Source organism: Pyxicephalus adspersus, chromosome 10 (genome assembly GCF_032062135.1).
Source record: "Pyxicephalus adspersus chromosome 10, UCB_Pads_2.0, whole genome shotgun sequence".
NCBI lineage: Eukaryota > Metazoa > Chordata > Amphibia > Anura > Pyxicephalidae > Pyxicephalus > Pyxicephalus adspersus.
In genome coordinates, this window is record NC_092867.1 from 31802745 (window position 1) to 31870933 (window position 68189).

At 36.6% G+C, this 68189-nt stretch overlaps 1 protein-coding gene and 1 long non-coding RNA gene across 2 annotated transcripts; one reads left to right on the plus strand and one right to left on the minus strand.

Annotated features, from left to right (window-relative positions):
- Positions 1-5078: 5078 nt before the first annotated feature.
- On the minus strand, positions 5079-37332 carry LOC140338830 (uncharacterized). The gene is made up of 8 exons (XM_072423138.1): positions 36996-37332; positions 28265-29001; positions 15681-15842; positions 13730-13916; positions 12854-13008; positions 10356-10471; positions 8496-8606; positions 5079-7654 (listed from the first exon to the last, which is right to left on the minus strand). The coding sequence occupies exons 1-8, from the start codon at positions 37042-37044 to the stop codon at positions 7636-7638; spliced, it is 1536 nt and encodes a 511-aa protein (XP_072279239.1). The 5' UTR covers positions 37045-37332; the 3' UTR covers positions 5079-7635.
- On the plus strand, positions 23662-60583 carry LOC140338831 (uncharacterized). The gene is made up of 3 exons (XR_011922334.1): positions 23662-24588; positions 57512-57866; positions 60333-60583. It is a non-coding gene; the product is annotated as an uncharacterized lncRNA (long non-coding RNA).
- Positions 60584-68189: the final 7606 nt, after the last annotated feature.

The window sequence follows — 68189 nt, forward strand, 5'->3', positions numbered from 1 at the left end:
CCAAGCTTTTTTCAATGTCATTGTGACATTCATTTCATTCTGTACAAATACATGTATATTGTTAGAACCCTTCCGCATGGTTATGCAATACTTTAGATATAATGGCATATAACAAAAATAACCTTGAGGATCAAAAAAGGGTTATAAAGATATTGGACCAAATGCAAAGAAAACTATAAGACATTTTGAACTAATCATCTAGGTAAAGTTAGCAGAGGTTAAAAGGCAGTTTAATTTTTAAATACCAAAAATACATTATTCAGAGAAGCAATCAACCTTTCTGCCATAAAAAAAAAAAAACAGACAACTACAAGGACTTTCTAACTTTAGATCCAGAATGAACATATGGATTTTCTCCTCACTGAAGCCACAAACTAAGGCCCAGTACAAAAGAGCAGATCTGCTGCAAATATTGCCCTTAACTGACTGGCCTCATTGATGCCTTGTGGTCCTTAGCAGTCAAGAGCAGCCATAAGTTTGTTGTATTTTTTATACAGGTTTTGGGCCTTTATGTAGAAGTCATCGGTTTGGTTCTAAAGGTATCTGATCACTTCTATGAGTGTTAGTATTGGCAAGGGAACCTTTTTAGATTGTGCAAAATAACTTTCTATTCTATGTGTCCTCTGCCTTCTGAAAATATACATTTAATGCTGAAAGTGAAAAGTTATCAAAAATAACTTGTCTTGTGACTCGAGGTGGGTTCCTTTAAAAACACCATTTTTTATATTTCAGGTAAAATAGGGGAGTGCTAGAACCTGTCTGAATTGTATTTTTGAACCAGAACAAGGATAGAAAGAAATTCTTCCAATGGGGACATAATGTTAATTATGTAATGAGTAATAAGTTGATCCTGTGCAGCTAGCCTTGACTTTCAGGAGCTGCTGAATCCTAAAAACATGTTAAAACAGCACTGTGACAAATAGTTGCCACTGACCATGTAACATTATTAAACAGTTCATGATTTAGATGGGTATTGCTCTCCACAGATATCTGTACATTATGCAGGTTTTATATATATTAATACAAAATTGAATTAGATATTACAATTCTTAGGATTATGAAACAGCCTTCTAATGTGTATAGGCTTCCCAAGACCAAATCTTAGAATAATCATGTATTTGTGCTGCGGATTTAGCCTGTAGACTGAAACACATAGAAGTATATGCATGGATGCACACTAATTGGCATGCTGCTACTATTTATATAACAGAGAAAGAACAGGTTCCACAAACTGAAAATGGAGCAATAAGCCATGCCTATGTACATTCTCTAACAAAGACATGCAAACAAAGCTTCAGCTATAAAACACATGAAGGATTTTAAACTCCTTTTCTTAGCTGCCCACAGCATTGATCATGGTTTATTCCCTTTGCTGTCTTACTGTGAGCTCCCTTCTATAATATAATCTAGTTATAGATGGTTATGCTCCCACTATACATTTGACCTGTTTATTAAAAAAACTGTATTATTAAACAGCTGGGACTTGCAATGAGTGTTGAAATCCTTACATCATTGTTTTCTCATATTTGACCATAATTTAATATGTGATGACCTTTTGCTCCATGAGCCTACCCATAGTGACAGCATACAGATTGTGCACATGAAGTACATACCAAGCTGACCACATTTACTATTAACTGTCCTGACAGCGGCTCCACTTTCTCCCTTTTTTGCATGCAGGTTGTCCATTCTCACAGTTGGACATCACCTCTATAAAGGTAAGGGTACATAGTTGCTACAGTAAGGTCTTTACATAAGAGACACACTTGTATCCTTTTACTGTGCCAGCATATCAGCTGTCTATATCATCCTTTTAAAATCTACAGTTATCCTTTACATGATTTTGAGATTACGGTCTGCTCAGCTGTTTGCACAGCAGAGGAAAACCACCTGGCGAGAGCCCAGGGTAAATTCTACACTTATTTGGAAGGGAACAATCTGGTTTTCAGTCAATATTGTTTTAGGCTTCTGGGACATCTGACAAAAATAATATTTTGCTTACACAGTACTACTGAGCATAGTCTCATGGGAAATGATTGTAGATAAAAGTATAAACTTTGAATTTGTTTTGTTTAACAAATTCTGCACATAGAGATAACGACATGATCGTTCGTAGATATTGTACACACAATAGATACGATCGTTTGAGCGATAGAGGAACTATGTGCACGACAGGAAAGTGAACGAACGTTTTACTTTTTTACGAACGATTTTTTGCCCAATCGATCGTTCGTCGTTCGATTGGAACGATAAAAATTGGAAGTGTGTACGCACCTTAAGATTTAATTTAGCAGAAGAGCATTTAATAAGTCATACATACAGAGGCGACACTCCTGTGAAAGTGTAGTAAAAGCACATTATAATGGGATTCCTCAGCATGTATGGAAGATTTTGTTCCAATCAGTTTATACTGTAAATACTGTGTGCATGTTTTACATCTAACAGAATAATTTTCAATCTTTCATGGAATGCTAGAGTGAAATAATCTTTATGGTAATAAATTTAACCAGTCTGGTGTTCTCTTTATTGTTTTTACACTGATTTTCTTTAAATGTGTTTGTAGAACCCCAATGAATTACCATCAGAAGTAATATTGTGAGGAACCCAAAGAATTATTGTTGTATCCCAACCCCACTCCCCCCACAGTGCTGGAACCATTCTCTATTCTTTATTGTGAAATAATAAAGATGGAGATAGTAGTTCAAGAGGGTTTGGTAACAAATGCAGGATTATAAATGTATTGAACAATTGCAGTATATAGGCTTAGGGTTTGCAGACCCTTAAAGAAATTGGAGGGTTTCAATTGCAAAGCCTCTCTAAATGTGGTTGTTTTAAAGCATTAACGTTGTTACTGTTTAGTGTTTTTTAAACTGTTACACATCTCAAAGAAACCTGATGAACTCCTTTTGCAGCATGACCCCTGCCTAATTTATTTTGAATCCATTTTGTAGATTTAGTAAGAATCGGAAATAAAAGGGTAGGAAGACACTGGAGACCAATGTCCGAAGAATCCTCTTCCTGCAGATCTCAAATATGAGAAACAGGCATGTATCTTCGTTGTAAAATATCTCTCTATCCCTTCTTGTGTTGTCATACACAGGGCTGCCTATTTTGGGGTATAGGGGTATGCCTATAGCATTATCTGCAGGTATAAATATCAACAATAGTTTACCTTATACATGTTAGGTAATTGAGTGCCACTAGTATGAGAGAATTGGAGCATTCATCTGCCATCTGAAAAAAAATCTAATTTCCTGTTGATCCAAGTGGATTTCTACTTCTCTTAGAGTCTTTACAGAGCTTGAGATCAAGTTACAGGCAATATTGGGACATTCATTTTTTGCAAAATAGTTTCAGACATATGTGACTACTAAAAAGTTTCTGGATTTGTCCTTTTTGTTTTTTTTTACAGGCTGATCAGGTGTTGACCATGAAGGCCCTTTCACCTAGCAGTTGTTATCAATAAGTGTGAACTAAGGTCTCTGCTTCTTTGGAATGAGGTGTGCTCAAATTCCATAAACGTCTATAGCTGACCTGAAGGTGATTGTTTTTTTTCTGAAGAAAAGAACAACTTAATTTTTTTATTTTATTGGAAGTGGGAAGGGTTGGAGCATCAGGCTTTTTTATTGTTTACTGTAACACCCCTATAAAATGTCCTCCTGTTTTTATGCACTTTGCCCTAATATCTTTCACAAGAAGTGTTCTCTTTAAAATACCACATGATCCTATTAAAGGAGCTGCACGTAGTATGTGCATTAAAATAATGTACAGAAAAAGCACTGCCTCTAGCTATCCTATGGAATCATGTTTTAATAATGAGGTTCCACACAGCCAGTTAATGTTCAGCTTTGCAAGTTACCATTCAGCAGTTTACATTACACTTTATAGGACAGATTTTAAGAAGGGTGGAACTATGGCAATTATAGGAATAGAAATCTAATAAAGATTAACTGGCAAATGGAATATCTATCTACCACATGTGGGAAATTTTACTGAGCAGCAATACATAAGACAATAATATTAGAAAATGAGGGTGTTGTTATAGATGCAGAATTAAAACTGAACATTAGGATGCTCACAAGGACCATACCTGCTACAATGTTGTGTACTCTAGCACTTTTTGTTGGTAATTTGGTGATCCTGAACCATACCACTCATGATGCTGAAACAGTAATATTACAGGCTACTTTTTGCTTTTCATATACAGCCATATAAGTCTGGTTTAGAAAATAACACCAGTACTAAGATTGGTGTAGTCTAAAGGTGCGTACACACTTCCAATTTTTATCGTTCCAATCGAACGACGAACGATCAATTGGGCAAAAAATCGTTCGTAAAAAAGTAACCAACCACGCCGACGAACGAGGAAAGTCGCTGGAAACGAACGACCGGACCGACGGATCGGATTGGACGACGATCGTTGAGCATCGTTCGTGTGTACGGTCGTTCGTTGATCGTTCATGGGCAGAGCATGCGTGATGAACGAACGTCCGTTCACTTTCCTGTCGTGCACATAGTTCCTCTATCGCTCAAACGATCGTATCTATTGTGTGTACAATATCTACGAACGATCGTGTCGTTAACTCTATGTGCAGAATCGTTGGTATACGATCGTTCATATATATCGTGCATGAACGTTCGTCGTTCGTTTTCCAACGATAATAATTGGAAGTGTGTACGTAGCTTAAGACACATGGCCACTAATTACATTATGTGAATGTGATTTGTAAATCAGCAAGCACAAACTTTAGGAAGTACATTCATACTGCCTTCCCAATAAATCAGTGAGGTGCACTGTGAAATCGTATTGGGTGGAGGGTTAGAACACAGCTCAGTGCAAGATTTTATTTTATCAGGATTGTAGTGCCTATTTGAAGCCATTACCATCTCACTGATGGTCTTTACTTGATTCCTGTTCATATAGGCTGGATCACACTGGAAACAATATATTGGGTGCAATGTTTTACCATACACACAATTTATTGTCGAACCTCCCAAATCATAGTCATTTATGGACAACTTAACAATTTACAAATGATTTTTATATGACCTAAAGTATAATAAAAGACAACACAGTATATTTTTTATCTGTAGATGTTTATTAAGCATTTCACATTTTTACATCTTGTAAAAATATAAAGATGATACATTTATAAATATACAAGTTGAATAATATTTGAATAAATGTATAAACAGAATATGAGTTAATTTTATAAAAATTATACATAAGAAATCTGAGCATGTAACAATCGTATTTTGAACAGTTTTTGAACCAGCAAAGATACACTATTCACAGAATAATCAGGGTAAACAATCTTTTCAGCCTTAGAATATGTACACACGTTAGATTATTGTTGCTGGAAACAATCTTCCTGATCCAGTACAACAAACAAATATTGTTCAGTTCTGTAGAGAGAGGAGGATGAACAAGGGCACTGTGCTTCTTGCTCTTCTATAGGAAAGTACAGCGGTCGTCTCGACTCATTGATCCACCTGGGTGGTTCAATGAACAACGTCAGGAAGTCAGCTGCACACTAAATTTTTGCGATCGTTATCATCTCAGGCACCAATCATCTAGCCTATGTACATAGTCTTACGTGACTGACAAGATTTGCAGACAAAAAAAAAGATAATGCAATATATAATTTACACTTTACAAGTACAATACATTTCCAGTTCATCCCAGATTGTTACTCCAGTGCAGACTTTCCACCACAGGAAGCCAGGATTTCATAGGTTGCTTTTTAAACGGTCTAGACCAGTTCCATGCAAAAATTTCTATAAAGGTAATCATATAGGTATGTTATTGCATAGATGGCCCTGGGTTTACCTTTTGTCATAGACATCTGATGATTCATGACCACAGGTTTCTGAGCATACTTCCCCTACACCTCTATAGGCATAAACCTGCAAGCTTGGGTGATCCAGATGTGCATGCTTATGTACTTGTCTAAAACCAAAAAAACCTTAGATTGTCAGGGGATCAGATTGTGCCCGCACATTTGACCTCCCTATATTGCCATTAGCCAGGTTTTACTTTTGCAGAAATTGTTTTGCAAGTATCCTAAACATTTTCTCAACTACAATATTAATCCTTTTGAGTGGCATATCGTATATGTATATTGGTTTTCTTTTGAAAAAAAGACGCAGTTTTTACTTTGTGTTCATAAGAGGGTTAGGAAGCTATATCAGAAATTTCTTTCAATAGCAATAAGTCACTTTACTGAAGCTTGTTATACATAAATTGGATCATTTTTATATATGGTGTAACTCAGTTTTACCTTTTCTATTTTCTTTATTTCCGTCTATACATTTTCATGGAGTTCCTGGCATAGGGATCAGTTATTTACAGTTTAAACATAACCCTCTATTAATGTACAGTCATTATAAGCCTTTTCTATAAATCAGAGTGCTATATACAGTATAATAAAATGCAAAACATTCTTGTGGGAAATTTAGCACTTGGAGACTGAAACAGAAAAATCAAACTGCAGGGACATTTTAAAGCAAGAACTGCAAATCAGTAGTATGACTGAGTATGGACCCAGCCAGAGGTGCCAAAAAATGTGTCAATAAGGCTGACTTACTAATGCTTTTTTCCTCAGTAGGTAATCCCAGTGAGTGCCTCTGGTGGTCAGAAGTGGTTGTGATTTCCCACCCACGAGGAATTCATATATAGCAAGATCCTCACCTAAATCTTGCATTACCACATCCAGTCTTCATAGAGTCAGGTTGTGTATAGCTACCCAAGGCTCACTTTTTTTGTCCTTTGTATAATTATAAAACTATTGACAAAGCTAGCCAAGGTAGATGTGGAGTTTTGGACCAGTGTTTGGCAGTCTTATCTATGCTAATCAAAATTAGCCAATGATTGTATTCAAATATATCCAAACATATCAAAGCATCATGCGTTATAAAATGAAAAAATGGCATTTGCTGAACTTAGTTATCAAAGCATGGGATTATAGCCATGCAATGGTCATGCTGAATTATCATTTTCCCGTACATATATTATTTTACCTTTGTTTTCAAAATGCATTTATTCAATTATAATATTTTAAGTTCTGCATCCATAATATGCAGTTTTGTTTTTTTGCTGACATTTTACATTAAAGTACAGTACTGCCATGGACTAATGACCCCAAAGCTATGTTTTTTATATTTAAATAATTGGGATTGGCAAAATATTGCAACAGGTATGTAGATAGATTTAGTACAGTAAAAGTGCATCCAATCAAATGGAGTGGATGTAGCAAATCCTTTGGTCCCCTTTTAAATGGAAAAATCTCTTTAATGACTTTTAACAGGATTTTCAATTGAAAACTTATAATTAAATAAAATGAAGCATATTTGTTTAACTACATGCTAACAATACTTTAGTGATATGATGTTTGTGTTTTTCCCATAGGTAATAAATAGTAGAATGTTCATGGGAGCACACAGATAACAAGCTTGATGTGATGTAAAGATGTCATTATTTTAACAGGCCAGTATCATATTACATTATGTTTTCCATGTGGTCACTAACCCCACTACATACATTCCACAGACCTACATCATACAATCAGACCTTCCACTACATTCTACATCTGTCTTATATCCCTTTCTTTTTCTTTCTGTTTTCCACCTGAATTTTCACATATCATCATCTTTCCTAAAGAAAGAAAAAAAAATATACATGAATACACATAATTTAATAAAGTTGTCAATAATAAACCTTTTTCAAAATGCTGTTTTTCAACTTCCTCAATAGGTTATATTACAGACTGCAGTTTTTAAAAAAAGGGGGTTTTGGTCCAAGTTAAGATTTTCATTTTGGCACTTTGGTCATTAACATAAAAGGTATAGGGGGCGGCAGATGCAGCCCGAGGCTACATACACACGTCAGATGACTTTCGTCCGATAATCGCGTCAGGGCTAGTACCGGATAAGAATCTGGCGCGTGTACAGCGCTCCACCGATGTCGTTCTTGGATCCGTCCTGGTGGATCCATGAACAACGAACAATTGTAATGGAAGTGAAGGGGAGAGAGCGAAGCGGGGTGCCGCTCTGCCGTTCTTCCCCCTCCCTCTCCATAGAGCAGAACGGCACTGTATGTACAGCGCTCGTTCAGTCTTTTGTCATTTGTCTTGAGCTGAACTTTGGTTGTGCTACACATACACATACCAAGGACAATTTCTGGAGGAACCAATTTACTACATATTGCTAACTACATATTAGTGTATAGGAAACCAGCGTTCCCAGAGGAAACCCACATGAAGATGGAAAAAACAGGAAAACTCCTTATAGATAATGCCAGGATTTAAACCTAGGACGCAGAGGTCAGGGTGTTACTCACTGAGCCAACTGTGCTGCCCTGGGCTTTTTTAAATATTTTTTTTTCTTCTCAGTGTACAACTGTACCCATCCTTTCTGTGCTCCTAAATCTAATTTAAACCCTGCAACATCCTTTACTTGAGTATTCTTAGCCACCACTATATTGGAAAAATGTTTACCTGTTTAAGACATACAAACTGGACCACGCATTTTCTCTGTTTACATTCTGTCCAAAGACAATCATCGAGTTCCTGTCTCTTCTTTTAATATCATTTTGTGCAATATCTGGTCTATGGAAACAAAAATACAGAGTGATTATATAACTGCAGTTTTATAGTACTCTGTAGCTATTATTTATAAGTATCCAGATTTATTTGAAAACACAGAATTAGAGTGCAATACATGATCATAAAAATTTAAATGGTAAACTTTTTTGATTGGGGAAATTATCACAAAATGGTTTTTCACTGGGTAAAAAAAATGATAACAATTAGAACTGCTTTATGAACTGGCAATACAGCAATGCTGACCTTTAGTAAATAAGTGCCATTCTTCTATGATGGTGATTGTGCTGATATCCTGGCATATGCTAAACTGATTACAATTCTTAAAAATGAACTGCAATGGGACATCAAACAGCTAAATACACAGATGAAAACACATTCAGTCATTTTCACAGCACACAGCACAGGGCAAAATGCCTAATTTTAATCCGCTGCGGTTTGCTAACACCTATAAGTCCTGTCCCTTCCCAGACTGTAAATGGACAATGCAATAAAAAGCAGCAGACTGATAGGCTCATCATGTTGTGAGGTGTGTGGGACTGTAAGGTGCAAGCCAAATTCAAGTATTTACACTGCTTGCAAAAAATATTATATATGTAATGATGGATTAATATGTGTCTTTAAAATCTGCCTGCAGTTCAGTTTGAAGGTAAACAACTAGCTATCGCCTGGATAAGTTTTTTTTATAAGTTTTTGATAAGACAGATAAGATAATTCAATCAGTCTGCCAGATTCTTTTCAAAATCTTGCCAGTAAGGAAACAATTTTCTTTAGCTGAAGGTAAAGTAATAAAACATTATGCAGCAGAGCTATAAAAGTCTGTTTCTGTCAAGTGTGAGTTAACTAAGTGGGGTCAAACGAACGGTTAAGGTCCTAAATAGGCATGTTTAAACAAAAAACAGAAGGAAATGCACTGGACATGCTTCTGTCTGAGATTCCTTTACTATAGAACAATAGAAGGAAATTCAGATGTTTCTTCCAGCTGTAAATGTGACAATATAGATGTGCTTGGAGGAATATAGACTACTTCCTCACGCAAAATGTCCGGAATGTCTTATATTTATTCCTCACTATTTCTCTCCTTTATTGGTATATAGTATCACACCCTTCAACGTAAAATGAAATCTGGAGTGCTGTTTTTAAACTACTCTGATTAGGTTGACTGTCATTTTTAACTTTTAAAGTAAGTCGTTGGAAAGGATCTCACAATCTGAAGACTTAAGGATATAAGACTGAATGATGTATGAACGAGCGCTGTAGATACAGCGCCGTTCTGCTCTATGGGGAGGGGAGGGGGAGAACGATGGAAGGGCTGTCTCCCTTCACTTTCATTACGATCTTTCATCGTTCTTGGATGAACGATCCATGAGCCCTGAGGCGATTATGGGACGAGAATCATCTTATGTGTGTTCGTAGTCTAAAACCTACTCATTTATTCCTTAAATACAAACACTGCATAGTTTTGCCTTTTCCTTAAAAAGGCTGCTGCACACATATTGGTGTGCAAAAATTCAGACAATATCATTGTAGTCAAAGAATTGAAATCCAGTGAATGAAAGGGGTAGGTCAGGGGTAATTTAGCAAGGGAGGAAATTGGAAGTGGAGGCATAATCTTTCTGTCCTTAGACAAAATCTTTGCCCAAAGAGTACATAAACAAAATTGCTTGACTTTGCCATGAATTTATAAAAGGGTGACACAGACATAAAAATATAAACAAAAGGTAATCATTTTGAAATTACAATATTTCAAATTACCTGTAAAGCTGAGGACAGGATCTCTTTAATGATGCTGAGGATAATCCTAATTTATTCTGATTCTTTTTGGTCTTCTTGAGAAGATCTCGGACACGTCCCCATGGATGGAGATCCAACTAAAAATTGGAAACAGAAATGACTTTACTTCATTTCCTCACAACTTTCAGCAAACCCTTTAGTTTATATGTCTCAAAATACATAGCTATTGACAATATGTCTCTGGAGACACACAATACAACTGTATCATATCTTGTTCTCTTCATATAAAATTATTTAGTTTTCATGTGGCATAGTGGGCATGATGTTCTGCCTTTATTTCAGACCTGATCCTTTGTAGCATTTATCAATGGCAAAAAGTTAATCCTGCCAGAGAATTTGTACTGAGTTGAAAAGCAAATACTGCAGGTTTAGGCATGTTGTGACATAATGGAGAAATGTCTAAACTTGCAGTAGGGAAAGAGACATTCCTTTACTCAGAAATTATGGTTGACATCCCATGTGCTTCCGTTGCTGTAACGCTAGTGCAATACATAAGGGGTTTGCACACTCAAAACTGATATTTTACCTTTTGGTAGATGCTGAGTATAAAACCTGACATTTCCTTTAATCTATTCTGGATATAACTGGTAAGAGATGCTGATTCAGTACACCAGGCACCACCTTCACCTCAAATATATTTTTCAGGTGGGCTGACCCATCGGACATGCTTGAATACACAAGAGGTGTTACTAAGACTTTATTCATTGTATGTATAGTAGATCTGTGTATAGTAGATGAATACTGGTTTTAAACTAACCACAGTATATACTGTCTGCTTTCCTTTAGGCAGAGAGTCACTGAGACGAAACGTACTGAATAGAAGAAAAATATAGCAAGTGCAACATTCACTGAGTACAAGCAAATTTGTGATGGCCTTGCAGTGGCTGAAAATTATAATGCACTAGTTTAAAACATAGGCTACTGACCAGGTCTACTATGTGAACCCCTTTCAAATAAAAAAAGTTGCAAAACCCAAAAAAGTATGCTGACAATGAACATGCAACTATATGGTATCTAGGATGTTTATCCCCCCCCCCCCTTCCCCATTTAAGGTTTTCTATACTGAGAAATTTTATACATCTCTCTATAATCGATTTTTTTTTCTATAAAACATTTATTGTGTCTGCTAGGAAAGTGGGCCAAGACCAGACACAAGGCCCAAAAAGTTGGTCTAATTGCAAATATCTGATATACAGTTAAGCTTTAAAGCTTCATAAAATCCTTTTAAAGGACAGACTCAAAACATCAGCTGCAAACACATCACAGTTCCAGAATGCTAATAAACCCATTGGGAAAAAAACTTCAAAGACTATTTATCCAGCTGTGTGTTGTTTTATCTAAAAATACAGTTCCAGATGTCATCCTGTGCTGAATGTACCATTTCTTAGTATCATTTTATCTTCCTTTGTAAATGTCAGAACAGATGTGTGTGCTAGAGCTTCCCTTTTCGGACCAGCGTTTCAAAGCGATGCACCATTTTTGACCATTGATTATGATATTGGACCATATAGGGGTTAACACGAGAACATTGATGATCATACCTAAGCATCAGAAGTGCATGCTATCACACACAAAGTGGAGAAGATAGCTGCTCCCAACAGACCAGGGATTAGAGACCGGCATCTCTTGTTTGTAGAGATATAAATGTATGTGGTCAATCTTACAAGATTAATGTGTAAGATGGTAAAATAATGGTTATAGTTTAATTACATTTAAGTTTAAATACGTAGTGTGTATTTTTAGGGAATAGGTGAGGTAGTTTTTTTTCCATAAACATTGTTTTTAATATATTGGAAATTGTCTTGGAACTTTTTTAGCATTGACTAGTTAGTGCCCTAGCCTTCCCCCTGCCACTGCCATGTCATAGACCTTTCATCTTTTGGGAGTATTCAATTAGCTTAGAAAGTCTCTTGACTGACAGCTTTAATTTTGCAAGGGATGCTGACATTACATCCAAAATGGCAGTGCCTAGCTGCAGACCCTGGGCATTTTGGATGTCAGCAGGAAGCAGGAGAAACCTTGCACAAAAATACCATGTCAAAAATATGTTAAATGCACATATAGGGCCTAATTTTTAAAGCTCTCCATGACTGGGGAGGATACATTTTCATCAGTGAAGATGGGCCACACAGAAAACCTGGAATGGATCTGGTCCAGGATTATTAATATTATTAAACAGCATTTATATAGAGCCAACATGTTACCTAGCACTGTACAATAAATAGGGGTTGCAAATGAAATACATTCCAGGTTTTCTGGATCACCCAGCTTCACAGATGAAAATGTACTTTTTCCAGTCTAGAAAAGTTTTGATAAATCAGGCTGATAGATTGTTGTTGAAGTAACATCTGGATGATTTGACTGTAGACCCAGAATCAAGCTTGTTCCTCCAAAAAAAACAACTTTGTAAGACAGGACCATATGATCTGTATAAACGAATAAAAAAGAAAATGATGTACCTTTTTCATATCTTGATCGAACGGTGTGAAGGCTTCACTGAAATTCCTGTCCCAGGCCAGTTTACTTTCTTTGTCGTCACATTTTAGTTTTGTGAAGGGCTTTCTGACTCCCAGTATGTTAGGACTTTTCCAACCATCTATCTGGATGTTGTTTCCTACAGCAGTACACAGAGAGTTACAATGATTAAATATAATGTTGGTCTATGTTCTACAGAAACAGTTGTGGGTTTGGTATCCAAAATACACTTGGCAATTATAACAAAAATTAGTATATGCATATGAAGTATCTATCTGCATCTGTCATTACCAGGGAAACGTATTAAATGTAGCCCATATTATTCCCTGAGGATAAATATAGATAATTCATACAGATATAATCCATATAGATAGGAAATACAGATAAATATAGCACACAATCAGATTTATGAGTTTGAATCCTGGTAATTAAGGGAAATTCGGATTGGTGTTTTTTGTTACTACCTTACATATTATTATCACCTTCTGCATTGATTTACCAGATTATATTGAATATTATTTATTTGTGTAGCATAAAGTGTACCAAGAAAATTTTTTTTTTATCAAGCTACATCATTTCTATATGTCTTGAATGGATCTGAATATACTTATCTTTGTCAGATCGTGTGTGACCACAAACATATTATTTGTATGTGCATGGCTAGCTTCCCACATGCAGGCTTTCAATAGTTATGAATGTCAATGTGTTGGAATCATCTCAAATAAATAAAACAAAATGGTAAAAATGAAGCAGCCAGCGTTTGTTGCTTGTAACACATTAAAGAGTCTCTTGCTTATTTCCATTGTTCAATTGAAATATATCAGGGTGTGTTAAAGCGGACAAACTGATAAGAAACCAACCTTTGTAGCCAAACTTTTCATAGTTAATGCCAATTTCTGGGATCATGGAGAGGTCAGATTGGTTTCCACTTTGTACAAACATACTATGCGGCCGGTTCCTCCTCAAAGGAAAATGCTTCTTAGTCTCCTGGTACGGACCGAGCAAAATATTCGCTGCTCCACAGGAACAGTGCTGTCCAAAGTACTCCTACACCAAGGGAAGAGAAGGCATGTGAGCTGTTACATCTCAGTTCTTCCACTCAGGGTTGTGATATCATGCTCACATTGCTAGCATTCCTAAACTAAGCCCCTTCTAATGGAATTCCTGGATCTTCTACATCACCAATTTCTTTATTCTCTTCTGGGAAGGCAAGCAGTCTGATTGATGATTTGACAGTGTGTATATGTTAACATACATTTATGAAGCTGAGGTATGTTTATGTGTAGGTTATCTAGATTCTCAGTAATCTGCTCTTTACCACCTGCCAGTAGTCTAAGCAATTCATGATAAATAATGGTATACACACATTCTGGACTTTCCCTAGTGGCAGATATATAGGACGGTTTTAGGAGTAAAATGCCTTCCAGGGCACAGGTGTAAATGCCCTCCTGATCAGTGCGTATATGTTTAAAGGGCTACCTGCTATGCTGTACATACACCCGTGCCCATTATGATATGCCCTTTGTGTAATACAAACCACCTGGCCTAATTCTGATAGAACCGAAATTGCTCCAACACTGTCTCTTAGCCAGTTAAGGATAGAGTATACAAAAGCAGATGAAATATGGGAGGACTGGGGGTTATGAAGGCATTTGCCACTAGGTACAATATTAATAATATTATATTGGGTATGTGGCACTGAGATCACAGCACCTGGCAGAAGGAAGCCTTCCAGCACAAGTTTTCTTTGTAGCTATAAAATATCATGTGACCAAATGACAAGAGCTGCACATGAAGCTGATGTCGAAAGAGGTGAAAAGTGTGTTACAATAAACTATGTACTTTGGGAATATTTATCTTTCCCACCAACTAATGCAGCATATTGACACACTTCACTTGATACACATTCTTTATCCCACAAAAACTTATTCCTACTGTTAATGGGGCCAGTTGGCTGTGGCACCCAAGCCAAGAATTACCAGCCGTCTGAAATAAAGGCTTCCATTTGGTGACTCCTGAACTGAATTTATACTAGTTGAGACAAGCCTACTGTTTTCAGATTTACTTCAAATGTCATCACTAATCCTAATTCTCAGCTGGGCATTTTACCAAGGGGACCAATGCTTTCTAGTTCACAGGTATATGTGGCCCCTACCCCCAGGATCAACAATAATGACTTAAAAAGACTTCCTGCAGTGCAGTACCTACAACACTGCTATTTCCCACCCTATGTAATATAAAACATCCAGCCTGATACTGTAGAACTAGAAAAATGTTTTATTGTGGTTTCTGTGTGAGGGATGTTTTTGTATACTGATTTTTTTTACATATATATTATGTTTAGAGTTCCACATTAATGACCCCTCTGAGTTTTGTTTTTCGAAGAGAAAAATGTGGCATTGTTCCAGTACTGCTTTAAAGCCAATCAAAGATGAGGAATACAAATACCCTAAATATTGGACGTTTTAGAACACTTTTGGCCACTAAAGACTTCAGTAAAAAAAAGCTGTACTTTGCATTTCCAGATAGACTTCTCACACAGATATTTTGCTTTGGGACAGGTTCCCTTTAATTATTCCAACAAATATATTCTTATTTATTCATAATTATGTATTTTATATACTTAGTACAACACATATATTATTAATTATTCCTAAATATGCATTTTGATATGCTTAATCCATAACAATTAATGTTAGTTATTCCTAAATATGTATTTTTATAAACTAAATAAATAAATAACACATTAAAGGGAAGTAAATAGGAGATACTGAAGTTATCTCAGGTAATTAATATTAATGATTATCTTACCTCTTTCATCTGTTTCACTCTATCTTCCTTTTGTAACACAAAGATTTGTTTTTGCAACTTCAGATTATGCTCCTGAAGCTGGCCAATTTTTTCTATCAGTTGGCAGATATGTTCCAAGTATCCAAGGCCTGAGCCAAGTGCCTTTGTGGCTCCCTGGTTTACCTATTTAAAAAAAAAATAAGATTTGATTTAGTTCTCCTTATTACATTTTTATAATTTTATTCAAATAATATTGTACTAATTAATAAATTAAGGAATGATGCACGATATGTTTGCTCACACTCCTCTGCTACATGACACTTTGTTCAAACACAGTTGAGTCCCAGATTAGTATTAAAGACCTTGAGGCTATGTTCAGATTGGTATTGAGGTTCAAGTACGGTCATGGCCTCCTCACACCACTGAACCGTGTCCTCGGAGGAGGCTACATGAAGTTTCTACCCATGGCACCTAATAGGGAATGAAAAGGGTGGCCGTGAGCAGTTAAGTATTTTTAATAATAAAAACCAGCACTGCTGTACGAGCAGCTTGTGGCTGGCAAGGTGCCATTCGTCAGGAGCCGCACAGGAGCACTTGTTACCACCACAGGTCTGAACCTGCTCCTAATATGCTTCTTTATAATAATAGGGCTTATCTGTAAACTGTGGTGAGCAATAGCCATAAGAAGAGATCACAAGTGACCAATTTTATATACAATTACATGACTAACCTCAAACTTATATTACATGTTAGCTTATTTTAAAACCTCAATTACAGCATTGTTTGTTCTGTATTTTCCGTTATTAATGGTTGATTACAGTTCATCATTTCTCATTCTTACTCAACCACCCATTTTTATATCATCAGTCCCAGTTGTTGAGGAAAACCATGCTAAACTACAAAAATCCTTTTAGTGGATCACCTCCCAGAATTCACACATTGCAAAACAAATTTCAGCTTGGGCTGGACTGACCCTTTAATCAACATTTCTTTTAATGTAATCTTTTATATAAAAGCAAAAGTGACCTTCAATATCACTCTTCAACTACTGGGAAGCAAATCTATTTTACTCTTTGTTAAAATCAGACTTTAGGAAACTACTGAAAATGTCAAAGAGGTGTTTCTGAGAGTTAAAAGGAAGGGATCACCACATTTAACCAGATAAAACGTGTTACAAGGTTACATCAACAAAAGATGTGTAATGATGCATGGCATAGCCAGCCTAATGATAGAGTGCTGGGAACAGGGGAGGTTCACCTTTGTGCTGAAAGGTCAAACACACTACTTGTTGTCACCTTTGACCTGTGTGCTGTTACACACTTCACTCCCCAGCTAGGGGGATATTCCTAGAGAATGCCTGGGCAATTTATCCATAGTCTGAGTGCATCATTTCAATGGAAATGTTCCCAGCAATAGAGATAACCTAGAAAGCGGGTAACTGGTTTATCCTACTTTAAGTGGATATGTCAACAGGAATTTACTTTGCCAGTTAATTAGTGCATAAAACAGGCTAAGAGCACAAATGTTTTTGTGTCATAACATAGTGAGATACAGAAGAGGAGAAATACATTCTTAATCGCATCCCTAATGAATTGCAGATAAAGCAAAATAAAAAAATTGCTATAAATCTAGCCAATGTACAGTGGTACCTGGGAATAAGTCCAACTTGGTATAAGTTGTGTTTGGACAAGAAAAAATTTGCTTGGTATACAACCTTTACTTGATATACAACCTTTGTGCTAGAACTTGTATGGGTCAAAATAAACCATAACACTGCGCGCTACCCTTATTTACCTCTCTCGAGACAAAGCCACGCAAGCGTAAGTATGCCAGTTGCTACCATTCAGTGAACAACCCGCGCTATAACTCTCTGTGAATTACATAACATCTCCCCCTCCTGCCTTTTCAGCACCATACTAGTAGCCACTCGATTATTCTCAGCAAGGTAAAGTGAGGGTAAATTTTCATTTATATCATCTAATTGCTTTTGTATTAATGTACTTTAGTATTAAGCGGTGTTTAAAATATTTTATACAACCCCATCAACGAATATTATGCTAATAACTATAGGATTTTTTTTCATGGGAAAGGATTAATAATTTTCCTTTTATTTTGTATGGGAAAAATTAGGTATAAGTCCTGTTTGGTATAAGTCCAAGGATCTGGAACGATTTAAGGATACCAAGGTACCACTGTATTTTGATATTGAGTTTCTCAAAATAATTACAGATCCTATTAGTTTTCATATTAAAGCAACCCCCTGGGGCGCAGAAAAGGGTAATGTAAGAGTAGACCCATCAAAAAATTGCACATGCCACATGCCATACTGAAAAAGTTGGGATTTTCACTTTTGGTTAGTTTCTCTTACAGAGAATAATATAAAGTGTTAAAAATGTTGTATAACCCATGCATATTAGGAAAAAGGCAACATCCAATAATGTCAGTTATGAGATATTGCAGCTTCTCATGTTTGGAAGACCTAAAGGTAAATGGCAATAGCAGAGGACAGTCATTTATTGTTAAAGTATATGCAAACCCAAAGGCAAAAATGTAATATAATGCAGCTTACCAGTCATTAGATGTGGTAGCTGTATTAACTTTCATTCTTCAGGCTTTTTTCCACATGTTTTAACCTGGTAACGCTTGTCCTGTCCCAACGTGACAATGCTAACTTTTTGTGCTGCATCTATGGAGGAACAGATTGTGGAAGCGTGCTAGGAATACAGAACACCCCCTCCTCTTCACAGAATTTATGCATATAATAAACAGATTTAAAAAAAAACTTTTAATGGTGCTATTGGCCATGATATATTAATAGGAGTTAGTAAATTGGTGGGGTTTACTTTTAAGTGTGCCAACTCCTCCCTCATTGGTTGCTGGTCATATGCAAGTGTTTTGAGGTTCCCAATGTGCTTGCCTCGGGGTGTGCCCTCTTCAGGGAATTTCTACATGGAATTTCAAATGATGCTTTTTAACAAGGAATACATTACAACACTATGGTAATGTGCTTTGTTCATCTATTGTTATTCTAAAGCACACAACCTTTCTGTGGAACTCCACAGCCTACACCAGAAATTACACTTTTTTTTACTGAACACATATTAGTTCTTTCCTTGCTGCCAATGTCATCACTTTATAAAAATAACTGGGCTGATTTGTGGAAACAAGCTTTGCTTATTCCTATTACAGTCTTCATCTCTCTCTACAAAAGCAGGAAGTGAACTCAAAGCTTTCCCATAACAAACGCAGTATTAGGGAAATGCCAAACCAATGACTTTCCGTTCTGTCCATTATGAGAGGACCAGGGAGAAGATCAAATGTTCAGCAACAATATCACTCAGGGCACCCGATGATTGCTCAGGATTTGCAGAAATGCTTCACCTGGGTGAAATTACACAAGTTCCGTTCTGGAATATTCAGAATGTATAAAATAAAGTTCTAATTCTGTTCCCAGGACAATGGAAGTATTTTCTTCCATATTTGGCAAGCTGTGGACAATGGCTCATCCGCATTGTCCTTAACAGGTTTCTGCAGAGCTTGCTCTTTTATGGTATTCACAAGTCTAAATGGGTCATGCCATATTTTGGTTGGTAGCAATATATCAAAAATAATAAAAAATAACTGTATAGTTTACTTTTTCATATATAACATTATTGTGGCTTCTAGCTTTCAACAAAAAAAGTGGTAAACCCTCCAAATGGGGGAGAACTGTTTAGCAGTGCCCCAGACGACACAGCTTAATGGAGGTCTGAATGCTACTTAAACAGTGCTCCAGTTTTCTATAGCTCAATAGGAGTCCAACACTGCACCCACCTTCCAAATTGATTTGTTCCAGAAACTTGTGAACTTTGTAGGAACAAATGCTACACAGACCTCTGTCCTGAATACATCCATTCGACCTTAGCCCTGGAATAAACCAGTTTTATGTTCCACTATCCATAGTTCTTTATTTAATCTATTCCACAACACAATGCTTAGCCAATTGATTGAATTCCTGTTCAAGTGACTATGAACTCTTTATAGTGCTGTGTAATAGGTAGGTGCTATATATATCCATGAGTTTGTGTTAGACAGTAGTACCCCAGTCATACAAAGTCACCACCCATGTACCTTGCAGGCTGGGAATAAGCTGAGCACTCTTCATGCATTGAAGACCTTGTAGTTTAACTTGAAACATTTAAGTCGAACAAGAAATGTTTTAGTAGATATAAATCTATAATATATATGTATTAGCCTTACAAACCACAATTCTTATCTTTTAAGGGTTAGGGGGCCTAATAGCTTTCAGGACACACATGGATGTAGGATATAAGTGTGTGTTTGTATGTAAGCCTAAGGTAATAAAAAGATTGGTGGTTTCATCATTTTCTTATCTCAGGTTAATACTCTGTTTGTATTGGAATCTTAGCCAGTTAAGTCATTACTATGCTTCTGTCTCTGTGGCACTTCACATTCCTAGAAGCAACATATACAAACATTACGTGGACAATCTAAACTGCCATGTTATTCTCGAAGCTCTAATTTGCTTTTCATTATGTCTTTAAATCTCATTCCTACCCACTGTAGTTATAATCCATGACTTCACAAGACACTAACTTGTCAAAACTAAGTGTTATACTAGCCTACACAAGTCTGGCAGCCCAGATGTACATTTTGCTTTAGGCCAATAAATAGGATCCCTTTGATGTAAATAGAGGGGTCTCACAATTACCTAAAGGTGAGGAATAGGCTAAAAACTACTATGTGGTATTTTGTTTCATTTCTATTTGTCTGACCAGCATTATCCTAGCTACATTACACATTAAGTTAGCAAAGCCATTATACAGCTCATTCCCTGCCAGGTATCTCTGTGTTCCTATGCTTATCTAAGCAGAAAATTATGATAGAATTAGAGAGAAAAGCGGCTGCACTATTCCTTTGTAGCTTTACTGCTGAAGCAGCAACATTTATTGATAAATTATTATCTAGCTTACAGTGTTGTATATTATTTACCCTGGAGATCATGGGAAAAGACTGGCTGAAACACACACTACACATACACCAGAGAAGGCATGCTATTTAGACTGTTCTTTAATGTGACTATGTACCATATTATTATGTTTTTTTTTTGTTTCTTGTTTTTTGCTGGCATGTATGTATGGTCTGCGATTTTAAAGTGACCTATAGTTTGATAATGACTCTGCCACTACTCACTAAAGAAGCCCTTTTCAACTTTTTAAACATAGGGGAACCTAGATTGTGTTATTGATATATGAGGTGATAGTATGGGCATTAGATTGTCAGCCCCTTAGTAACAAGTCCATGAACGTTGTAATGTGCCAGTGTCAGAGCTATATAAATATGCAATAATAATAATATATTTTTACTGAATGACATACATTTTATTTTACTGAGTCGCTGATTGTAGGATATAGGCTCTCATCCTTTGTGTCTTTGCAGACAGCATATCCTGTGCCAGTCATGCAGCCTGTGTTTGGGAACATTTCCTTTTGTTACAACATAACTCTGAATCATCTGCATCACTACAAAAAGGATAATTTTTACAGGTTTATTATAGTTCAAAAGCATACCTGTACTTGTGCTTATTATACTTCTGTAACACTATCTGTGTAAACTTGTGCTTGTGATTTAGAAACAGTGTTGGTTCACAAATCAGCAGGGAAGCACCTTGTACTCATATAGGTATAACTATGGTTTTGGCAGACTTGGATTAACCATTTTAATACTAGCAGCCAAACTCTGTTCACCCAGTACAATATACACACAAATGCCAGGTGGAATTTATCTATGATATTCCGATTCCTAAATGTTGTCAAAGACAGTTGACAGAGTGCCAGATATTTCACTCCTATGTTGACTTTTCTTTAACTGGCTTGGCAAGTTGTATGGAATTTGTACTGTGGTCTTTTGTACGATTATATTTTTCAGCATCAATGAACCATAAAGTAAAATGACAGCCAATACAGAATTTTAAACAATATAATTTACCCAAAAAAACACAACTTTGAATAGAGTTGTTTGCCATTGTTCTAGAGTCTATTTCTGGAAATGTCAGGTGATTTCCATCTTGAAAATATTCTCATCTATAGTCTTCATGTAGCCAGCATACAAAAAAGACAACTGAAAAAGTTCAATTTCCTGCTAGTTTTCTACAGGTCCAAGTTCTGATTTTTAATATCTGTCCTTTGCTCCACAAAAAAATTTATTTTCACCTGTTTGGTTACGTATCTGATTGTTGTTTCCTTTGACTAACAAACATGACGTAACAATGATAAATTTACCAAGAATTCCCCTTGGTTGTGTAGAACCCCATTTCCCTGTGGAACGCGCAAAGCATTGTCTAAGCTGAATTTCTTTCCATAACATCCTATTAGTCAGGAAAAAAAGGCACCATTCGGAACAACTTCACAGCATGATTATCCTCTGGTTGTTCCTGGCTTCCTCCAAGATGAAGTTCAGGATATGCTCAAATGTTCTTGATGTTCTGACAGCCTAACCACTGAATCATATGATTGAATACAGATAAGGTCACATGGCCATCAGTGTATTTTGCACATTATCCGTCAGTCTTATTCCCCTTTGTATAGCTCACAGCATGAAAAAGTGTGAAATACATAAAAGGATTTCTTATTAGGAATGAAACACTACACGACATTGTTTATGACAACCATACTTTTACTTATACAAAGACAGTCTGACAATGCTGCCATATTCCATAAATTCCATAAGTTAAGCACATGGGGGTTCCTTGAGCAATGAGCTATTTGTGCCTCATGAGTCAGTTTAAGTGACACCAATATTTTTTCTGGCATTCTGTAAGGGTGACATTCTTTCCACTGGCCAGCAAAGTAAAAGGCATTCTTCCTACTAGCGACTGTGCTAATATACTGTAACCTTCGTATATAGTAATTAATGTCGAGGTTCCCTAAGACCTAATTGTTTTTTCAAGGATTCGCCCATGTAAAAAGATTTAGGAAGCCTCGTATAAGCTATACTTCCCTTTGTACTCTTGTCCTGTTGATTAGTCAGTTTTCTGTCAACCTGCTCTTTGATTTTTTCTTCCTTTTGAAGACAGAAATGCAGACATTTAGAGGAAATCATTAAATTCCAAAGATATGGAGGTAGAGATCACAGGACTTTCAGGAGATAGATGGGTCGAATGGGACATTTAGGCAGGAGTAATTTCACCAACATTACTTGTTCACTTTACTCCACCGACGTGGCTTCCAACAAGTCCTACAATTTTATGAGCACAGATGGGACTTTTCCTTTTTTTTCTGCACTGTACAAGAACAATATGGGTAATGTAACATTATGCAGGCTAATTTTAAAATGAAATGCGATGATGTTATTAACATAGGTAAAATTCTGGAAATATTTACAAAGTATTCTGGATCTTCCATACCATAAAGAAATGTCCTCTTTTACCATACTGAAGTCTACTGGGTCTATCTTTAAATGTTATGTGTTCATGCAAGTCTAATATAATTCTGCAATGGATTTTTTTTTTCTTTCATGTTGCTGGAATAACAATGCACTTGCTATTTCACTTGCCACACAGGAAATGATGGGGTTTGAGAGAATATGAGTTCTACAGAAAGATTTAAAAATAAAAACCTGAGCACTGAGTCAGAGCTGTCCATATTGTGTCTCTAGATAACCAGGTGGTTACCCCAGGCACAGTCCCACCATCTGCATTTTAAACAATGAGTAATTAAAATTTGGGAAAAGTGCTATATGATATTCCAGACACTTACGTGTTGAAATTAAAGGCTTGCACACTGTACAGCTGTTTTGCTCTTGTTAAAAAAAGTTCAGATATATCAGTAATAAACAATAGACATCTTTATGATATTGATAATTTACCTGGATTATCAAAGTCTACTACAATGAGAACTAACTTTTGTCTGTCTTTTACTACTGTTTATTTTTTTTACAATATATACATCCGAGAACGCATCCTACAAATCAGCAGCCAATAGAAACTACACAGCTCTGCAAGTTGCTTCTTCTGAGCAGCCAATAGGAGCGGTCCTCTGGAATTTTTTATCACAGGGACAGAGCTGTGTTGTTATAGTAAACAGCAGGGAACGCCTCAATTGGCTGCTGATTAGACAAAAAAAGCAAACCAGAGCTGTGGTGCAATTCAAATGTGGTGGTCTATGGATTATATAAAAGAACCCAAATCAAAATGTAATGTAAAACAATTAGATTAAAGAAAAGGTCTACTGTTTGTAAGTCTGATTCATTGTATGGACGTTTAATCGCATAGGATCCAGCATAATAATCATACCACATACCAAGTATTAAGTTTCATTTTGCCACTGTCAGGACAGATTATAGAAAAAAACGATAATGTTTTTCATTGCATCATGGGTAATTGCTCATTTTACCATATCCCTGCAGGGTAAGTCACCTTAGAAATCTGCAGGGTCAGTACTACAAAAAGGTTATCATATAATCTACTATAAGTAAACCCAGAGAGTCATAGAGTAAACATATCATTCAATCCTTTTATACTGTTTAATTTCTTTAGCAATGTTTATTGTGTTCTCATGAGATTAATGTCATCTGAAAATAAATGTTTAACCAAGCACAATAACTCCTGTCACAATTTTTTCTCTTTTCTTCTACAGATAAATAACAGGATTGCTTTAAAAGCTCGGCCGATGGTACAGTTTGAACATTAAACAAGTGTCTGTCAGCACTGAGGCTATAGCTGAGCTTCTGAAGTATGGAGGCAAAGAGGACTGGATGGGCGCCAACCTGTTTCTAAAGCCCCAGTCAACAAAGATGTCTTTACTGGAATGAAACTTAAATTATTTACTCAATGTTGAATCTGATCTGAAAAAGTAGCTTGATGTATCTTCAAGACAGGACGAAGGTAATCAATCGACACAGCATTGCATTCCTCACATACTGCAGACAGGTACAGCACCTTTATACATCTCTTATGATGGATTTTTTAAATACTGCATACCAAATATTGTTTGTTATATGCCATACTGGCCTGTCAAATGTAACCTCTGAAGGCCACTAATTAGGGACTGCTTAGAAAGGTGGAATGCCTTTGAATTCTTTAATAGGCAATATATGGCTTGAGAGGGATGTAGCCTAATGACGGAAGTTCAGTGCATTTAAAAACCTACAATGTATATAATTCCAAAAGCATTCTTAAAACTTAATCCTTTCCAAGTTCAAAATAAAGAAAAGAAGCCCTAATTTCCCAATTTGTGTTCTTCCTTCTTTAGTCCTTGTGATGAAAATGTATGTGGACTGTCATCACTGAGGCTAATGCTGAGCTTCTGAAGTATGGTGGTAAAGAGGACTGGAGGGGCCCCAATCGCTTCCTAAAGTCCCATTCGATAAGGCAACCCCTAGAAGACTTGTCTTTAAAGTTTATCTTTATCCTTTCTATTTGTCCTGGTGATCACTGTCACCAAGGCCGAACATTATAGGAAATCCAAGATTTTAGAGTTGTCACCAGAACCAGAGGTAAGGTAATACTTCCACTTCTACTTAGCATTCCCAGCTCCAGCCAAATCTAAACATTTGTTGTATATATTGAAGCCTAACCCCGCAATTTTAAATTTTAAAGCATATCTAAACCCCAAAACAATATCATAATTTGTTCGGTGAACATAATAAAATCCTTTACTAAAACAGCTTTTATAAATCATCATTCCAAAGCAACTAATCCAATTCACCTTACTCAAGTCAGATCAAATACAAGGTAGAAGTAATTTACATTCCATGTTTAAATTATGGAAGAATTAACAACTCCATTTAGTCTGTAATACCCCACTTGGATGATTCCCTTTACCTAGATATGTTGGATGCATTAGTTTTATTTTTTAGGATTTTTTCTTTTATTTCCTGCCAGTAGCACACTTCTAGTCTTGGTATAACAACACTGATTTACCATATTGTTTTGGGACAACAGCATCAAATTGGGACTACAGAACCCTATACCTCTGCTATTTCACATTCTATTTTATATTATAGAGTGTTATTCCTTTACTGTTCCATGTTGCTGTCTTGTTTCTGTGGTCAGATATACTGTACATTAGAAGAATTTATTGAGACTAGTCAACACAGGATGAGCACAAAAACGATATACACACAAAAGATTCCTGGAATGATCAGAAGGTATTTTTTAGTGCTATATTTAGGGTTAGTATTATATTTAGTATTTTAAGGGCGAGAAAATAAGAGAAATTCACTACTCATTCGATAATTTTATTTAAACAAAGGAAACTTTAAATCCCTCAAAAATGTAAAAATAATTTATTTTTCTCACAAACAAACTATATACGGATATACAGGGGACTAGAGAATACCAGGGGCACCAAGAGGACAGTAGTTACAGCACCCAGTAGACTGGATAGGGCCTGGGCTGTGCCTGTATAAGGGAATCAGTATCTTTCACCCCTCCAGAGATATCCTAAAAGTCTAAAGTAATTCAATGCACTACAAGCAAGCTAAGGTGACCCCACAGACTCACAGAAAGCTCAGTCCTCATGTCAGCAATGCCAACCTGCAAGTCAAGGCTTGGGATGAGTATATTAAATGAGGCGCTATGCCAGCTCCATGATACTAAATCAGTTTGTTTCTCCAAGTCAGAAATGTTCAAGTTAACCAGTGGAATAAGCTTCATATAAACACAGCATTCTGCCACATTCTACTAGTTACAATAACTACAGTTATCTAAGATGTTCAAATATTTTCTTTTGTCAAAAAGACATGATTTGTCAGATGTCCAAAATGCTCTTATTCAGAAGACCTAGCTGCCAATGATTAACTATTATCAACCTCTGTATAGTCAGTTTGCCTCTGCATACTGGGAAAAGGTTAACTGGAAACAGATGCGTCCAGGTGAAATGTATTTCCTTAAATCTTTCTTTATCACACAGACCACACTAAGAGACATTACGCTCGCCATGCCTGTTATGCTAAGAAACCACTATTGTGGTAAATCATACTGCTGGGTGTAATTATTACAGGGGAAGGAGAGGTGTTTATTTCAACAACCTGCTAATTTCAGTGCAAGGTTTTACTGTAGAAGACATTAAAGACTCACAAAGCTGGCTGGAGATCCAAGCAATGGTTGATCAAAGAAATCTTTTGATTAGTCAGCAGCATTGTTTCTTTGATAGATATGAAGCTTATTACAGCAAATAGTCTCATGTGCACCAAAACTTGTAACCCGCCTGCAGAATGCATAGAGAAAGCACAAGTACTGCCAATAGGACATTGCTTCTTAAACTTTATATTTTTCTGCAGAGATGGAACATATGAAGACAGCTTAATGATCTGTATTTTATAGCAAGATGACATTATTAGATTTTGGTGCTGGTTGGCCCACATAAAGCATAAAGGTTACAAGAGAACCCTTTTATTTGGGCAATGTCCTTACCATTAACAAGGACCTTTGTAGAGCAATATCATTTATGTTGTGTTGAGTGTCATATAGACTTTGAGATTGTCCACACAATAGACTTGTACCTAATCTTCCAATCGCGCTAATCATATATATATATATATATATCCTCCTGTTCTAGAGACACAACAGGAAGCAGGAAGTGAGAACTCTTTCCAAAGTTGGAGGAAATCTCATCTTAGACAATCGTCACAGGAACAGATGTTCCTGTTGGAATATTTCTCCTTAAGTTCTTTTCTAGTGACAATGAAAACCATATTATTTAAATTTACTAACACTTACTGTTATAGTGTCCAAAATTAGAAAATATGTTTTGACTATAGATACATTTTGATGTTGATCATGAATATGATATTTTTGGAAATCTGACTATATGGTCTATGCAATTATCTGCATCTGCCGAATCTAAAACATCAGAAGTGCAACACCTGGACCTGTAGGTTCTCACATTGCAACATTTAACAAACGACCAACCATTAAGTCAAGCAGTTGCATTTTCCACATTGATAATTTATATTACACAGCACGGGAGAGATCTTAAGTTAAGTTCAAAAATCTATTTTTGGACCCCAGGCTATCTACTAAGGGATACTTATGTCAATCTGAACAACAAGCATTATGTATATGCCATAAGTAATAAGTATCTCAACTTTCCTTCGGCTGCCAATCTTATTCAGTTCTGTGCTGAAAAAAAAAAGAAAGAGATCAATCTGATTCATCTTACGTGAGTCAGATCAAAAGGTTAAAGCAGCCTAAAGGTGTTTTTTTTTGTTTGTAGTTCTGGTAAGAATGGTGAAGACAGAACTACTATCAGGTTTGCATTACTGTGTGAGATCTTGCTAGGAAGATTCAGCTCACTTTCTTTTGTGTTATAAGGCAAGACTTTATAAATACATTGATGTCATTGGGACAAAAAGCAGAACAATGGACACAATAAAGATCTGGAAGAGGTTCTTCCTCTTACCACTATAGCCAAAAATGCTGAGGTTGTACTTCAATTCCTAATATTTTTATAGGAAACTGCATGTAGAACTTTGCTTTGTTGACCTGTATTTTTTAGTTGTTTTTGTGCTCTATATTTATAATCTATCTTCACAACATATTCAGACATTGCATATAATGGCATAATCACAGTTAGACATGCACAAGGTGGGAAAACCCTTACCTCACTCAGTCGACAACATTCATCCATATATTCATCCAGACTGTCACTTGTTGGACATCTTTTCAATGCATGCAATCCCTGAATTTCATCGAATGTATCTTTGTAAAAGTCATCCACAGCTTTGTTTTCTTCCTCTATTGAGGATGAGAGTGCTGTAGTGTACAAAGCGTTGTCTGTGCAGTCATTTTCATCACTGCATGGTGGCAAATCCAACTCCTCTTCTTGGCAGTCAATAAAATCTTCTATGGTGTTTTCTTGGTCTTCACTATTGTCTTTGACATCGTCCTTATAATTAGAGTGTTCAGTATCAGAAAGAAAGTTATTGGTGTTGTCTTTGTTTGCACCTCCACTTATTTCCATGTGGCCTACGGTAGGTGAGGATGATGCACTGAGCACCCCAGAATCACAGGAGGAGTCTCTACTATGCATTACAAAACTCTTCTCAGATCCTTTAGGTGTAGAGGGTGAGTTGGCTCCACTTGGCATCTCAACTCCAGAATCCTCAGACTCAAACTTATACAGCCTCTTGAATTGCTGAAGAGGATCAGTTATCACCACACCACATGTGCTGGGTTCTTTATTCAGTGCATCTGATGGACAATCTGAAGCAGTGTCAGTAAGAGCTAAAGCATCTCCATTTAAACTCTGAGATCCAACCAGGTCACTGTCATAATCATTTATTAATTTTTTCATGTGAGTCAGAACAACTTCTCCGTCAGACGAACCACCTTTCTTCCCTGATAAAAAAAATTGTAAAAGAATTTCATGAGTTACTATTACTACCCATTACAAACAGAGTTGGTTTGGGCTTCAAACTTCAGGTTCTATGATTTAAAGTAAATAGTTTAGTGCAAATAATCTTATCAAAGTGTGTTAAATGCCATTGATGAGATTCTTTACCCACCAACTTCTCACATCTCTCAAAAATTCCATTGGCAAGCATGCGTCTTAGCACATAAATCTGGAAAGTCAGCTCAAGATGAGGCTAGACAAAAAGCTTAGCTACGTAAATATAAAATCAAATAGTTTGTGAGTACTCAAACTATTTTGACTTTTTGTCTTCTGGTACTTATGTGATGAATTTGACTATGTAGCTCCAATACTGCAAATTAGATTCCAAAGAACCACTGAGAAATTCCATCAACTGTACATGAACCAAGCATATTGGATTACTGTTATTAGGTGAGTCACAATTTTTATCATGAATAAATAATTCACAAATTATTACCAAATTTTGTCCGTCAATTTGCTAAGGGAGGGCTACAATTATCTATTACCAACCCTATACAATTATATATACAATCTTATCAATAAAACTTGATCTGTACCAAGAGCATTAAGCAAGAGTTCAAATATAATCAACAGTATCCAAAAATAGTCCAATACATTTCAGTTCTGAAAGTCCCCTTCATCAGGGCTAGAATACAATATATGTAATGCGTTAGCTGTCTATCTATCTATCTATCTATCTATCTATCTATCTATCTATCTATCTACCCTCATCTATACCCTCATCTATCTATATCTATCATCTATACATCCCCATGACCACCTCCTAAGAAATATGGTAACTAAACCTAGCACATTATTACATGACAATCTAGCATTATTTTCCACATTGCATCATCTTGGCAACATTTTTTTTGAGTGTGGGGGGATGTAATTTAAGTAGATCTTGCATTTTAATGCACCTCAGCTTTAAAATCACCAAATATATATATTATTTTAAATCCTAAGTGAATGAACCTTACAACTCTTGAAATGCATTGGATTTAAAAACTGTTTTCTGTATTTCTAATGCGTTATTACAACAGCCTATACCAAAGGATACCCAATCGATGAATTACACTAGGGAACTTTCTGAAACAACTGACAGAACAGTGAACTTATACACCAGATATAGAGGAAAACTAATATTTCTGCATTTAGGAGACACATTGAAAGTAACAATGACTTTTTTGTCATTGCGGGTACTCTACAACAGATTGTCACGTTCCTCAGTGTGCTCCTACATGTGCCAGTATAAATAAAATGTTATAGTAATCTGTACATATCCAAGTAAGAGGAAGTAAAATTAAAATGAACAGAGGACTTCATTGGCTCATTTTAAAATGGTGTGCATTGTTCTTTTTTAGCCCTGAAGAAAAATTGTGATTCCTAATATAGATGATCAGCATTACACAATTATGTTTTTCTGTGCTGTATATCATCATGTTGTGTTAATATCATTATTTCCTGTTCTTTTAGCTAGAACAATTACAGGTATAGGAGCCAGGAATGAATGAATGAATGAATGGAGAAGCCCTACACAAACCCTGCTTATTTCCAAAGCATAAGAAAAATGTGACTACTGTCATACTTTATTACATCACCATACCTGGGTGCCAGGACTAAAGTTATATGGATTCTTTGTTTGTTAATTCTAATGTAGTAATAATTTATTACTTTAATTACCAGTTGTTTATATTATGTACTAACTGTCAATGTTATACACAATGGTAACCAGGTAGTACAGTTTATGCATATTTAAAACAATGCATTATATTATCCTCCCCTTAGTATGGTGACGGATGTGTGCCCTTGAGGGCACCTGGGCCAGTTAAGTGTTTATATCCTGCAACTACCATTAGGATTGCCATCGGGTGATCAGGAGGAGTAAGGGGTATTTCTGTAACGGGCGGCGATCAAAAGGGCTTGACTTTTGCCAAGCTGGAACTTTTAGACATGGGGGAGGGGAGCAAAGAAATCTTACCTACTATGGGACCGAGAAATTTCTTGTGGCAGTCCTAATATTCAGATTACATTTTTGGTTCGCTGCCTGCAAGTATAAATCTGATTGGTGATTGTAAAGGAACGCAGAACATTTCCTAATTGGGGTGCTAAAAAGTGGTTATAACAAAGGGTTAGACTGATTATAGGAACAGCAGAAATGGGTACCTGCCCATGGTTCACAAACTTCTAACTTATCTCCTTGTACCTTCATTTGTTTAGCAGAAGATATATTACAAAGTGGTAGATTTGGCATTGCTCCACTTCAAAACAAAAGGTTTTAACCTGGAATTATTGTAAACAAAAAGTGATTTGTAGACAATGAGAATGTGTGGGGTTGATATGGTAAAGTAGAGCGTGTACAGTGATCTTTTACTTTGCCAAGTTCATTTTTCTTATCTTAGTGGATTAGGTAAAACAAATGGAAAACTCGCTGCTTACTAAAATCTCTCCAAGTTTAATGATTATGTTAGATATTATGTTACATAAAACAGTCTAAAAATTTTGTTGTGCCACTGGAATAGAACATAAATTGTATATTTAGATAATACATCAGGTGCCTTTACATTTACTGTTGTGCTTAGTGCTTAGCAACTACTTAATGTGCGTTATTTATACAATCAATCAATTAAATCAATTTAATTGTAATTCATGTTTTTCTGTACTGATGCATTAGTGAGAATGTGGTATACTACAAAAGAGTGAGAAGTATGCACCTTTAATCCAAAGACTTTAGGAAATACGTCTACAGCCTGTTGTAGTCCTATTGTTTGCACGGAACATGTTAACAAAACAGAAAAAACAGTTCTCCACTACGTGTTTGTTTAGCAAGAACTCTCATTACATGATGACATACATGAATGTGGAGTCTTAGTTTCCTTCAGTTTAAGGTCACTCCTTGAGCCCTTTGTGGATCATCTTTGGTCCATGTTGATAAAGTCTCACATAGTGTCATGCACTTATTCACAGGTCAGTGAGAACAGTAGAGAAAACACCAGGCTTGCATTGTGTGGGCAGACACTATAGGACAAGAATTCCATGTGTCACTTGCATTGCTGAGCACCATACTAAATCCATTTCCTTTCTTGATGTAAACCTGCCAAAAGCCCACACAATTCAAACCAAGACAAAAAGCTGAGGTTACCACTGAAAATTGCATTAGCAAAGCAGTCAGTGGATCCAAAATATTGGCAGCACAAATGATATACAAAGTTTGACTTCATGTAAATGGAAAGCTTGACACTACCTTCTCTTAAAAGCTGTGCATCCATATTGGACAATTCAATGGTAATTCAATTAGAAGAAGGGGGTAGATCAAATAGTGACTTTTGCAAGAAAATATAGTATTTGCATATAATTTTAGATGCCTATATAGCTTTGCATACTGATTGTTTTGGAATGTGTTTTTCACTAACTGTAACCTCTGTTGATGTGTTTTCCCCCATTAGCCAATTAGCTTTTCTTACAATAACTATAGGCATGAGTTGACTGCTGGCCAATCTTGCTAAATTGCAGGGAATATTGATGTCATGATGTTTGGGGAGGGTAAGGGACTGGAGCAAAGAACAACTGGAGGTCCTTTAAGAAGCTGGAAAATTTCCATGGGCACCTTTTTAATGCCAGAGGCTTTCATTGTTCTTACAGGAAGGTCATGCATTTGACCAATCACCCCTTGCATTGCTAAAGTTCGGGACTCACAAGCTTTTATTGGGTAATTATGACCACTCTAATCCAACTACAATTATATAATTACATGGTCTGTTCTAGAATATTTTGAAATATGCATTTCCTATTTGTTCCCTTATGATAAACCCTTTTATTTTATTTGGCGGATGGATGAACAATCAAGACAATCCAAATATCTTGCAAGGGTTTCAACATTTTTACAGGAATGATTGTAAATACTCCTGTTTAATAATTTTATTAATGGGGCAATACATAAACTTTACAATAACCTTTACGTTCATGAATTGTTGTTGCATTTGGCTAATTAGTAGATGCTACCATATACCCTTTGAACAGATGATCAGACACCTTTACTGTGTCCACAGTGTGGGATTCAGTGGCCTAACATATACACATAGTTAAAGTGTCTGGGCCAGAAGAAAAGATAAGATAAAATGGGCATGTTGAGACCAGTCCAGAAAGATTAAAGGATGAAATGTCAACAGTGTTTGGGATTTTAGAGGAAATAGGCAGTTTTCAAATCAATGCTTTAGCAAAAACATCTCTGTCATGTTGTGGTATTTCCATTATCACTGTACAGAGAACCCTGACTTGTAACATGATTTAACCACGTTGAAAGGATTTCAACAGATTATTTTCCTAATTTGTGACTTCAGACAAAAGAATGTTTTTAAACTATGGTTTATGATGTGACTGAGATAAGATAATTTATGGGACTGCTGTGTTTGGGCAGGCAATGAGTCACTGCCATTAAACAGTTTCCAGTGCTATTTAGACAGATGTTGTTAGGTTTAGGAAGCATAACGTTTGTTCAATGGTACCTTGCTGATTCCACTGTCTCTTTGATCAATCCCACTGCTAAAATCACAACAATTTTGCTGTACAAATGAAGGTGATTGTGTTTAATCAGTGTGTAACCAAATATTCAAATATGGCAAATCACAAACTAAAATCAAATCCCAAACCTAAATACATCAATTATTTTACTTTCATTGTGGCTAGTTTATGTTTAAAGAAAAGTTTGTGATGTTACATGTTTTATGAATGAACACCTGCACTGAAATCATTTTAGGGTTAGCCCTGTAGACTTCTCCTTTGGAAATGCTTCAGTGGCTATAATACATTCTAAAACAGTGAACATTTCTAGTCATTAATTTTTATTATTATACAGTATTTATATAGCGCCAACATATTACCCAGCTCTTTAAAATGTCCATAGTCATGTCACTAGCTGTCCCTCAATGGGCCCACAATCTAATGTCCCTACAGTAGCCATGTGTTAATGTCTTTATGTATGTTAATCCTAAATACTAAATTTAGACACCATCAGAAAATCTCTATGGTCTGCAATCTCTGCTGGTTGGAACCTGTTTATGCTAACAATATGATGGCCCCAATCAAAGGGTCTCATTTATTAAAGCTCTCCAAGGCTAGAGAAGATACACTTTCATCAGTAAACCTGGGCGATCCATCAAACCTGGAATGGATTTTTAAAGAGTCATTTGCTATTTGTTAGCCAATCCTGGACCAGATTCATTGCAGGTTTACTGGATCACCCAAGTCCACTGATGAAACTGTATCTTCCCCATCCTTGGAGAGCTTTCATGAATCAGGCCCAATATGTAAAATTTCTATAGACATTTGATTTATTGATTAATATAGACATTTGGTTTACTTTCTGGCTAAAAGAAATCAAATCCATGTATTTACTTTCCCTCCCAATAATGATCAGCCATGATCATTCATTATCAATAGGTACCTTAAGGCCATAGAAAGATAATAGGATAACAAGCAGCTAAAGATTTGCCTGTCACTAGCCAGAAAAAGCATGCTATATTGCAAACACTGCAAAGTTTCCCTTATAACTGGCCAACACTTGGAAGCATACCTTTGTGGTACTATTATTGTTCCATATCAAATTTAGACAAGCACAAAAAAATACATATGAAAAAAAAAAAAAAAAAAAAAAAAAAAAAAAAAAAAAAAAAAAAAAAAAAAAAAAAGCATTATGAACCTTCTTGCAAAGGTAGCTGAAACATGGAAACAGACACTGTTGATATATAAAAGAATGGAAGTCATGGAGTCTGCACCTTTAAAATATAGTCAGCAGTGTTTGCTATTCTTTCAGGTTTCCTTTAAGCTTGCTAAGTTCTCCATTTCTGGGCTAGACTGGTGCATTTTCAACATTCTTTTTCAGCCATATATAATAACTATAGGATTGGGAAATGCTACATTTTAAATATTATTATTATTATTTTTATTAATAATTATATTATTATTATTATTATTATTATTAATAATAAACAAATTTTCCATAGCGCCAACATTTTACACAGCAATATAAATACCGTTTTTTTCTTAATACAGCAGAAATTACATCTACTAAAACCATCTATATTGTTAGATTTGGCTGTATAAATGCTGACTGTCCTCTGCTTATCATTCATTAAATGAATAAACGGAATATTCCAATTTCACAGATTAGTGAAAGCATGGTAAAACACATGGCTTGTTTTCACAGAGGTTGCTGGTGTTATTGTTTTCCATTCCTCTAGTACAGATCAGGTTGTAACTCTTATAATGAATACCACTGAACACCACTGTAAATAGAATTTCACACCTTTGCTAGAACAAAAGTGATGACATTTCAAAGCTGGCGAGCAGAGAAGCCGATTTATCAATTGTTCCCTAGCAGCACTCTTCCTGCAATTCTCAAGATTATACATAACCAATTTGTTTTACCTACACCATCATGCATAATACCAAAACATCAAACCAATAATTCCATCAATGCCATTTTAATACCATTTTGATTGATGTAGTGAGTGAACTGCCAGGAGATAAGACCCCCCCCCACAATCTGCTTCTAAACTTGGAAGTGTATAATGTGGGACATACCGGTATCTAAGTCTTACATTTTTTTTTCTAATAGCAAAGGGAAATATTATTGCCCATATGTACAAAGAATGGCAACAAGCTGAAACTGCATGTCATAAAAAGTATCTGAGGCACTAAAACCCACAGGTAATGATCAGATGCAGTATGTGGAAAGATAAGCCCAGGTATGTCTGCAATAACACAACTTGCAAACTTGAATTTGCAACCATGCAGGACAGCTATGAGCAGCACTATGACATCTCTTTCATTCAACAATATGTCTGGTTTGCGCCTAATTCTTATCCTAAGTCTGTGCCACATAGTATAGTAAAAGGTTTTATTAACAGGCATTTTAAATGGAAGATGCAATGTTACTTTATAAGCCTCAAGTGCTATATACATGGTATATTAATCAACATCAAGTATTTCTTCAGACCACAGTGTTTTTTAAGCAGTCCTACCTGCCAAACATTTAGTAACTCACACACTTATGCTTGACATGCACTTTGCAGTTTTTCCTCATTGATAATTTTTTATATTTTATATTGACATAAATCAATCCTTTGCAATTGTCAACAAAAATTCAGACTACTATCCCCTTGTGATAAATTGATAAGTGATATATGTTTAAAAACTGTAATAACACAATCAATCTGCAAAACAAATCTGCCCAATCATTTTTTGTTCAACTTTCTCCAAATATCAGTCCAAATTTATCAATAGAAATCCACTTTTTGGATTGTTTTTTGATCAATGATATTTTTGTCCAATCAATTGCCTCATCAATTAGACATATGATGGCATATGGGCAGCAGAAACCAGAACTTTGTTTTAATGCAACTTTTCACCTATCCTACTTTTGTACAAAAATAAAAAGATCTGCACTTTGTTCACATTAAAAATGTATGTAGGTCAGTATTAAAAAGCAGGAACTTTTGCACATGACAAGCCACCTAAAACAAATAAAGGTTGACTTCCCTTAATGAGGTTCTCAGTGTACAAGCTGCGAACATATTGGAGTTGATTTACTAAAGCGGTAGAGCTTGTTCACCTAGCAAAGTGAATGTTGGAAAATAAACTGAAACTGTGTTTACTAGTACCCATGTGAGGAAAATAAACAAAAGTGATTTTTTTTTCAGGTACTTTCTCTTGTTTTTTGTTTTTATTTACCATCAATCTTTTTACAAAGTGAACATGTACAGTCTCTATTCCATGAAAATAACCCAAGCTGCTGTCATTTCTATCTGATTTCTAAATATAGACAAAACCAGTACACATATCTCAATACCATGCACTTTGCAGCTGCACTGTAAAAACATGAAACTGCATAAACATATGAAACATATGAAAAAAATAATGCTAAAGTAGCCATAAATTGTGTCAAAATGATAAAACATACCTCTCTTCCAATATGGCAGAATAGCAAAGGTTTTATGCCAGTTAAACATTGTCTCGCTCCAACAAAGTCAATTGAATCTTGTAGTTTCTGATTTTCTCCAGAGGATAGGAACTTAAGGAAGCAGGACCTAGATCTCCTTCTGCAAATGTTACCTTTTTTTCTAAAATAAGTACTTAAAATATTCTTTTTCTCTTTCAATATCCATGATTGTCAGCATTGCTGAGCTTTTCCTCTCTCTGCACAATATGTACAGCCAGCTATGTAACAAGGAGCCAGTTTCCAGCTGCAAGGAGAAGTGCAGGCTGGATTCTTGTCTCTGTTACAGAGGAAACTGAACTAAGAGCTCAATCAGTGCTGGCTTTTTCAGAGGCTGTGTTTCTGAACTGTAGGTGGCTCCCAGCCAGGAGTGAGTAAAAAAAAGGGAGCAGCCCATAGGAATGTATCTCCCTTGCTTGATAAGCCAAGATGACTAGATGGGTTGAAATCAGCTCTGGTATGAAAGCACCCCTGAAAATGCCTCTAACCTTACACAATTAATAGCACACAGCAGCCTTGTACTATTCAAACAACATAAAAGAAGCAAAAAATGTGCACTGAAGTATGTGATGTAATCAGCTGTAAAATCTCCTGAAAATAGAGATGGCAGATAGGAAACCTGTGGCTCAATGTTCCTTTATTGTGCTTCAAATAACTCTTTATATCTGTAATTATCTGTGTCTATTGTAATAAACTGTTTCATGATTTAGGCTTTAGGTTCAAGCATTAGGTTTTAAAAATGTATTGAAACCCAAAAACAAAAAAAGCACTATAAAAGCAACCTACCAGTCCTTACATGGGGTGGCTGCATTACATTTTAGACTTTCTGTGTGACAACACTTCAAAGCAACCTATCTCAATATTTTTGTCACACATTATATTAGCATGAAGAATGCCACCCTTACAGATAGGCAAAAAGATTCATTGATGTCCTCTAAATTCACCTTAAAGGGACACATTTCTCATTATTCAGGGAACCCCTAGAAATCTATACCCTGACTAAGATCTATACACGGTACACTATATTGTATCTATGGAGGCATGGTGTTTTCACTCCAGGCTGTGGACCAAGCACACCATCCCACTCTATATCTGCGATTTGTAGTTCACAGATTTGAAAGCTCAAAAGATATGTTTCTTGTATATATATACAATATATATGTATAATGTAGTGCATTTTTGTTATTTCAATATACTTCAATGGCAGTTGTTTAAGTTCAGTTAGTATAATTGTTATTTGTTAACAATAAATGAAGCCATACAGTATGATTTATAGCAAGTTTGCTTAAAGTATATGTAAAGCTGTAACATTTTATATTTTTTGCTGTTTTGTACTGGTTGGTTGGGGTGGGGGGTCCCATCAACTCCTATTCTATAGACACAATAGAAAGTGGGAGGAAATCTCTCCAATGTGAAGGAAATCACCACTCAGGCAGTTGTCAGCAGAACAATGTCTCAACTGGAATATTTCCCAAGTTTTAGCATACTATACAAAACTATAAAAATAAATGAAGTTTATATACACTATTAGTGCAATTTTAAATATAATTAAGGACAAGGAAGAATATTTTTTTTTTTTTTTAATTCATAACAGCAAGGGGCCTGTAATGGGTTTAATTTGGAAATGTCTTTCATCTACCATAGACAGGAGTTGTCTGAGAACAAGAATTGCCAACAATAGAGATTGGGGTGACATGGTGCACTGCCACAATGACTGATGTATTTGCTAAATAACCATGAAGTTGGCTGTGCTACTTTAATATGTATTGTAATGCTCAGTCTCACTTTAATACATGCAATTATGCATGTTGACATGTGTTTTCAATTGTGCTGCATTGCATTGAAAAGAACCCAATTCAGTTGATTTAGTGGAACCCAGAGGGTTACTTATCCAAAAAATGTAGTATGTTAATTTTTTTCATAATGTGTCACAAGCACGTATTTAAGGATGTGACCAATTTGGAACATTTGCTTTCTTCATTCCTCATTGCGAAAATCAGTGTTCATGATTGTTTCCAGTGACAGATGAATGAGCACTGTACACTTAGGGCCAGATTTATTAAAGCTCTCCAAGGCCGGAGAAGATACACTTTTCATCAGTGAACCTAGGTGATCCAGCAAACCTTGAATTGATTTTGTAAAAATAATTTGCTATTTATTAGCAAATGTTTTTAGTCCTGGACCAGATTCTCTCCAGGTTTGGTGTATCACCCAGGTTCACTGATGAAAGTGTATCTTCTCCAGCCTTAAAGAACTTTAAAATATCAGGCCCTCTGTTCAATGGAGATGGGAGGGGAAAGAATGAGTGAGAAGCCGGACTCTCCTTCATAGGAGTACATGGCGGTCATTCCTAATCCGTCATTCATCATTTTCACATCAGGGGACTGCTCTACATATGTTGGATTTAGTCCAGGACAAGCATGGCTATTTAAGAATTATCTGACACGTGTACGTAGCCTAACAAGGTCTGCACTATCACTACCCAAAAATTGCTCTAAATCAGTGGTCGCCAACCTTTTCGGGCCGGCGGACCACTAAATTTACCGGCTTCCGACCGTGCATGCACAGGGGGCCGGGTTTTACTCAAAGGAGAAGTAAAGGAAAAGTGAGCTGCCATTGCTGATCTCTTAACAAGAAGTAAGAGGATATCTTTTTAAAGTGAAGGAAATAGCCTTGTCATTGTACCCACTGAAGGATTTCCCTTCTACTCCTATTCTAGTGTCAACCCAAAATGTTAGATATTTATTTTTATTTTATATTGTACTTTTATTCATGGAGACACTAATGATCATGTCATATACAGTACATTGCCCGCATGTTTTTTGGAACACTCAAATTCTCCCATAATAGCCTATCCTCTCCAGTCACCATTTCTGTGGAGATTATATTGAATATAGATACTTCCTTATTATTGGCTTTCATATAAAATATAAACTTGATTCCTTGTTCACGCTAGGTTTGCATTTAGGTCTCTTCATACCATTGCTGAAAAATGGTTCTGCGTGCAACATTTCATTGTACTGGAGATACTCCTTAAGTTTTCTATTCAGAGCAATCAAGGTCAGGGAAGCAGCAGTTTTTCCTTATTTGATGATTAAACAGTGCATGAAGCAATAAACAAATAAAAGATTGTGCACAAATGACAGCAGAAACAACCATCAGCATGATACAATCATTTCTCTACAATATCACAGATGGCGGACAATCATTTGTCATCATATCCAAGCATTTGCAGATTTTTAGGAACTAACATTTATGTTCAAAATACTGAAAACAAATGATTATCAGCAAATCCAATTTGAATTTTATGCAAAGTCTATAACAAAATCGATAGATATATATGTCAAAGTTCTAAGACTGAATAGAATAAAGGTAGATTTTCTCTTGTTAACTCAAAAATGAATTTATATAGCTTAAAATGTATCCCAAATGTACCCCAGAAACAAAAAAAAATGTAATATATTCCAGTTAGTGGGTCCCTAGATGTGCTGCCTGCATTCGTTTTCATTTTCAAGGCTAGAAACATTTTCAACTAGTACAGAAAATACCAGTTGCTCTTGCCAGAAATGTAACATTTATCACTTCCTTTAAACTAAAAAGAAAGAACCATATCTTTGTAAGGTTACTAATCCCAATCAATCCACTATATAATGAGATGAATATAGACAGACAGGTTTGAAGTCCAGCATGTGTGACAACCATGGCTGTCCCTATAGATAACTATGCAGAACAAAAGCATAGTTATAAAAATACTGCGAGAATGAATTTTATTCCCTGGTTAAAAAATTTAGAGAGAAAATTAATGCAGCCACCACATCTAAAAATTGATAAACTGCAACACTACAGTTTGGGTTAGATATGCTTTACCAGGTTACAAGGTGACACATATCTTTTACAGATTTGGGAAGTTTGGCATACATTCTTTGGAATGTAATGAACTTCCTTCCTCAGATTAGAAAGGATTTTTTTTTTGGTTTAGGTCCACTTGCTCTTTAAATTCAATCATGAAAACACCTATGAAATGCCAAGTATATCCAAATACTCTTTACATTCATCAAACAATCATTTCCTTGAAATGTTGTGCATACCCACTACAGGAATCCAGCTCAGTCCCAATTCATCTGTACAGAGCTGTACACTGTAATAAAACCTGTTGAGTACAGATCTTATCAGCCATTGTGAATTTACACACACACTCGTTTACCGGAAACCACCAAGAGTTTTTATGTTAGATTTCAATATCCTCAGTGCTACCACCAATACTCAAATAAAACCTATCTCATAAAAATACCACAAATACCTACCTAGATATTTTTGTTAGGACATCTCTTACTTTTCAGGTTAGATTTACCAAGGTTTTTCTTTCTTTTTGATTAGCAAAGTTCATTAGCACCCACATTTTGATATCTAAGATACAGAACCATCCACATACATGGATGAATCCAAATTAATACATCAAAATACATCTTACTCAAGTCAGGATAGTAAAAAAGAAAAATATTTACATTGTTAAATAATGCATTTAGATTAGACCAACTATTCTCAGGTAGGGTTCCATGGGGTTCTAGGTTCCCTAGGGTTCTCCCAGTGGTTGCCGGGGGGTTGCTTGAGCTGTAGCTGATTGACCTCCCGATGGTTCCTGAATAGCTCTAGTGCCAGTTCCACTCGGCAGAGCCAACTGAATAAAGCCAAGGACCTTTTTAGTTGTCTATAAAAGTGGCTTTCTGACCACTACTCTACGGGGGGCATTCTTTCCTCTGGCAACCAATGCAAATAGCATTTTTCTCATTGATTGACTTTAACAGGGGTTACCTCACCTTTGAAAACTATTTTGAGGGTTCCTCAAAGGTAAGAAGGTTGAGAATGTCTGGCTTGGCCTTTGTAACAATTGATTTACCAGTTTCAAGCAGCAAAGTATTGGATTGTATTGGGAATAAGGTTTGCTGTGTGGGTCGTGTTACTTTGTGTCCCAGAGACACAACAGGGCATTGTTATGTAAAAGCAGGGGTGTAGTGGGATGGGGCATGAGGGGGGCCCTCACTTTTTTCGGGAATGTGATTTTGCAAAGAATTCTTTGGTGGTCTGTGGCTCTAGCCAGTCCGCCCCCTCACGAGGTCAGAAGAAGGATCCCGCTGGGGGGGGGGCGCACTGGCCAGAGCCGCGGGCCACGTCCCTAGAATTGCAGGCTCAGGGCGGTGGGCGGGTTGTCTCTCTGAACACAACTCGCCCACTCTCCCATCACCTGCTCAGATCTGCGATGGGAGAGTGGGCAGGTTCTGGTATTGTGACGTCACTCTGGGGGAAGCTTCTTCCCTTTGAGTGACACATAGGCAGGGGTGTAGTGGGGCGGCACGTCATGGATAGTACCGTGCCCCCTCTTCTTTTTTTATGACTACACCCCTGTGTGAAAGTGAATTTATAAAAATAACATGCCTGGTGCCTGGAAAGTCTCATAGATATATTTGCTATTTCTGAGTCTATTGAAATGAAATTTACCTACTTCAGATCTTGTACCCTTATACCCCTATGATCCAGAAGAGAATTTCCACCATATGCCTGTTTATTCACTGATAACTTTGTAATTACTTAGGGTGATAAATAATACATACGTTGTTTTCTGGGGAAACAATCTACTTCCTTTTATGTTGAAAATAAATACTATAAATAAAAACAATATACAAAATGAAACAATACCTAATGCTAAATTTGATAAAGGTCAATGATTCTCACATCTGTTTGCTCAATCACAAGTTTTCCCTGTTCCCCAACACTTGGGAACCTTGGATTAAATATTTACTCACCCTAATGTGGCCTGCCTACTTCACATCCTCCTCTCCCCCTAATAAACTCCCCTTTATCTTCCTTTTTCCCCTGTCTGTTTCTCCCTGGTCCATTTTTTTTACCCCCTCGTTTGGCACTTTGTTGTGAGAAACTCGTTTCCTGTTTCATATGCTTTTTGTTTGTGGGTTATTTGCTAAACTTGTGGGGTTTGGTGAATTTGTTTTTACTGTGTAAAAACCTCGCCTGATGATAAGTTTAGCTTTTTGTATGGTATGTGGTTATTGCTGTTTGGTTCCCTGTTAAGTTTTCTATTGGACTGGACTTCTATATGTTCTCCTTTTATTTTTGTTCTGTCTTTTTTTCTTTTTGTTAATTATTAAAACTTCATTAAACGTAGTGAAATACAAAGAATAAAACATTATTAGACAGGTGTTTTAGGAAATGAATAATTTTACTGTATATAAAAAAGTACACTTTTTATTTTATATATACCATTTAAAATGACATTTCATTTTAAGGTAACCTAAAACATTCTTTTTTAAAAAAAATATAGAATATAGGAAAAACTTCTGTTCTAGATTAGAAAGGCAAAGTAACAGTAAGGATTTGGGCTATGTACAAACATCAGGGGATTCTTAGCCAATACAAGCTGCAGGGCTTGTCTCGGACGAGATTCTGACATGTGTACAGCGGCTGTCCGACCCCGTTCATGAATCTGTCGTGGCGGATCTATGAACGTCAGAAGACTAATGACCCCATTGGAAATGAAGGGAGGAGAGCGCAGCAGGGTGGCGCTCGCTCATTCTCCCCCTCCCCACGCCATAGAACAGTACAGCGCTCGTTCATTCATCTTTCGGTCTTTTGTCATTGGAAATTAATGTGAAAGATTGTTTCCAACGACAAAAATCTAGTATGTGTACATAGTCTAAAACAGGAACCATATGTGCTACATGGAACCATAGGGAAGAAAACTTTGCCTTATCATGTGCACTAAATGACTCCAATACTGCTCATAGCACTTACCATTCTAGAATGCGGCATGATACACAAGGCAAACATTTGTAATAGCTCAAAAGAAACACACAGCAATCACTGATCTAATGGTTTTTAAAAACTGTACATTTAATTTCAAGTTCTATTTTTATTTAGCATTTTCTGCTTCTAAAAAGCAAGGAATCAGCTGCTTTCCAATGTGTCTTCAGCATGTGTTTCCTTCTGGGAAGAAAACATTGCTGACTCAACAAAAGCTGAGCTGAACAGAGATAATGGGGTACTGGAATCCAAAATTCAAGAAGTGATTTAGTACACACTTGGGATATAAAAAGATTTGTGCTGCCAAAAGTGGAGAAACAAAGAGTGAGAAGAATGTTATGGAAACTTCCAGCCCAGGACTCTGCAGGTGCTCTGATCTCGGTTATAATATCCACTCACTCATACACAGATATACAACGTGGTATAATTACCTGGCATTTCTGTTGTAGTGCTCCCTGTGTCCTAGTACAAGTCTGTCTCTTTGAACAAGAAGAATTATGGACGCAAAGTAGCTTTTTATGTAAATAAATGAACAATATCATAGTTTATATTTGCATAGTGCCTGTCTACGTACAGATCTTTACGTCATACCTGGCACGGCTTTAATACTTGAAAGGACAAGACCTTCAGAATGTTCATATACAGTATTATCTATAGAAATAAGATAATCCTTATGGTTACATTTTGTAATGGCATGCTTGCTATTTCCGCAGCTTTAAATTGTTTCATGTGTGAATTTTTTTGAGCTCTAAAAACGTACCAAATATATTATATTTTGTTACACTTAAGCAGGAACACTGTGTGCATTCCCATTGTTTGTTGAATGCCTGCTGTCCTAGAAGTGTATCTAGCTTGTCTGCTGTCCTAGAAATCTATTGAGTGGTATTGCCTAATATACAGGGGGTTACCAAATTACTAAGATTTTCCTAGCACTGAAGGCAAAACTTAGTCCTTGACAAAAGTTACATTAAAATGGCAAAGGACCCAGTATTTTTGTGCATGAAGATTCCCACATCATCTTCAGGGTAGGCCTTACTGTCATCAGTGAATTGCTACCAAAACATTACGTGATGGACAACAGTAGGAGGGTATTTAAACTCCAGATGCCTGTTTAGGGTCATGCAGAGCTTGACAATTTATCCCCACTGAAAGGAGAATCAATTACAAGCTACTAGAACAGTGTTTCTCAACCAAGGTTCCCCTGGAACCCTAAGGGTTCCTTCAGAGTATGGTAGGGCAATTTGAGCTGACACCAATTATCTTTTTGGCTGTTGGTAATGGTGTCATTCTTTCCTCTGGCCAACGATGTCGGAGGCATTTATCCTATTAACCACCGGGCTAATGTACCGTGAATTAGGCATATCAAAAATATTGTCAGGATTTTCCTTAGACCTGAAAATTTTTTTAAGGATTCCCCCATGTAAATAAGGTGTCCGTGAATGATATTCTGCACATAGTGAGGATTATTCCGGGTTTGGAGAGGGGGTGGATGTTGTAGGGGTCCTGGATGAGGGTGTGAACATCAGGTCTTCCTTCGGTGTACTTCCTTTCTCAGGGTGAGTGGCTTTCTTTATCTGTCCCTTATGCACATATTAGATTTTTGATCTCTTGATTGATTTTTGAAAATGGGCTAGTATATGTTTAAGATATGTTTTATATATTTATGTTTTAATTTTTTGGCATGAAGCCTGATATATATAAATTTGGGTTTGGCATAAGCCTAATATTGTTTTTTCTATTATGTATATACTGTATTAATGATTTTTTTGTGTTTGCAAGATATCCAAAAAAACAAAAACAAAAAAATACACTTTTAGGTACAATATGGCATTGATATGTATTATTCAGTGATTTAGGGTTCCTCACTGGGGCTTAAGGTACCTAAAAAAAATAATACATTGTATGTTTTCACCCATTGCATGGCTTTATGTCCACTGAACACCAACAAACTCTAGTGTATATCAGGGCTCTTTGAACATCAGGTGGCCATGCCTCATTGGGAGGAACACAGATCAGGGAGATGAGGACATCTTGTCTAACAACACATACCAAAAGCATGCATTTAGGTTAATTGGCTTCCCCTACAAAATAAATTGGGCTTAGACTGTGTTAATATGAATATGTTAGGGACATTAGATTGTGAACCACTTTGAGGAAATATTACAGGGGAGAAGTAAATATGGACTTTGTAAAGTGTTGTGAAATAAGTCAGCGCTGTATAAATACCAGATAAGAATAATAGCCATAATAATAACTAGATAAAGTGGCTTGGAAGTCATCTATACAGAACCATATCTTTCTACTTCAGCTTATTATTAAAGCACTGCAAGCGCTGATTTATCAACATATATTACTTTTTGATTTACAGCATTGCTCCTCATTATCCTTGGATTGGGCAGGTTGTGGATAATTTGTAAATATCGTAACAAACCTTGGCTTTAACTTCATAGATACAAAAGAACACAATGTAAGACCACATCTAAGTTTGGTAGTCCTGTAGATCTTACTTTTTAGGCACTTTAATTCTCATCAAACAGGGAGCGGCCAGTCTCTTACTGTTTAATAACTTTAAGCACCACTTGAAACATTTGAACTCAGAGCATTGCATTTTATCACAGTGTAGAAGTTTTGGCAGTCATGTGTATAAGTTATGAGTTATTTTCCCACATAACTTGTTTTATATACCATGGTTTCTAAAGAGGTTTGGTAAGTTAATTTGCAGAAGTGCCTAGTGACTGGAAAGCCCATTCACAACATTCAAGATAACATAAAAAACAGCTTTATTATGCACAATAAAATCTAAGGCTAGGTTTAAACCTGATCCCACATGACCCATGGTCACTGGTACCGCAGTGATGGTTCTTAAAGAATCAGAATCTGCAGAATTGACAGTGGTTGGCAGTAGGCAGTATTCTCATTGTCATCCCATTTTTTTCTATGGGGGTTATATAGCCTTCTATGTTGAAGTTAAGCAGTGTAGTTTGATCAGGAACCACCCTCACAATCCATTAACTGGACATTGAAGTGTCACCAAACAGTAGGAGAGACCAGAATGATGACTCATTAGTATACCGCTGCTTCTGCATTGCCCAATATTCAGGTTAAGTTATGTTCATGAGAATCATTCTGCATGAAAGCTGCTGTGAAACATCAGTTCCTGGCTGTGGTTCCTGAAACTCAGCAAAGAGCATTTACTGATGATCTGCTCACATGGTGGTCATTGGCCGAACCAGCCAGTGATCACACTATATGTATGAGTACTTTTATTCATAGTTTCTCATGTTCCCCAGCTGTTCTACTTAATTTGTGGTTGTATTTGTAGTTGTGTACTTGTACAGTTGTATTGTATTACTGGATATTTTACTCTTCATCTCCATCATGTATCATGATGATATGTTGACTGTTTTCTAGTATAGATAATGAGATTGATCAGGCAGTTCCCACACTCAGTGGACAGTTGATGGTCAAGAAGTTCAATATTTTCTAACATTCCTCCTCTACCTGTCTGGAATTGCACCATTTAGAAATCTACTTAAACCTATTACTGATTTCTAGTTTTTAATGCCTTTAATACTCCAAAACCAACAGTCTTGATCCTATACTCTCATATTGTCAGTCTTATTGAGTCATATTCTCTGACCTGTGTTTCCACTCAAAGCATTGTTGCATCTCTTACCCTGAAAACCCTTTATTTGTTCTTTCTAATTTTCATCCAAGGTCCACATTTTGAATGTTAGACAATTACTCCATGCCTAAAAGATGAATTCATAGAAATGCATATACTTTCTGCACTGAATATGCTATGCCACTTCAAGCCTGTCCAGAAACAATAGAACATATGAAATTGCAGAGTTTGACAATAATCTTGTTGAATGAATGTGAAATAAATTGTAATGTACAGGTTTAATACTGGGATTATGGACCACGTAGGACGGAGACAAGGGTTAATATCAGTGGGGAATTTGCTGACAACACATCTTTTCTCAGAAACATGAACATCAATCTCTAATGTAAAGAAAGCATTTTTTTTAACATTTGATGCTAGAAATATGGTTGTCATTGACCTGGAACAAGCATCTAGGGCAGAAATGTGGGCATTGTAGACTTTGCAGGATGTATGCTTAGCTCAGGTCAGTGGCTCTCTAGGTAGACTTTCCCTCTAACCTTTGCTGTTGTCTCTAGGATTTCTGTTTTTCATATTTTCAAGGGCTCCGGTATACCACAGCGTGGTCTTCTAGGATATTATTAGAGATATCCATAAAACAAATAGACTTTGAATTGTCCACCACTGGGAAATGGTGGGAGTGAATATCCTAAGGCATATCTTTTACAAAATATTGGTATTATTTTTTTATACCATTAGAAAGTGTTCTTTGTTAAACTCTAAATTATCAGAACTGAATATTATCATTTGTCATTGAGTCTGTACCTCTGTTGTTTCTTTAATGGGCTGCATGCACATACTGGTCTACACCATCTATATATCACATAAGGCACAGAGATTTACCACCTCAATACGGATCCTATTTTCAGCCACGTGACTATAATAATAAAATATTGTGGGACTGATTAGATTAAATAAACCTCCACTTTTTAAAAATAAAAATTTTGATCTAGGTGAGAGTAGAGTTAGAGTTTAGTATTAGCACCTTTCAGATAGTTCTAACCAGGGTGTTGTCTAATACAGGGAGAATACAGATGGATAAACCATTAGAGATATATATAGGTTTAAACAATTCAAGAACAGACCCATTCATATTAAACACAGACACACTGAGAGAATGCCAGATAAGTGTATGTGCACTCTGTATGATAAAAACATGAGAACAATAGAAATGGATGCTTGTAATCCTATGCTAAAAATATAAACTCATCTTAAAGTGGAACTAAACCTAAAAATAAAAAAAATTGTGAGCAGACAAATTCTTTATTACAAAAGGGACAGGCTATCTCTACCTTCCTGCCTGATTCCAATTATTTAACGAATCACTTGCCCTTTGCTGGTGTCAGCATCTTCACCTGGTCCTTCTAGGTTTACGGGTTCTAGGTTTATCTTCAACCATCTTAATTGGTCAGACTGGAATGCCATAACTCTCATGTGCACATGGGAATTCATTCATTCCTGGCAGCCAGGTATGTCAGGACCGCACACTGAGCTGCCCATGTCCAGTTTGGTTTGTTTATTGCAGAAGAGAAATAGCCTGCATCTTCTTCTGCTTTAACTGTTGTAACTGGCCTGCTTGAAATTTTTACATTTTTAAATTTAGGTCCCCTTTAAAATGATAGAATATCACCAGTTGTAAGTGTTTTACCAAACTTTTTTATAGAAACCCTATTATGCAGTTCTTAAAAAATGTTTATAAACTGTACAAACTGATAAGTAAAGGTATGAGGCCTATTAAGATAGATTTACATAGAGTCACAAGTGTGTTCTGCACAACTATGCAGAATAATCTAAGATTTATAGAGTTATGACTGGTCCCAACTTTTTCCCTGACAGGTGCCCCTTTTGCTTTCCCTGCTACATATCATTGAGGCAATCTGTCACTTTCAGTAGCTAAAAGCAATTTGCAGAAAGTTGAAGAGGGGAAGAAAGTGCCATCCTCAGGAGATGAATTTATTATTTTGGTTACCTTCCTAAGGTCATTTTTTGCTCAGTACAGATTTGTTTTAAGCATTCATCTTACATGAAAAAGAAACAGTGCAATATCTAGAAAAGAAATACCTGGCTTTGGAAAGATTAAGCAATGCCCTACATCAAAGTTTGCATCCATCATCCCAGATCTGCCTCTGTGCCAAGCTGCTGAGAGTTTTGACAGACACGTTCAGATATCAGTGAAATAGGACAGTTGTCTGGAGGACTAAATTAATAGACCACTGCCACTGAAAGGAACCAAAGTAACATATTCATATGAGAATGTGTTATTTTTATAGTCCTTCAAATCTGCAATTGAGTTCAGTGCTTTATACAAGTGTATTCCAGATTAGGGATAATAAATTAGATTAACAGCCAGCCAAATAGCATTTATAATATGACTGGTTAACAATGGCAGCTACAAAGTACAGTTTACAAATAAATTGCTGCTGTATGGTATGGCATGGCAGGAATTTATGTAGACTTGAACGGTCCACTTCAAAGTGAATTTTTAGTGGTTTTATATGTTTTCCGATCTTTAAGCATCAGAATCAGACATAGGCACATTGCTAATATGCCAAATATTTTCTTTACGTAAGCCAGGTATATATTATATATTGCATAATGTTATTATAATAACAATGTCATATAGAGCATATTCCTCTATTTGATGAATGTGTTGTTGGTCAGGTTCAATCAGACAGGGTAAGCCTGATATCATAAATATAAGTAAAAGATTGTACATTGAAAGTGAATACACAACAAATATAATGTATCGTTTTTTGTTTTTTTTTAAAACAAACTCTACAGTGGTTGTCCATCCCAATGGATTTCCACCTGGCTGTCATGAAGAAGATAAATAAAATAGGCTGGCATATACCATGTTAGCATACACCAATGACAGAGTTTTTTTGGGTATTGATCCATCCCTCAGTTTGAATTATAAGTGGGTGTGGATGATGTCACTACACAAAAGAACACTATAGTGCTGGAATTTAGGAAATTCACAATGCATTTAACAATGACCTTGGTCGGCACGAACTGCACGATTAGGTCTACAACAAGCATTTCAAAGTAAACGATAGGAAATGCCTTTATTGTCTAATACCGTGTGACTTATTTCTATAGGAAGTGTGATTCCTGGGTGGACTATGTGAGAAAATAACTTAATTCACAAGTACAACCTGTTTTTTTTTTTTTGTGAAAGATAGAGTAAAACATGAACATAGGCCATGCAAGCCCCAGCCAGTGTACAATATTTAAAAAATACCACGCTCTGCTTGTAATGTTGCACAAAACATTGCTGCACACTACAATTTATAGTTTAATGGTAGAAAGCAATAAAAACCTCATTTAATTTATTTTACAACACTCATTATTTATGACAGCTATGGTAGCACTGGAAGTGGTCCACATACAGATCTTGTATTTGGCTTACAACTTGACCCATAAGCCCAGGAGGTTGTTTTTAGCAAGCTGCATTCACTACCTAAAACTCTAGCAATTGATGTGAGTAGTTGCATGATTGCTATACATATGGAACAAATGCTTTACTGTGGAGTAAAGTACAGAAGCAGCTTCATGTATCACACAACGCACCAATTGGATGTGACTGATTACATGGTATTTCTGTGCATCATTCCATTTGTTTCATAGTCTTAGAACTTAAAATAACATTTTAGGCATCCTCTTGGTTTGCAGCAGCAAATTTGTCTTCAATTACATACTTTCCAATGTTATAACGTAAATGAAGCAATGCCCTTTTTACTTCACTGAGACTGATTTGGTGGCAATCCCTCCCACTCAGTATTTTGCTTGAAATACTCAGTCTGAGGGGTCTATTTATAAAGAAGTGAATCTGGCATTCACTAAAGCATTCTACCGTATGGGGAGAATCTTCTAGATCCATTTGTTTCAATGGCAGTAAGTAATGCTCCACCAATGTTCTATTAAATGTAAGATTTACTGCTTTATAAATTGGCTGCCTAGTATGAAGACAACAGAAGCTGATATTATAATATAGTTAATAATATGTTTACAAAATAAATAATATTTTTTCATCATAAATGGAGTTTTACTTTTATGTATTACATGATTTTTGTTGTTAATTAGCAGTTTGGCTCAAAAATGACGCATCAAGTTTGTAACCTGTCCAAAATTCTGGCTAACAGCAGCTTGCTTGGGAGCCATGTTTTAGGGTCAAATCTGTTGCTAGCAACACTTCCCTATCAGAAGAACTCTGAAATCTGCATCTTATATCACTAGTAAAAGGCACCTAATTGCTGCTTGACAAGTTGCTAAATTGGAGTAACTAACAAGAGAGAGATATTGTTGGTTTAATCAGCGAGGTAGTGACTCCATAGAATAATGAAAGCTTAGTTTAATAATTTTATTGCTTTTAGTTAACTAGCACTATACTGTATAAAGGATGTACAGAGATAAAGGGAAATAAGTCTAATATATTTCCTGTTTTGCTGAAAATCACGATGGCAAATAGGGATTGATATAAAAAATGTAATTTATCAACTAAATCCCTATTGTAAGCAAAATAAAATTAATTCACATTTCATTGCCATTGTGTAGCCATTCTCTAGACTTACCTCAATGAAACTTTTATTTTCTTTAGAAAAGATCTTGAGAGCCATGAACTAACTCCAAAGAACATGGTTTTAATTAGTCAGGACCCCAAATGTTTTTAGGATGTGTTTGGGAGGAGATGTGACTTTCCATTGTGTCCATGTTCAAAATCCAAAGATGGTTGGAAAGTGATAGCACACAGACTAGGAATAATAGCTAGACACATCTGGGGTGCTGGGTAAGTTTTTAGTAATGAAAACCAACATTTGTGGTTAATTTCAGCCTTACTTTTTGTCTTTGTGTGGCATTACTATCATGGAAAAATTTTCCCCTGGGTCCCAGTCTAATAATTAATTTTCCTATTTGGGTTAGAAGACCACCACAGGAATGTTAAGCTACAACAGAATAAGTATTATACTGTACATTAGCAGAAATCCTTTATATTATTATATGGTTGTTATTAAATAAAACAAGAAGTAATTCATGACCTTGTATGTCCTCTTGTTTCTGTGCATGTTATGGATATATACTATAATAAGAGTTATCTTTCCAAACTTTATCTTGTCTTTCTCTTTACATTTATGTGTAATATAAAATACTGCAGCTGTTGGAATGCTTCAAAATAGCTTGAAAAAAAATAAATATTATATAAACTTTGATTGTTACTTATTTATGCAAAAAATATCCCAAAGGGCATATACATTTTAATTTTAAGAATATAAACTAAGCATACCAGCTGTATGCCTGGTATTAGGTATAGGTGTTGTAAGAATCGATTCACCTGTTCTCTGCTCCTGTGCTGTCCAGAGACAAGGCTTCTGGGTTCAGTGGGACTGCCCATGCACCCACAGTTTGTCCTCTGGTGGTGTGCTGCCCATTAATTGCATACATTTGCAAATTTATGTGAAAGCCTTTAAAGGAACACATCTAGCAATGAATATATTGGAGCAGGTAAGCCTGGAGGCAGCCCAGGTTCAATGACGCACTAAAAGCCCAGCACAGCACAATTGCATTTGAAGAACCATGTCATGTCCCACACGAAATACAAGAAAAATCAAACTGGAAATCACTCTAAACTAGTGGAACTTTTTAAGATGGGAGAACCGTTGAAATAACTTTCAGGTCTTTGTTAACACCTACTATAATTACTATATTTATAGCTCACAGTACATTAGTGCGGTGGTCATTAGGAAGAATGGCTCATATATTTCTGGCCAGTGAGAAGGCTGCTATCCTTACAGATAGCCCAAAAGATTGTTGATAGCTATTAAACTGACATGAGAGTCACACATTTCTAATTGCTCAAGGAACCCCTAGCAACCTCTGGTGGAACACAGATTTAAGGAACGCTAGTTAAGAAACACTGCTCTACAAACTCTTTAACTAGCTTCTAAGACAAGGTGCACTATCGAGCTAGAGCAAGCCCAGAAATAGGCTAGGATTATATGGGGGACTAGAGCTACAGACTGAACAGTTTCCAGGACACCACCAGATTACAGTAAGGTTAAGAAATCCTATAAATAGACAAAAAGAAGGTAAGGTAAAGGTTGGAGTTTAGCTTTAAGTTTCTGTGGGTATTGAATCTTTATTTTTTTTCTTTGGTGTATGAATGTTTTCTTGAAAAGGCAAGGTGTGGTCATTCCAGCTGCCTTTGTTATAAATAACCTCATTTGGCCGCTTCTCCATTAGGCTAGAGAAATAGTTAGTCAACAAGTGGAAAAGTTTGCTGCTGGTATTCAGAATAATGATTCAAAAAAGCCATAGAGTGCGAAGCACAGGAATTTGTTTAAACATTGTTATCTTATAGAATAATTTAAACACTTGTGAACTTCGGGTCATAAATCACATGCATACTCTTACTAAGCACTGATTTCTGGCACCACATATAAGCAGCCAGCACGCCTTTAAAGTGTACAGTTGCTTGATAAAATTCCATCTGGCAGATCTAACGAGAGAAAAATTAGTATCTTTTTTCCATACTGCTTTTCTTTTTCTTGGGGTATTGACTGATCCTAGTTCCCTGTTTCACATCTTGTATTTTATAGCCGGCTTAATGACAGTGATTCTGTCACTGCATTCAATTCACACCCTAAAAATAAAACAGAGGAAAAGAAGAGATGAGACAAAGATGAGTAAAAGCTTTAACAATTTCTATGAATAATTAATTCTTCTGTTTAACATGACTGAGATATTCCATGGTTGAGGTTATTATTTGGCCAGGCTGCCATCCTAAAACATCTGTTTAAAGTTTCCTAGGACTGTTGTTGAATCACATAATCCATCAGAGCTAACTTGCTACTAACTAGCAGCGAGCAGCTAAACTACATCTATTTTCCTCTCCTTCTACTAAATATCTTGATCTATTCTAGCACTCAAGCCAATTTAACTTCCCTAGCTGTAATCCCAAGCCACACTTGGGGTGGAATTGCCAGGGAGTTTTAAACCTTACCTGGTCCCCACGTTCCAGCGGCATCCTTCAGCAATGCCCTCGGCGTCCTCCAGCGATATGCCGGCCGTCATCTGCATCCCCCGTGTGTGAACGATGGAGAAGCGATGCCAGGGAAAGCAGATGCCGACCGGGCAGTGCAAGCGTGCGGCTGGAGGGTGGGACCGTGTGAGAAATTTTAAATAAGTATTTTTAAATTAAGCATTTTGACATTTAAAAAATATCTATTATTCGGACCGCCAGAGAGGTTGAAAGACATTTGCCAGCCACAACTGCCCTGTTCTATTGCAGAAATAACTTAGTTTGTCTCTTCTGTAATAAGGAACCCGCCTGCTTACGTTTTTTTTTTATTTAATTTAGTTCTGCTTTAAATTCTGTAGCATTCTCTTTCGTCCTTGCAGATCCATAAAATGTTATGGGACATTGGGGGTGAGCTGGTAGAGATGTAAGGTAACCAAAGACGGTAATTAGAGGAGAGGATCATCATGTGTAAAGAAGCAGGAGGCTGTTACAGGGAATTGACTCTTGACTCAGGAATACTATAGTCAAATTGTCTACCACATTGAGAGTGAAAATAAAACGCATAAGAAAGGCAAAATGCATTTAAAATACTGAAAATGTTTAATTGGTGAGCTACAGTGGCTAAAGCTACGTACACACTTCCAATGGTTTTCGCCCGATAATCGTCTCAGGGCCGATATCGGACGAGAATCTGAAGTGTGTACAGCTTGCGTCGTTCATCGTCCGAACGACCGTCCTGGTGGATCCACGGACGATGAATGACAAACAAGTGAAGGGGGAGAGCGCGAATCGGGGTGCCGCTCCGTCGCTCTGCCCCTCCCCTCTGCATAGAGCATAACGGTGTTGTATTTACAGCATCGTTCATGCATCGTGGAGTGCTTAGTCGTTGGAAAGAATCGTGAAAGATCATTTGCAATGACTATAATTGCAAGTGTGTATGCGGCTTTAGAGACCCATTCATTTACCTATCAGCATGATCATCAGCAAAAAAAAAAACAACTAAATGGGCAGCACACGTCACTTTCTAACATTATGATCAGTTACTTTATGCACGTGAATTATATTCTGATCACCACTTTAGGGTAATTACAAAGTGCCAAATGCCAACATAAAAATGTATCTCCTTCTAAATGTGGCTATCCGAAAAAGACAAAAAAAGGAGTGATCTGATTGCCACTTCTTTTTAAATGTTCGGGATGAACTGGGGAATATCCAGTCCTTCTTGACAGCTGCACAGTTGCACTTTCACTAAAACAAATAAGATGTTGTTTTCGAAGGATAAAACAAAATAAAAAAAGACATTTGGAAACATATTCCATTGTGACTCTGGGTCCTGTTTTTGATTGTTATCTTTTCAGGAAATTCAGTCTTGGATGATATGGGATATAACAGGAAGAAAAACAAATATTAGTTTAGGGTCTGCGTTACTGGTTAGTGTGCTGGCTTCCTTTGGACAAAAACCGTTCCACTGACAAATAGAGGTCTCTGTGTACTGGAAGCTGCGCCATCGCTTTGTATTTACAGCTGCATCCTTTTTGTTTTTTTCCTCCATGTGACCCAGTTTGAAAAAGTCCAGAAATGTATACACCCAAATGCAGCTAAACAAGATTGTCTATTTTTTATGGAATATTACATTTATAGGTATTGAAGAGACAAAACAGATTTTATACAACATTTCTGGAGGAAGGTCTGCTTTATTACCAGTTTTGGGTTATGTATCCCAGAAACCAGAAGGCAAATTCAAGCTTCAATAGGTCAAGCTAATAAACAATTCTTGTTTTTGTTTTGGTACAGTTTTGGTAACTGTATGTAACTCCAGAAAAGCTGAAAAGCAATTGGAAATGTACTAAGAAATAGGAAATACAGCATATCTGTAAATGATACAGATATGATTTTACAATTTGTAAAACTTGTGGAAACTCGCCCACCAAGTAGAACTCATGAAAATACTGGAAACAAATTTAATAAAAAGAAAATAATATGCACACAAGTTTTTGGTCTGTTGCAATACAACACTCTGAAGCTAGCCGTGTTGCCATGTGATTTTACAGAGTGATTAAAAATTCACCCATTTTTTATATGGATGTATAGAGAGATGGTAACAGGTGCACATTTGCATTGCTCAAATGTGTTCTTGGTCCTTTTCTCATTTATTGAGTTTAATTTCCCTCTTTAATTTAAAAGATTCATAAACCCAATTACATTTTATAAAAACTTTAACATGTAAATAAAATGTAAAAATTATTCTTAAGTCCTTTTTCAGGCACTTTCTGTGATCGGTGACATTAGTAAGTCCCTGTCTCCCAACTGTGCTCCTGTTGTCACACATTCACATGTACTCCCAATGGAAATTACAAGCAAGCTGTGTGGACACATATTGTTCAAGCGTAATTTGATGTTGTCCACATCAGAAAATCTGCCACAAGAATTTATGAGAAGCAGTTGCTGGAGAAAGTGGCTACAAAACAGCCATAGGGAATATGAAATGCTGATATGCAGCAGGGATAAAAAGGTGAAAACAATATTTTACTTTAAAAACTGCTGCCTTAGCAAACTAAATGTCACTCAGTTAGGGTTTATATGTTTTTCAAGGAAGTATGCGTGCAACTGTATGTATTTTATAGCAGGACGACTAAAATTAAAGGCTGTATATGTTGCATCACTTCCAGCTTGGATTGTACAAAGACACACAAAGGAACACCTATATACGGGAACTTTAAATGTTATAACTGAGCATTGACAAGAAATACAGCAAATACAAAATAACTGCATAGTTTGTTTTTGGCCCTTGATGTTCCCACCACAAACACAAAACATCTGGAATATTGAATTAAATATATTTAAGAGTGATCTCATTGGTGTAGATACTGGTGTTTGGTGCTCATAACCTAATGTGTTCCATTGGAAAAATGATTAATAAAAAGTCACGAACTTAGAACAATGGATTTAAAGAATAATTCACTTTTGTTTTCTTTTTACATTTACCAGATGTACAGTAAACCCCCAAAAAAGCAAGTCAGCTGACCAAGACAAACTATATTGGTTTGGACAATGCCAAGGATAAACCACCAAGGACTGAGTTATTTTTACTGATAGGAGATAATAACAGTGTGCTTTTCCTATCGCTGCAAGTCTTCATGCTAACATGCTGATTCATAAGTCCTAGACAAATTCCAGAACACTTTTCAGCCACCATCTATTTTCTTGAACAGTACAACAGGAAAAATGACTTAACAACTTTCCATGCAAAGGATGGCAGAATACTTAATTAGAATGAATAAGCAGGTGAAGCAGGAAGAAGAAGCCAGGCACCAATTACATAAAAAAGAAAATGTTGGCACAGGTTTGTAGAATGGGACAAGTGAATGGATGTGAAATACTGTTAGGTGATGGAAATTAGGGAAACTAGTAGGAAGGGTCTTCAAAAAGTTTATGTATGTATGTATTTCCACTGTATGAAAGCTGATAAGCAACAGGAAATGTATCTGTAAATTGTCTTTTAAAAATGGTATTGAGATAAGTTAATGTGTATTTTTCACAAAGCTAAGTACAGCTCCCAGCGTGCCCCTACTACCTGCTATAATTTGCATTAATTGAACGAAGTTCAACTGGCCACCGGGTCTAAAAAAGAATATGTAATGAAATTGGAAAGAATTTATTGTAAGTCGACTAGCATGTTGATGAGGTGGACAGGAGGAATTAGGGAAGATAAAATATAAAAAGAATAAACTTTAGCAATAAAGGCTTAGGTGTGGTTTGAGTAGATGAAACTACAATTGACCATAGACAACATAGACCAGTGTTTTCTCTAGAGTTTCTCCAGAGGTTGCTAGGGGTTCCTTTAACAGTGAGCAGTTTGTGACTCTCAGGTCAGTTCAACAGATACCAATGATCTTCTTGGCTATCTGTAAGGGTGGCATTCTTCCCACTGGTCATCAATGTAAGAGCCCTTTTCCTACTGAACACCACACTAATATTGTGCATATAGCAAATATAGCAGTGTTCTCTAAAGTTATCTCAAGGGGTACCCCTGGGTTAAAAAGGTCGAGAAACACTGACATTGACCTAGAGGGTGATCAGATATAAAGGCTCTGATTTATTAAAGTTCCCCAAGGCTGGAGAGAATACACTTTCATCAGTGAAGCTGGGTTATACAGAAGACCTGGAATAGATTTCCTAAATGTCATTAGCTATTTGTTAGCAAATGTTTTCAATTCTGGACCAGATCCATTCCAGGTTTGCCGGATGCTCCAGCTTCACTGGTGAAAGTATATTCTCCCCAGCCTTGGAGAACTATAATAAATCAGGGCCAAAGACACAATACCACTGCCCTCAGGGGTCTCCTTAAACAGGAATGGTAGCATCAAGTACCCACTTACACTGAGGTTTAAGAAAAGGGTTAGGAGTGATACACTGCTGACAATCTGCCATATCAGGGGGAAAGCGGTTATCAGATTCATGGGAACTGGGAAATAAAGTGACAAATATAATAAACAAGCCGACCATTGTCAAACTTTCCAGGAATTTGATGGAGCCAATGAAAAGTTCTTCTCCCACGACTTATCAAATCAAAAATAATGGTATAATTGAATGTACTTCCTGACTTTCAGTAATCAGTGATTATGAGGGTTATATAGACATTTTTGTTGGCAGCATCTAGGTAGGGTGAGCTTGGTTTTTCCAGTCTCCATGCTAAATAGCATCCAAAATTTAATGACTCCAGTCCATTACTGGTTTCCACTTTAAAGGGACAATAAAGTGAATTCTAGTGAGGACAGATTTTCTGTAATTCTTTTTAATGTGTGCCAAAAGATTTGTTTTCATGGGGCTTTTTACATTTTACATGTATTATTGTATTTCACGTATGTCTAAATGCCCCCTCCTGTGGCCACTTGTATGTCAGCATTTATAATTCAACCCCTGCTTATTAGTTTTGCGCTGCAATGTAGGGTAATTGTGCATTTTGGGTGTGCTTAACATGCATTTTACATAATATGTGTAATGCAGTTGCAGAAACTACATCAAGTATGCAGGAAACAGGACAGCAAACCGTTCCATGCACCTGACTACACTTGCAATGCACCAAAACCCTAAAACATTGTAATATATTACAACTTTTCATAGTTTTCTTCCTTTTATTTTGACCCTGTGAAATTCACGCTCCTGGGTGGCTACTCTGTCTTCTCAAGTGTATCTATGGCGGGAACCATGATCGTCATCTAGGCTAGACATTAAACCTATCTGCCATTGTTAATCTATATAATGTTGTAATACAGAGATTATTAATTTACAGAAGGAAAACTACATTGGATTTGGCTAATTAGCTTACAGAAAATAACAAGGACAGATATGTTCTTTATTTAAAAAAACAAAATAAAATGAAAACTAATACAGTAATCACATGCTAATCTGCTGAATGTCTCCCTTCATAGATCCATAGAAGTCAGAAGTGGAATTTTATTGTTGTTCATAGGTTTAGTCAAGCTTTAAAATCCAATTCATTTTTAGGATTTGTTCTCAATTCCTAATCATAAAGCTAAACACAGAAAGATAGCTAAATTGACTTTTACAGAAAAAGTTAGGATTAACATAGAAGTTGAGCTGCCTAAATATCTAATTGATTTAACATCTACTTGTCACTAAATGCAATGTCTTCTTTTTCACATTTGCAATAGGTTTATTTTAAACACATAACAAAGCAGAGCAAGTTGAATTAGAGAGGAGTCAACATGCTCAAAGGGTATTATAAGTAACAAAAGCATAGACAGCTAAAAACAAACACTAAATCTTACATTTTGTTTTCTTTCAGGTTTCGTTTCCTTTTTATGCTGGGAAAGGACGTTGTAGTTTTTGTATTCATTTTGTCTCATTTGTTAAGGTGGATGGTAGTGTGGAATGTGTAAGTATTAAAAGGCAAAGAAAAAAAATTGCTGTTGTTTTGTCACATTTCTGGTTTACAGAAATAACTTAAATAAGGCAACATTCTAGTCTTACCTATTCATCTTTTACTGCCCTGCTTACACTTTATATAAAAGTTGTGATTAAAGTTGATTAAAGAAACACTATCCAATGACTTATTTGAAAAATAATTCTAAAGTATATATATCTACTATAGATTCTAGTTTGGTCTTGTGCATTGTTCTCCAAGAACTGAACCAAGAACTTCAAGATCACTTGAATCCCCCTGCAATCGGCTTCCAGGCATTCCCACGCCGCCCCAAATTTCTTTCCAGCACAGAGGAGCCATCTTCTTCCTTCTTCTGCTTACTTCACCTGATCTTACACTGCACAGGTGCATGCTCGAGTGATCTTTCATGAAAATGTTGTAAAAGAAAGTGCCGATCCCACTACGCAATATTCAGGCATGTGCTAAAGAAGTAGCCCACACCCTCCTGGGATACACAACATATGTATCCCAGAAGGCTCTTGCTTCCCCATTCAGTCTCTACTGGTTATTCTTCTATATAACTTTAAAATGTCATGAAGGGTTTCTCTATGTTACAATGCATAAACACTGATCTAGTGTAGGGTCACCATCAGCATTTTTAGTTAGATCAATAAAACTATCATTGAGGCAGCCATTGATGACCTGCTTCTGAAATGAATAATGTCCTAGCTGCACCACGGGATTTAGGACTTCTTTATAAATCACTGAGCAGGAACAAGTATTACAATTACAATTGTTTTCTATCAAGTTTCTTGCCGGGGAGCTGTGTGTCACTCAAAGAAGAAACTTCCCCCAGAGTGACGTCATAATGTCAGAACCCCCCGCCCACTCTCGCCAGAGACACAACCGGCCCACTGCCCCGAGTCTGCGATGGAGACATTGTCCAAGGCTCTGGCCGGTGCGCCCCCCCCAAAAAAATGGGCTCCTTCTCCTGAACCCGCTGGGGGATGCGACCAGAGCCGCAGATCACTGCTGGTCTCTGTGCTCTCAGGACCCACCGGTCAGGGGGTTGGGGACCTCTGGTATAATACCAGCCTGTTACTCAAAATTTTTCTTAGACCTCTAAAATTTTTTAAAATTTTACTGTAGAAGCTGATCTTTTTTACTGTAATGAGAAAGATAAACCTATAAATTCCCTGATGATGGAGGATAAATGAATTAAAAGTGGAAATGATTTGTAACTGACACGTTGAATCCACCCTTTTCCCATAATTGATGGGAATATATTAAAATAGATTAGGAAAAAAGGTAATTATAAAAGCAATAGAATCCAAAATATGCAAGTTATTTCTAGCATATATGGGGTCATGGTAGAACTACCGGCTCCACAAGCAGCTGCAGCTTTTGAAGTGATAAACATTTTTATCATGGGCTGCTGATTCTTTTGCAAGCCTACCTTTTGTATGCTGCCTTATAACCTAATTTGTATCCTTTTCTACTTTCTGTATCCTGTATACTATTTTGACGGGAACCAATGTGCCCATTACAGATTAGATTCAGCAAATTACAGTAAATTCTATACTGTGCTAACCAGCTGCCAAAATTGTATCGAGGCAGAAGGTTTTAGAGGCTGCTTACACCCAGGTCCTTTCTCTCAGAACACAAAGGATGCATTCCCTGTCCCAGCACCAGGACCAATGTATCTATTGCAGCAGTGGTCCCCAACCTTTTGCAGGTCGGGGAGCCGTGTGTCACTCAAAGGAGAAGAAACTGCCCCCCCAGTAATGTCATGATGCCAGAACCTGCCCACTTTCAGACGGCTCAGACCTGCGATGGGAGAGTGGGCAAGTTGTGTTCAGAGACACAACCCACCCACTGCCCTGAGCCTGCAATGTCTCCGGTAGACATGGTCCGTGGCTCTTACCGGTGCACTTCCCCCCCCCAAGCAAGTTATTCTCCTGACCCCGGTGGTGTGTGCACTGACCAGAGCCACGGCCCACTAGTAGACTGGGGGTTGGGGACCTCTGCATTACAGCATACAACTTCTTCACTATGGCCACCCACAGCAGCCAAAATTATAACACAGATCTTGGACCTCCGTTTCTCAATTGTTAGGCAGCCAATCATGCAGGACTATTCTAATGGAGACAATACAAATTTGCTGCATATTTACTGGGAACACCACCACCACCACTTGTAGAGGCAGGGGCAGACATACCAGTGTGCAAATTGTGCCACCACAAGGGAACCCTACATCTGCCTGCATGCTAACCCTTCATCACTCTGCCTTGTGTTCCCTGAGAACTCTGTTAAGGCACCCCAGCTATCCATCCCTTGGTGCCAGGTTAGGGAAGTGACGTACATGTGGCAAGTGAGTAAACTCCCCCAGCTGGCCACTTTTTAAACTGAAGACTGTTCAAGCTTGTGGGCTGTGGCTTTGCTGCCTACTATGGCCCTTCCATAGTCACTTTCACCTACGCAACATCTCTAAAATCCTCCCCTACCTGTCCCCTGAGACCACCAAACTCCTTGTACATGCTCTTATCATCTCTCGTCTGGACTACTGTAACATCCTCCTCTCTGGTATTCCACTAACCCGACTCTTGGCTCTACAATCTATTATGAATGCTGCAGCCAGACTCATCCATAATTCCCTCCGCTCCTTTTCCACTGCATCTCTTTGTAGTTCTCTCCATTGGCTTCCATTTCACCTTAGAATCAAATTCAAGCTCCTGTGCTTTGCCTTCAAATTCCTACACAGTTATTGTCCCACTTACATCTCTGACCTGGTAAAAAAGTACTCCCCCTGCCGTTCTTTCCACTCCTCCAATGACCTACTAATGACTTCCTCACTCATAACCTCATCACACACACGGATACAGATACAGAGCTGCCCCAACTCTATGGAATGGTCTTCCTCGTCCTATTCGGCTTGCTCCTACTTTCTGCTCATTTAAAAGAGCGCTCAAAACCCATTTTTTCAAACTTGCCTACACATCTACTTCTGTCTTTTGAAACCATCACTACTTCCCATCACTACATATCTCACATCCTATTGTGTGCGAAATTCCCCCATCTACTAGATTGTAAGCTCTTCGGGGCAGGGTCCTCCCCTCCTAAATCACTGTCTGTATTAGCCTGTTATTTGCCATCCCTATTTAATGTACAGCGCTGCGTAATATGTTGGCGCTATATAAATCCTGTTTAATAATAACAATAATAATAATAGCGGAGGCACTGGTCAGTTTTGCACAGGGACGAGCTGTTGACTGTGTCCACCACTGGGTATAGTCTATATGTAATCTGAATCACTAAAAAAAATAATTATTACATTATTAGGTGTGCATCAGATAACAGAAACACAACAATGAAATAGTAAATTTACCCTGTCATTTCATTGACCTGGAACAAATATACAGACTTTTCACTTTTCTAAGACTTAACCACTGCGTATATTTGTTTTGGATTAGTGATCTACAGCAGTGGTTCCCAGGGACCACTGGTGGTCCACGAGAAAATTTTGAAAATTGTTTGCAATTTTTTTGTTTTTTTTTTAATAATAAAACATAAATATTCTAATAAATTTCTATATTCTGAATGACAATTTTCACCTTTATATTTCACTAAATTACAAACTGTACTGGAGACCGAAAAACAAAGGAGGTGCAGCATGACGTCAGTGTAATGTTCAGTTGTATGAGGCAACTGTTGCCGAGCTGTACACTTCAGTATTGTTTCCACCATTACAACAGTCACTCCGCGAAGACTGATTCTCATCTGATTGTTTTATTTTAATTGTTTATTTCTCAGATGCTCTTTTAGGTAAGTATGACCTTAACTGTGTATTTTCTTTAATTTAATTTAATTTATGGGCATCAAATAGTTTGACTTTGATAACTATCAATTCTTGTTTGGTCATAGATTTGAATGAAATAAATCCATAATGAGTGAGAAAAAGCAAATAAATATTTTGCGTTTCTTAAGTAATACCAAAGATAATGCAACTAATGATAATAGTAACAATAGTAATACTTCACCTAACCATGATCAATGAATCAGAGACTCGTCAAAATGTATTTATCTTTTTAAAAAAAATTATAATAATGATCCACGTGATTTAAAATTATGAATTTAGTGAGGGCCGAAAGGTTGGCAACAACTGATCTATAGACTACTAAAGCACCATGACAGCCAGAAAACCAAATAATTCAGAAAGAAATGTTAATAATCAATTTTTGATAAAGGAGACCTATGATGAGAGAAAGGCAAACAAGGCCAGAAAAATAATAATTATTATACTAACAAAATAAATAGCAATTTGCTGAGAGTTGAGTCAATTATGTGCTTTTAGCCAATCAGAGCCAGTGCAGCCACTTTTGCAGTGTCCATGCAAGTAGTTATTATTTACCTGCTGCTGTCTGATAATTGTCATCGGACAGTAGCATAGCAGCAGCAAACATGCTGACCATGTGTGTCCCACCCCAGTGAGTACTGGGCTCCTTTATGATTTTAGCAGTGGATAAGGGAGCTTGGTGAGGGTAGGACCAGGCACCCTATTATTGTGTCTGCTTTTTCAATTAATGTGCTCAATTTCCTTTCATCGTCTGCCAAAAATATGTCGAATTCTAAATGTACCATACATTTTTACTGCAATTTGTGCTCACATGAATACTTTTATTGTGTCTTGCTATATTTCGATAAATTCTTGTTTTCTGGCACTGTAATTCACCATTCAGATGACATAGTAAGTGATATAGGGCCAGAAGTCAGAAACAGGTGAATTTAGCACATAAAGAATAATATGAGCAGACAATACACAATCCCCTCTCCTGTGCAGTAAGAAATGCATCCCTTCATCTGGTCTTTGGCATCATTTAAAGTTAGCTTAAGTCTCCATTCAATGGTCCTAGAAGCCATTAAAGTGCAGCATGTTTTATTTCCATTCTGCAGTGCATTGGTGGGTTCTAATCCAGGCATGGATTATGCACGGTAGCATATTTTTTTGTTCTGTGAGTGGGTGTAATTGTCAGTATCTGTTCTTATTCACTACCGGTATGTATAGCTCCACTTCTTTTATTGTGAGCTTTCATAAGTCTATTTCACTTACCATGCTCTGCAATGGAAAAACCCATTGGATGTATTACTTTAAATGCTTTGTCAGCTATGGACTTTAATTGAATGTTAACATTATTAAATAGCTATAATTTATTGAATAGAACAAACTTTTTTCACAACCTTTGTGTTTGCATGGTTTCTTCATTTTATTTGTAGAACTTTTCAGGTTACTTGGTGTGCTCTCTTCTTTGTTACCACAGCTCCCTCGTGTGTTAGTTACTGTACATTACAACTGATATTCTGTCCTTTTTTGCTCCCTCTCCTACTGTGCTAAAGATTACTGTTTTAGCCTATTTTTATGAATAAAATATTTTTGCTTCCTTATATACCGCACATTTACCTTTTAAAATTAATTTTAATATATATTTTAAAAAATGTATACTCATTTTTTAAATATTAATTTTTTCTTGTATTACAAAAATGATCTCCCCTTCCCATTCTTTTTTTTTACTATTATTAATTTGAGTATTATTATGGTTTTTCTATGGCTATTTATTGTTTGTAGTTAAAAAAAATTTGCACCCAAAAACACATTGTTTGCCTGGAAGCTCCTCTCTCTATAGTTGCTTGGACACCTTAAGGATGCCAATGTGTTTATAGCCAATGTGGGCCGCTGTGATCTGCCTATCTGCTTCTAGAGCTATGTGAGTGTGGAATGTACTAATTTGGTGATTGTAAATGTAATTTTGATCTTTTACTTTTGTTGCAGATTTTTATATTAAAATTCTGCTTTGTAAGCTACAGAGGAAGGGATGTGGTGCCATTGAAAATAATCTCCCCGCAAGGTAACTAGGTGAACTTTTGCTGTCAACTATGGGATCCTTCTGGTTCTGTTTTTAAAGAGCTACAAGATCTAGATTATTTAAAGACACCAATGGCTTATTATTCTAATCGTTTTAGTAACATTAAAGTAAGGTATTCATTTCTTTGCAATGTTTTCTGATTGAAGCACCACTAAAAAAAATCCAGTTTACAACTTTTAGAAGTAAACAAGAACCGACATAAAAATTGCAAGTAAAAATATTTAAAGTATTTGAAATGCTTTTACGGTGTTTTTTGTTTCTATAAAGCATTTTTATTCACTTTATCAAAAAAAATGATGATGTCTGGTCTCTGATGTACTTCTCTGCTGCTGGTGTTACCTCCAAATCGTTAAAAAATGTACTCGTTTTCAAATTCTTTTGTTTGACTACAGGAAACAGATGGAGCATGATCTGGTGTGTATGGTGGATGTCTATGCACTCAAACCACAAATCTTAAAGACATTTATAATCTTTAGAGTCTTGTTAGCAGATGCATTATTACGCAAAAGAGAACCCCATTCCACTGCTTCCTATGCCATTTTATTTCAATGCCTAGGTAAATTGGCACAATAGGTTAGAGATAAGAGACAGTATTCTGCATTCACTATTTAGCCCTGGTAAAGATAATCAGTCACCATGCTGTTCCTATCCAAAAACAACATGGTTGTGCCTATTCCTGCTGAGATTTGGGATGAATGCTTTAGCCGTGGAGAACCTGAAAACAGCCCCTGCAATCAGTTGTTTGGTTAATTATATTTAATAATAATTATAGTGATGTATTCATGTTTCATCAACAGTGATGAGTCGTTCCAAAACATGAACAATCGATAACTCAAAATGCTGCAAAATTAATTTGGAGGTATCTGTGATATGATATAAAATAATATTTTTTTCTAATTGCTATACCAACATTTTGGCATCTTTTTTGGACAAGTTCTGCAAGTCCAACGGCACATTGCCAAGATATCTTTTGTAGGCGTGATTTATCAATCCACTCAAATTTATGTCATGAACATACAACAATTTTAGATTTTTACTCTATTGATGACCTCCCTTGTTGCATCTTTGATCTAAAAATCTCCATGCTGAAAGTTGGCACATCAATAAAGTAATGGACGTGGTAAACACTTAATCACTTAAAATAAAGTAAAAAGTAGCAGGAACATGGCGGCCATAAAAAATCCTCACATGGTTGTGTTAATGGTCTGGAAAAAAAAGGTAATGCAAAATGATCCTGCAAATCGGTAGTTTACAATATATAAAACATTATTTCTGGATATATACTGATTTTGGGAAGTGGGTCAGTTCAAGAACTTTGCAGGCACTTTTAGTCTCGGGTCTTTTGGATATCCATGTCGGTTGGATTTTAAGGTAAGTTACATTCATAAAATAGGTTAGAGGCATGTTACTAATGCCAAATAAAATGAACATACATGGTGGTAGAGACAATAAAAAGAATCATTATCCTATTGGATAATTTTACAGACTGACAGTCTAGTTATGGAAGACAGAGGTTCTGGCAGGACAGAATCCGGCCAAAATACAGCCATGGATTACCTCTGGAAGCCCATACTTTAATCTGAAGCTTCTAATATTAGGTGAAAGTGAATACCGGCAGTTTGAAAAGAATGAGCTCAGGTTTTGTCCCGCCTTGCTAAAATCTGTTCAGGCTTGTGAGACCTTTACATCAGTCTCAGGTTTCATACAAAAAACTGACAGCACTAGTTATCTTTTAATATATTTCTTCCGCTCCACTTGTACTGTAAATATATGAAATAAATCACTTCACAGATAATGCTTAGGTTATTTGAGTTAAAAATCCCATAGGAGGTCTGCTTACATCCACGTCCAGGGTCCCCTT

What these genes read in the sequence shown, in the direction of transcription:
- LOC140338830 (XM_072423138.1), bottom strand. Translation starts at nt 37,044, where the DNA reads ATGTTTAACTGGCATAAAACCTTTGCTATTCTGCCATATTGGAAGAGA. An exon ending in TCTGCCATATTGGAAGAGAG is followed by an intron (nt 29,002 to 36,995) that starts GTATGTTTTATC and finishes TTTTTTTATCAG; the next exon opens with GGAAGAAAGGTGGTTCGTCT. An exon ending in TGAAAAGTTTGGCTACAAAG is followed by an intron (nt 13,009 to 13,729) that starts GTTGGTTTCTTA and finishes GTACTGCTGTAG; the next exon opens with GAAACAACATCCAGATAGAT.